The sequence below is a fragment of the Idiotropiscis lumnitzeri genome, chromosome 21 (assembly GCF_059441095.1).
Source record: "Idiotropiscis lumnitzeri isolate Australia: NSW breed Sydney's pygmy pipehorse chromosome 21, RoL_Ilum_1.0, whole genome shotgun sequence".
In the NCBI taxonomy this organism is placed as follows: Eukaryota; Metazoa; Chordata; class Actinopteri; order Syngnathiformes; family Syngnathidae; genus Idiotropiscis; species Idiotropiscis lumnitzeri.
Window position 1 is genome coordinate 8,622,888 of NC_142411.1, and position 72,089 is coordinate 8,694,976.

The window sequence follows — 72,089 nt, forward strand, 5'->3', positions numbered from 1 at the left end:
GAGTGGAGTCATAGTTGTGTGCGTGTGTGCGCTCCTTTCTCTCAGTCACCTTTTTAAGAGCATGGCGTGACGTGCCACAAGCCCCGCCCCAAAGACAGTGCACGTGCAGATGCTTACAATCGTTTATTATTGACACATCAGTCTCATTAGCGGACAAAAATACAGATTACTTTTTCTATTTTTGCAACCGAGCATAGAAATAAATGATTGGAAAAAAAGAATGACAAAAGACAATAATAAAGTTCATGGTTTTTATTTGAAAAAAAAACAAAACAAAACAAAACAAAAACAAACAGAAAAAAAACTATAGCATGTACAACTTGGAATGAATGTAAACTGAACTCAGATGAAGAGCGGCGGCGTGCTCCTCGACAGCGTGCGCCGTGAACGCAGCACACCGCCTGCCCGTCCGAGTCGAGAAACAGAAGAGAAAAAAAAGTGAAGGCCAGTGATTCTCTCTTGCAAAAGAAAACAGGACAGACACTCCATCTCAGCGAAAGAATGAAAAAAAAAAAAAATCAAAGAAAGAAAGCTCACCGTAAGACTCTTGAAGTCCCCCCCTCCCTCCTCCTTTTAAAGGGCAGGACACACAACTACTAAGATGGTCATCCATATAACCGAAAAAAAAAAAAGAACATGCCAAAATGTTTTCTTTTTTTTAACTTTTTTTTTTCTCAATTTTAGCTAGCATACAATTAAGTCCCATTCCACTTTATGCTTAATGAGTCAGAACCTGGAATATTCTCTCATCTTAACATTACAGGGTTCCTCTCCAAATACAAAAAAACTGTACCAAACCATCAAGAGGACAGTGTGTAGTGGAATCAGCACGCTCTGGTAGCCCGGAGGAGGGTCGGGGTGGGGGTTTGGAGGTATGGGGGAGGGGAGACGGGGGGGGGGGGGTGTTTGTATGTGCTCCGGTCTCAAGCTTGCATGCACAAAGAACAGAAAAAGAGAGAGAGGAAATGACCAGCCCGGACATTTACCACGAGCAAATAGAACTGGACACCAACTTCTTTGCTTTAGTCTGAAAGTAGTCATTACAGGGTGGATGTTATTTGTTATTCAGTACTGATGCTAAATTGATTTCCAGAGGAAGGCGGGAGGAGGGAAGGAGGGAGGGGAAGGATCACTAACCATCTTTTTCATGCAGATATTTTTGTCTATTTTTTTTTTTTCCCTGTGTGGACAGAAGGATATTGTATTTCAACATTCAATTATTTTCTATACAGAAACAGTATGAATAAATGAACTTTTTTTTTTTCTCCAAGAGGTAAGTAAAACATTTGGATTTTTTTTTCCCATTTTTTTTTCTTTTCTTCTAAGAGGGGACAGAATGGGGTGGGCAAGCTTCACTTTGCGGTCATCATCTGTACAAACTCTGTCGAAACAAAAGAGAAGAACAGATTATTAGCTTTTCCCAGAGGTAACAAAATGTGTTAAATCATTTATCACTTACATTTGACTATAAAATCTATTTTTTTTTATCAACTTGATTTTGTGCAAACACATTTTTTTCTAACAGCGACAATGCCCATCCATATTAAATGCTAGCAAGGGGACACAGGGAGGCAAATACATGGATGAAAGCTTTGGAGATTGTTGAAAGTAGGGCAATTTGCCTAATGGACAAAAAAACCCCCCCAAAAAAACCCAAGAAGAGCGCTGCGTCTTTTGAGTGACAGTGAGGGAGCGACAATTTTTTTTTGCCTCCATCAAATAACCATGAGTGACATTGTCGAGTGTGCCAAGCTTGTGTCGCCCTCCCACATTTCGTGAAAACAGATTTCTCATTTGATTGTTTCATGTTCATGACCTACATTTACTTGACATAGGTTTAAGGTCCCTAATTGGGTTTACCTTCGTAGTTGACCTGGCCGTCTCCGTCGATATCTGCTTCTCTGATCATCTCATCCACCTCCTCGTCCGTTAGCTTCTCGCCCAAGTTCGTCATGACGTGGCGGAGCTCTGCGGCGCTGATGTAGCCGTTTCCATCCTGGACACAAACATTGTGGCGGCACTTGTGAAAATGTATCTATAATTTGCCTGTTGATTTATTCATCAATGGAGTTTCTGTCTAAAGGGAGTATTTTTACAGTAGTGAGGGCAAAATGAAGCTTCACGAAGCACTTATATATTTTTTTTTTTACTCCTCTAGATGGTGCTCTCGGTTAAAAGATAAAGACTAGTGCAATGGAAATGTATAAAATGTCCACTAGATTAAACCAAGGGTGATAGCGAGAGGAGTGAAAAATGATCACAAGTGCTTCATGAAGGTTCATTAGTCCAATCACAGCATTTACCTTATCAAATACCCGGAAAGCCTCACGGATCTCCTCCTCGCTGTCCGTGTCCTTCATTTTCCTTGCCATCATGGTCAAAAACTCCGGGAAGTCAATGGTTCCATTACCTGGAATGATCAATGAGTCACTGTTTAATCCAAATGGCAATTACATAAAAGCAAACATAAGCTAAGTAGATGTCATCACCCAACATTAAGCTGATGAAAAGCACCGAAAATGAAAGCATTAATTTCGGCAGTGCTCTCGTGGTGAGCTCGCCTCAAAAATCATTTTTGGTCACACCTTTTGTTCCGAATGCAATGGTAGCGGCCCGCTATGGAGGGGTGGGGGTCGGGGTGTTTGTGCGTTCTGTGGTGTGACTGTGGACTGTTTTGTGTCTTCCTTAGGGAAGCCCTGCGAAGATGCTGCATATGTTAACACAGCGCAGCAGGATTCCAGGAGGGGGGTGGGGGTTGGTTTAGGGGGAGACCACAGCCACTCATCCATAATGTAGACGGAGCGGCAACAGCTGGAAGGCCGAATAAATCAAGAAGCTCGCGTCTCCTGGTAGGAAAACCCAGCTGGAGGGATGTGGGAGAAGGACAAAATGGAGGACGTGGGATTGGTTCTCGAAGCGAGTGCCACAGACCACGACTGGTTCAGACAATTTATACATTTAGGAGTAAAATGCTTTATAGACTAGTTTGATGTACAAAATATGTCCAAAAAAAATCAAGCTTGTTTCTCTGATTGAATGTAGCTGTCTGTAAACGGTCCTGGGTGAAATCAGCCATTATCGTGAAGTCAGCTGGGATAGGCGACATGTCCTCCCGACTTGTGAATGTGATAAGTAGTATAGCAAATGGATGCATTTGCCAGCGAAACAAGTTTAAACAAAGGTTCCTTTTCAACTATGGTTTGTGTTGACAAACACTTGGGAACACTTTAGAACTAAAATGATTTTTGCAGTTAACTCATTTACTGCCACGGATAAAGACGTCAAAGTTCCATTTTGAAGAGTGAATGAGGTAAAAAGGGCTGTTTGCGCCAATGTGGGAGTGAACACAGCCGTCTTGCTTACTGGCCAATGGTATACGTTCTGTCACTAAATTACTAGGTGCTCCGGGAGTGTGTCAAGAAAAAAAAAAATCACCCTTGGTCTGCAAGAAAACCCAGTCTGCCAAATTTCTTAAAAGGGTAAACTAAATTTGCCCTGGCGCAAAAATGAAGCTGCACCAATTATTTCGGCGCGCATACGGGCTTATTGGTCAGTTTTCATTTTGGATGCTGTGCTGGAGGTGCATGCGCAGAATCAATAAACCGCAACAGGGAGAGGAGCCACTATGACAGGCGTGGGCAAACTACGGCCCGGGGGCCACACGCGGCCCGTTAAACGTTTTAATCCGGCCCGTCGGACTTGAAATTTTTTTTTTTAATGAATAAACCTTGTTAATGTTTTAATTTATAAATACTGTGGTTTTTCAAAGACATATGTATTTCATTTTAAATGAAATATCAAAATAATTATAATTAATTAAAATAATTACCAAAACACGGCATCCATCTGCTCTTTAGAAGTTTGCCCATCCCTGCACTAGGAGGTTGGATTCTGTTGAGAAGTTGCTTTTACATGTTCGGACTAAATGCAGGCATGTAGTATGATTAAAAACTCAATTAAAAAGGTCTGATGGAATTACAGTTAAAGGTCGCGGACACTCAGGGCAAAGCACCCAGAGGGATTAGCCCTCGGGTGGGACAGACGGGCGAGGGGATTGTGCAGATTAGACAATGACCGAGAACGCCTTGAGATAAAGAGAGCCACGGATGGGAATCTAGACGTGTGCGTATGTGAGTGTGAATTGCGGGGACCAAAAAAGGGATGCGGTAACGTGATAGGGCAGATGGTGATCTCGCGGCCGAGGGTAACAATCCAAGGACCTGTTATCTAACACGGAAGAGAGCCAGCAGCATCACTCGTCGACAAGGGAGCGACGGCGAGCTCGGAAAAGCGAGGGGACGATGAGTTGGGAGAATCCAGGCGGCCCTCGAGCAAGAGCTCCCCAAAAGCACCGCAGTGGCGAGATGGACGCAAAGGAGGACGTGAAGACTGCGAGGAAGAGCGACGGCTCATGGTGGGAGGGAAGCAAAGGAGAAATGAGCGTTAAGGGAGGGGGGGGGGGGTAGTGGGCGTCAGAGAGGGAGGTGGAGATGAGGGAGATGCGAAGAGGAGAGTGTAAGGAGTGAACCGAGTGGGAGATGGTGTGATTACACATAAGAGGCGCGCTGACGCAAACTATCGAAGGCTGAGTCTTCTCTGTGCTCATTGTTTTTGCTTCTGCATCCTGAAACCTTTCATGAAGCCCTTTGAGGAAGAGTCATAAGGAGTGCTTGCTTTTATGACGCCACCATCAAAGAACACTATTTTCAAGGCAGGTCTTTAACGTTTGACTGCCGGAGAAGTTGATTAAATCCCATCACTGCGTGTGTACTAAAAACGGAAATCTCCTCACTTTTTGTGGGTAACACGTTCCGAGTAGTGCTTCATTTTAATCCGCCACGTTTCCCACCCTAAACACTTGCGACACTTAATAAAATGAACTTTTATTAAGCAAAGCGAGGAATAAATAGTTTCAGGCTGTTTCGAAATGAACGTGAACGGAGCATGTTCTTCACCCCGGCAGCAAGCGAGGACGACGATACGTTGGCTAATGACTACGTTCAAGTACGACTAGTACTTCGCCGTCTTCTTCCACCGGAAGTAGTCATGGCAACCACCTTTCGCTTTGCAAAACATTAATCTACCAGGCTACAATGCAATGTGGGATTCCAGTTAAGGTAAGTGCTCTGCTCAAAATTTCTGTTTTGGGCTCCGGTTCAGAATTTTGATAATGTTATGAGTTTCCGAAATTATTGAGAGGGGAGCGCACGTTGCCTTTCGGAATACACACATTCTCAGAGAGAGTACTGCACGACCCGTACGTTCATAGTCTTGGTTTTTGGGAAAAACGAATCCATCCCAACACCCTCAGAAGTAAAAATCGACATTTTTTTGTCCGGTCTGATTTTAAGGGTGAATCCGCGATAACCGAACCACGAAGTAGCGAGGGAACACCGTATTTTCGTCTGACCCTCTCCCGAATTCGGTTGAATGTGCCGCAAAATAAAGGTGATTTTCAATGGGCCAGCTTCCATCTCACGGCTGCTGATGTGGGTACTGGTTGTGCAAAGTGAAGAGAGGCCTTATGTAACCACTTTTATTTTCCATTACTAGCTTCATTGCTGTCTGACCTAGATTGCATCAGCCCAGGGAGGCAGAGGCAGAAAGCGGGGATGTTAGTGATGCGTGTGTGTGTGTTCGGAAATGCTTGCTTGCTGCTCTTTGGTGGAAGCAAAAGAGTGGGGGTGGGCACGGAGAATGGTGAGAGGACTCTGTGGTAGCTGAGCGGCCAACTTGCGGCGCAATTGATTCCCCCTTATCGATGTGGTCCCATTTACGAAATCCTATAAGCTGACAAAGCGCGGCTGAGGTCAGTGAGTTCTCACGAGAACCTGTCAGAAACTCGTGCGAGACGTACAATGGAGTATTTTCCAGCAATTTGCGATGAGTGTACGTGCGATAACTCGCACACATGAAAAATACGTTTGAATGAATGAGTTTACCCCGGTTAGAGACATTAGCACGTCGACAATAATTTGATTAATTATATTAGCTGGGGTGACTTTCACTAAGCATGCTTGTATTGTTCAATAAGAAGCGGTAAGCTGCAGCTAACTTTATTGTGTTTCATGTGCTGAGGCTTAGTTGGGTCGTTTGTCTGCCCTTGAATTACCGTTACAATTTAGTTTTGCTTTGCTCCGCACCCAAAGCATTTAATGTCCGATTAAATAAACATATCACTGATCAATGACTTTCATAAATGTGTCCGATGGTTCAAAGGAATTTAGCGTGACGCGTTTTGAAGTCGGCCAATTTTCTATCCGTTTTAACTCATTCACTAGCAGGCCAGGTGAAAAGAATGCAGTTTTTGACGTCTATATCCGTCAATGGCAGTGAATGAGTTAAGTGCAGTCTATTGATTCGCATCAAAGGCTGCTGAATTCTCTTGAGAACCGCACAACAATGACAGCTAACATCCGCAAGTGTATCTTGCCATTCAGTCGTGACAAATGAGGGAAGAAAAGTCAGCGGAGGTTACACCTTTAGACTCTCTGCACTTTGTCGTTTGCATTTATGATTCTTGCAACGTGCACTTTGGTCACCTTTTCTTTTACGTGCTTTGCGCACAGAGTTGACTTGCTTTGCTGCACCTTAAAAGGCACGTTAAGAATTTTTTACAATTTTTTCTATGCGAGTCATTTCGCCACTTGCCGCCGACTAAAAATGACATCACAGTTGCTCGCGGCCGAAGTTGCGAACGTCACATGATCAAACTCAGAAAACAGGTTAGCCAAAGCCCCACTTCTGAGCAAAATGCCCCCCCCCCTCAAATGGATTAAAAATGCTTAATTAATATACCACAAACACCATATTAATCATTCACTACCAGCACAGGTAAAATGAATGCACTTTTTTTGGCTTCTTTTCCCGTCAATGGCAGTGAATGAGTCAATAATAATAATAATAATAATGCGGGCGTAATTTTTTTTTTTTTTCCATTTGAATGACTTTCAGCACAGCAAATGACAGGTTTGGAGCAGAATGTGACGAAACTGCAGACAGACGGACGTGATGTCAGAAAGTCATGCTGGCCACACAGTTAGCTAAAGACAGTTGGTAGTTGATGCCTTAGCATTAAAAAAAAAAAAAAACGACAGAAAAAGGCCTACTGACCGTCAGCGTCCACCTCATTGATCATGTCCTGCAGCTCGGCTTCTGTTGGGTTCTGTCCCAGCGACCTCATGACAGTGCCAAGTTCTTTGGTGGTGATGGTGCCGTCGCCATCCTTGTCGAATAAGGAGAAAGCCTCCTTGAACTCTGGCAGAGGACAGACAGACGATTAACGTTAGACACCCGCCTACTAAAAAAAAAAAAAGTCAAAAACAAATACGGATTTGTCGAGAAATAACTAGCTCATTTTTAATTAAAAGACATGAGTGCATGAAGGGTAAATTAAATGACAGGCTTCTTAAACCGTTGGCGATTCAATGAATATAAACCGCAGAGGACTGAGGATTAACCTTGGAGCTTTAGCAAAAGCTAATTAGCCGCAGAGTGGGTTTGATGGGGGGGGGGAAATAAACGGCAGCATCAGTATTCAGAATCCAAGCGTATATTGTTGTGAATGAAACAAGTTGTAGACTAGGAAAAAAAAAAAGGGATTCAGGTCGGTAGTTCAAATCTAGACTCAGGCCTTTCTTTTTGAACATTGCATCTTTTCCCCGCGCTTGCCCGTTTTTTTGTTTTTTTTTTATCTCCAGGTACTCCAGTTTCTTTCCATCAACTAAATCCCTTTCATTTTGCAAAGCAAAAGCTTTTCCAAGGTAGCGCAAAGTCCTTCATTGCTCCTTTTTTATTGTATGCCGTGATAACGGAGCCACGTTACGTAAAGGGGTGCGAGAGAAAGAAAAGCCTCATTGACTAAATTGCAGCGGGGCCGTTCATACCTGCAATCTGCTCCTCTGTTAGTTGGTCGGCCTGTGGATGGAGGAAAGGAAGGGGAGGGGTGAGCGGGGGTGGCAAACAAACAAGTTACTCAGCACGCACATTTTCCAAAATCCCAGATGTACTGGTCATCACATTCCACATTATCCATCGCCACCCACCACCACACGTTTTAACACTGGCGTCTGTGTTCTGGGCTCTGTTGGCCTCTGTGCTGGAGACTGAAACGGCATGCGCTCGCGGGGTAGTGCCAACATTTACCAGTAACAATACTCCCGAATTAACAAGCTCTCATTGCTTTATCCATGAGTGCCAGTTCAGAATGTATGTTCTATTGTGTTGTTTCCCTTCCAGTCCAAATGATTTTTTGGATACAACACATGATCGGTCTGCGCTAAATTGATTCGATCCGTATCACGCTTTCATGACTTTATGAGTCCATCTCGTTTCCTGGTCACACTTGGAGTGCTGTGAACGTGATCGCACACATTTGGCGGATGCCGAAAGCCATTACGTAATGTGTGCATCTGTGGTAGTGTCGTCTTAGGTTGTCAGGTTTGTCTGCGAGCATAAAAACCCACTGCTTAAGAAAATAAATTGCTGTTATTGATACACGGGACTGACTTTGACTACATTTACATGAAGTCGATATTAGGGATAAGCTCAAAATTCAGATTTCAGAGTCATTTGGAATAACTGGCATAATTGAAAAAAAAAAACTAATACAGTATATATTATTATATAAAGTATTATTAAAATAGTACTCATTTTACAATGTCTAATACAATACTGAGTATACTTGAGTTCAAAATTTGGGCGTGTTTATTTAGATTTTACAACAATTCCAAGGCAATTGAAATGTATAGCAAGCAAAATGTTTGTTTATATGGGTAACCCTACTCGAATTTATACATTTGCAACTTTTCTTTTAATTTTAAGATCCAATAAATTTTATTTTTACTTGATATTGTTTCCATTTCAACATTTTTTTTGTTTTGTATTCAAAAAGTAATCGTTTGAAAACCGTATTTTCCGGACTATAAGCCGCTACTTTTTTCCTAGATTTCGAACCATGCTGCGAATATACGGGTACGGCTTTTTTTGTGGATTTTTCATTCACTGGTAGGGACGCTCTCTAGTTCAGAAAACACGCTAGACAAATCTCGTTTTTTTTTTTCTCTTGGGTCTATTCTGTTTTAATTAGCCAAGTTGTTGCCGTGTTAGAAGGCACCGTTTTAACATTCTGTTTATGTACGTTTATGTGCATTCACAGTACAAAAATCATTATGCGCCTTATAGTCCGGAAACTACAGTAATCGTGATTTCAATTATTACTAAAATAATCAGATTCATATTTTTTCAAGCAGCTTTACTTCCGGTACTACAAAGATCAAGATCCCTTGTAATTGATCATGCGCAAACTGTCCCGTGCGATTGGAATACCACGCAAGATGGTCGAAATTTTAAAAACTTTAATAAGGGCATATTTGGGTTATTCTGATCATTTTACATGGCTTTTAAAAAACCGAAGGCAGCCTATATTTGGGTTTTAAAAGTTTCATTGACTGCATGTAAACATAGTCATTGTTGTTTGCCGGCGACTAAGGAACAACATACAAACAATTATGCCACACACACACACACACACCTCTGGCTGGCAATCTTCCTTGACACCAAAACTTTCCATTCCCATGGCTCTTGTGAATTAGTCACAGTTGCCAGTTCTGCCTCCAAGCCAATTCCCACAACAGTTTGGTGCACTTAAATGAGTATACCTGCAAATTAGCTCCGGATACAGACGCAACATTGAGGTCACCATTGAATCCCAGAGATGTGGAAAAACAATCAAAGTTTGGAGCTATTTTTGTGAGTCTGGTCGGTAAATTAGAAGGATGTGTTTCATTAGACGAGTGCATGGCTTTAGTGAGATACTGTAGCAGATCTGACAAGAATTGAAAAGTTTAATGTTGGGGAAACGCATCAAAATGCTTATTTGATCATGAATTGTGTCAAACTGATCCTTGGTCAGTTGCATCCTAAAATAATTGAGGCAAAATGAGGTGCATTAGTTTGCAAAGAGGCGTGCTTGTTTCAATCACAACTAATTTGGTGTTTTAGGACAACAACTTGACTTCAGCAATGCAAACTACACCCGGGCAGCATTTCTTAATTTTCCCAAATAGTCAAAATGCTCATCGTGAATTGCACCGGGGATCAATTTGAAAATAAATAAATAAATCCTCACATGCTTTTTTTTTTTTTTTTTTTGGTCTTCCTTGTTAGGTTTTGTTTCCGCCTTGTTCTTGTCCAACCAATCAGCTCCCTCCAACCTTTGTGCCTTGTCCAGGTGTTCCTCGCTATCTCGTCAGTTTGCTTCTATTGAGCTTCCTGGTTTCTGTCAGTCTTTGTTGGCTTGTTGTAGCTCTCACTTTGTTTTAGTTCTCTTTGTGCTGTGTTGTTTCTTTTGAGTTTTCGAGACTGTCGGTGCTTTTGTTTTGTTTTGTTTGGTTTAGTTTTTTTCCTCCATGGTATTGCTGTTTGTTTTTGTTAATTTTCTTCAGTACACCCCTCCTCGCTGCTTTTAGGTGCACAACTCCGCAATAACATTGAATTTTTTTTTTACTCCACAGCTCACCAGATAGGCCAAATTCCACTGATTTGCTATTGTGAGACTTGTCATCTTATTACGAATGGACTCGTCTACAGCAACTTGTTTTTGCAACCACAATGTGTGGTGAGAGGTGTGTGCAGCTCCCACTATCTAGCTGCAAACAGAAAGATAGCTACGGAATGTTGTGACATCATTGTTACATCATTTCACTCCTGCCCAGGATGTCACCTCTGACCTTCTTATAGAAGAAGCCCAAAATAAAAGTTAATGATCAACCATTTTGATTTTCGTGTCATGACAATGATAAATGACAAAAAACATTGGTGCCATAATAAGAAAGAAAAAAATCCTCTCAGCAATCACAGAATGGCTAGGTTCAGTTAAATTGGACGCACTCTGAATGCAACATCACAAGTTGACCTTTTAACTGGGCCATGCGAATAACAAAATGCCTTCCCTCATGATATGAGTAACAAACAGCGGATGAATTGATGGAGCCAGTCAGGGATTGTGAATAACCTCAGCAGCCCTCATAAGATTAGCGGACATGATTCAATAACCTCTCTGGCAAACAACACAGCTTCCTTTTCTACTTCCTTCCCGCTTCTATTCTGTGATACAAAAAGGAAATGTCAAGAGGCAAAACACAACAGCTGATGTCATCCAGCTTGATTAACATTCAATGTTTTCGCATTTTTGCCACGTCTTTGTTTTTTAATCACCCTCTTGTGGTAATTCCGCACTGCATTATTAATAAAGCGCACTTAGTATTACAGTGGAACACAACACAAACACTGGTTGACCTGTTATTTGTATTAATGAACTCATTTATCCAAATGGAAAATAAAGTCATCTATTCCAGAGTCAAACTTTCACGTCATGAAACCGTTGTCATGTGTGAGCATTTTACAATTAATTGTCGCACAACTGTAAAAATCTGTCTATAAAAAAAATAACTGAAATACATGCCCATAACCAGTAGGATGAAAGTCTGACCACATTTTTGACGCCATTTTCCACCTCTCACTGCATCCAGTGCAACCTCGTTGTCATGATGCATTGCTGCTACTGCTGCGTCTCCCCGAGTGGACTGGGTGCAGGGTTTGGTGAGTCACTGCTATGATCTCCTCCCTTGGATTCGGCCCAAGCTGTCAGGTCTTCAGAAGTGCTGCAGCCACCAGGTCTATCACCAACCCATCCCTTCCGTTTCTCTTTGTTTTTTCTCTCTGACTGGTCAACTCACAGCCAAACCTCCATTTTGGGTTATTTCCGCCTCTTTTTCCTCTTCACATACTGCTTGGAGGAAACTCCCTGTGAATCACAATCGACCGACAGATTGCAGTTTGCGCGCTTGGTGACTGAAGGCGTGGGTGGGGGTGCTTTGCTGGCTGGCATGAGTGGGTCAGCCACACCCACTGTTGCCTGAGCAAAGCAGACCCACAGCATTGCGGTCCAAAGAGGACTGCAGCAGGCTAGAGGTAGTTCACTGGGCCAGGGGAGCCACTCATGTTTCCCACTTGCACTCTCATATGATCGCACAGGGTTCACATGGTTAGGTCAAACGGTATAAATGAATCATTTAACAACGCTTATGTGTCGGATGGAGTCATTATTCACCAACTGAAAGGTGCAAAACCAGCTGTCACTCTGGCAGATGGGCGTGACACACATACACACGCGCCATTCATTCTGACACCAGCTCAGCGTGACCCACACACACGCTCTTTGTAAGGAAGCGATGGGGCTCAACAGAGTGCTCGACAAAAAACAGCAAGGCCTTATGGGCTGAGTGGAGAGGGCGGGAGGAGGAGAGAGGACGGGTGTAAACAACACCAGCTTTCCCTACACCCTGCGGACAAGGCTGGTCCACCATATGGCCCCGGTGGCCGGGTACTCCTCCGCACCACTCACGCCAAGTAACTGGGAACGAACACGGGACATGGCAAGGTGTTGGCCGCCAAGCGCGTAAATTATTCATTGGCGTAGATCAGATGTCCTTCGGGTTGCAAAACATGCATCGGGAAACAAGAGCGGAGCAGAAATGAGATCAGGCCTCAGTGTGGTCAATACTTGCACCGCAGCCGGTGGGGGGGCTGTTTACACTTCAGTGGACGTACTGATGCAGACAAGGGGCTTAAACTTTTCAAGGGAAGCAGGCAATTGCAATAATAATCCACACGCTAGTGACTGTGCTGCAATGCTACGGGAAGCTGCATCACAGCCCAATACCATAAATAGGACATGTGATCGCTCCAGCAGAGGGACGTCTTAAGTCCCTCGGGTCCATTAATGCACCATCAAGCAATTGAATAACCACAGGAAACTATAGTTCTACATTCTAAACTTTTTTTTTTAATTTCTACTTTAGTAATCACGCATTGTCATTTACAGTACACCATAATCATATACTTATCAGTCTTTGTTGATAGAGTTAGAGCAATCCCATGATTCCCATCCCCTATAGCAAAGCGTCCATTTTGATTTACGTTTTAAGTCACCAAACGCGGTTGCTTGCCTTAAAAGGCCTATCTTGTAGACTTTTCCAGTGTGACCTAACCATCTAAGGGCGTCCTTCCCATTAGCTGCAGATGTTAGCTGCGCTTCTGTCAACTTTTACAACGCTTAGGTGTTGTTTCATGCTACAAAGTCACATAAAAGACATCAAAGTAATACAAAAGAAACAGAGGAAGTGAAGATTCATGTTTCTCAGCAGTGTTGCTTTGACACTAACAAAAATAGCATCTTGGATAATGTAATCGATTAAAATGTAGTCATTCATGTAAATCACGGAAAAAACAAACCCATAAAAGACTGCAACAGGCTGCAATGCAGATATACCACTGTCATGCATATTATTGCATCCATTAATTACAGCAGTGCCATTTCCCCATCATGGCCTGGCATGGCATGGTTAGGCCTCGAGGAGAAAAAATAGAACCCGGAGAAAAAGAAGACTCCGTGGGCAAAGTTCCACGGAATCCAAAAAAGAGGGCCATCTCCCACACTTCCTGTATGTCCTAAAAGAGAATAATGTCAGCGTGTGCTTCGAATAGCGGTAAGGTAGGCGTCCCTGCACGCCTGCGCTCTGCAGGCGGATTGGAGAATGGGACTCGATGTACTTATGGCTGCAGAATATTAACGTAATAACTCAATCAAGTTATTACGCCTGTACAAATGTGTAATATGAAGCGCACGATGCTGCAGGGGAATAATAGCAAGCTTTCCTCCATCTAGCGGATAATTTGCCCTTTAGAATTGCGCAGTTATGAGGAAAAGGCGGTTCTAATTTCATTCGATCGATACATTCACATCTGAATGTACCAGTAATGAAACTGAAAACGTCCTTTATGCGGTTGTGAAATTAATAACCGGGCGCACACAAACGCGTTTTTGCGGGCGTTAGCTCACGATTATATGATGGCACTAAAATACATATATTCAGATGTTTTTATACATTTTACCTCCAGAATGTCTTCAATGCAATTTTTCCCACGCAACAAAAAGAATGAATGAGTATACATACCATGTCGGATGGATTGTGTGCTTGTCGGTGTGTGGAGGCAGACTAGGAATGTGCTCGTCCCTTAGATGGAGCTCCACTGGCGGCAGAACGCGTGTATATTGCCGCGGCCAGAAAGGGGGCGGGCAGAGGGGGGTGAGGGGGTGCTTTGCGTATCACTCCGCCAACATGGGCGCTGATCACTCACTTCCTGATTCCACATCAATGCCGTTTGCGGCTCGCTCTATGCAAATCATCTTTAATGTGATGCTCGATGCAAATGATCTTTTTGCACAACTAATAATGTATATAATATGTGTTATTTATTTATTTATATTACCAATTATATGGTTAACTTGGCCACTGAAAGCCAAGAGGCCAATTTTTTTTATATTTATAATAATAATAATAAATAATAATAATAATTAATATTATTATTATTATTGCTATTATTATATATTCACTCTTTTTATTATGATAAAGGTGAATAATCATAAAATGGTTCTACTTTTGTTGAAATTCAAAAAACAGAAAATAAGTTCAGTTACAATGCACATCGTTTTTTTTAAAAAAAGCTTGTAATTTTCTTTTTTAATAGATTAAAAAAGACTGATAAAATACTTTAATTTCCATAAAATGTAAAATGTATATGAAACGAATATTGTATGCAAAAAAAATAAATTTGCAATTCGTTGTCAATGTGTATCTTTATTCCAATAAAAAAATTTATATTTTAAGAGGTTTTTTTGTTTTATTAATTGAAGACACAAGAACTAGTTAGTTCCCAAGCACTAGTTTGCTCCCGCGCAAGGATCCCGCCAGCATAGGAAGTGCTATGGTTGATGCTGGAGAATTTGCGGTACCGGGCATTGTGAAGTCGCCGCTGATTGGCTACTTCAGACCCGCAATATTATACTCCATGTATCGGCTCCTCTCATTGGCCACACGGGACCTGCATTGCACCAGGCAGCGGCGTTTGATGGGAATATAATAAACATAAATTTAGAAAAGTTGAAAAGTAATGTGGCGTTCAGCACCGGTCTGCAAACGCTCTATTTTCTAATCCCTTGACATTATGACGGTGGATATAAATCGTAATTATTTTTCATTGGTGCGCAGAAAATGATCGGGGCAGAGTGCAGATTTACTATTGGCTGCCACAAGTGTGTCAGGCCCGAGTGAAATTGACAGCTTTCGTTTCGGCATTGCAGGGTTTCTTCTTACGCTGGTGCGTTTCCAGTGTGATGACTAAACAAATTTACCTCTTATTTCCTGCGGTGTTGCACCGGTGTAGTAAGACAGTGTTGACATATTGTTCCTTACATCCTAACACACTTGTAAGTCATGTTTGTCACAGAGTGGGATTTGACTCTGAAGCGTCACATAGTGGCCGTAGAGCAGAATAAATCTCACTTAGTACAAAACAGTGTATCATATGTATATGCGCGTGTATATGCGCACCGAATTTTCCATTCAATTAAAAGGAAAGTTCGTTTTTTTTTAAACAATATTGTTACTTTGTTGATTTTGCACTAGTGCGCAATTGCATTGTATTACAGATATGTAATATTTTAGGTCCACATAAATCAGAATCATCTCAAAAACAGTATCATATTGTATTGCCCAAGTATGTTAAAACACTGGGGATTTGCTCTCTTGCATTGCAGTAGACAAGCCACTATGAGGGATGGCGCCACGCCGTGGCTTGGGGGTGCCATAGCACCATCAGATATTTGTGTTGCCCCAGCATTTTAAATCTTCAAATATATTTAGGAATTATATTCTCAGCCCCCATCTTTTCCAACGACCACGTGACCTGCTCGAAAGATAGTTCATCAGTGATGGGACATTGTGATTTTCTCGGAATGCTGTAGAAGTGATCATAGAAATAAAGTTGAATGATATTTTTCCTATTTTCTGTAAGACATTATTAACAGGATAATTGTTGTCCATTTGGTATTGTTTACTGTAAACTAAACCAAATAAAATAAAGCAATATCACACGAGCAACTGCTCATTAAAACGCACATCCATCTGAACTTTGTTCATTGTGTTCTTTAACTACTCCAATTGTAAAATGTGTTGCAATGTGTGAGCTGCAGTTGAAATGCCGGACTGATTCAATAAGGAAAGTGTGCTTCTCAGATGCTTGCTGCATGGGACGTTTTTCTGCTGAGCACTATGCTCTTGTGCAGCTCCACATCAAGAAGAATTAAATCAGTTGCTGTTCTATCGCACTGTCATATGGAATCTTAGCTGGATTTACTTATCCGTGCAGTAATCATTTAACTAATGATTAAAATATGAGAGCAAATTCCAATCAGACTGCACTTGTGTTGGATATTTGCTAACAACTCATCACAATTCACTTATTCCCCCCCGCACCCTCTATTGGGCTCAGATTTAGATCTTTGCATCTTTGATGGAATCAGATGTACGAATCTTTGCGATTTATCCTCCTGAAATATCTGCAGATTACTAAGCATGTATAATGTACAAGAGGTTTTCAATTGTAGATTAAAAAAGCACCCCACAGGTTTACAGATATTCATTTTTTATTCATATCTGAAACATGGAACCTAAAGAGAGTGGGATAAGCCAGACATGACATGCACAAAAAAAAAAAAAAAAATTATCTCTGAGGAGATAACAACTCGGCTGATGCCCCCTCTCTCTCACACGGTGACGATGTATACAGGTGGGCTGGGAAGAAACTGAAAGGTTTGGAGGTTAGAGGTAAAGCCCCTCCGGTGTGCCTTCTTGCTTCTTGTACAAGACGTTCTCCTTGGACTTCTTGAAGTCCTCGTTGGTGACTTTCATGCGACGTTCTCGCAGCGCCATGAGTCCTGCCTCTGTGCAGATGGCCTGCAGCACACAAGGAGTAGGCGAAGGCAAAAAAAAAAAAAAACACACACTTAATTATTTTGCTAAATCATTTGTTAAAAATTGTATTAAGTGTAGTGGAAATATTTTGGTGGCCCATTGTGTAAATGAAATGTCATTTCTTAACATGCCACAAGAGGGCAGCATACATGACTTTCTCAAAAGTTATTTCCACAAAAAGCAGGCCTGTGCATTTAATACAATTCATAAACCAACGTGAGGCATTCAGAAACCTATATGTTCATTATCGTGGTTTATAGAAGTATGGCGCATCACGACAACAGCTTGATAAACTAGAACCAGAATAAATATTGGGAAAATTTATTCCTCAATCAAAATAGAATTTTCTTGTTCATCATTTATCGTACCTTAATGTCTGCTCCCGATAGATCGTCCTTTGCCAGAATGAGGTCGTCGAGGGTGACGTCGTCAGCAACTGTCATTCGGCTCGTGTGAATCTGGAAGATCCTCCTTTTGGTCTTCTCGTCAGGCAGGGGAAACTCAATCTTTCGGTCGATTCTCCCTGAGGAGTAACAAAAAGATGAGAAGCACTGATTAAAATGCTAAAACGAACAGGATACAATAAAAATAAAATAAAAATGATTTCACAAAGAGAGTCATACTAACCAGGCCTGATGAGGGCTGGATCCAGAGTTTCTATCCGATTGGTGGCCATGATAACTTTGACGTCGCCCCGCGAGTCAAAGCCATCCAGCTGGTTGAGGAGCTCCAGCATAGTCCTCTGGATCTCCCTCTCGCCACCCGAGTTGGAGTCATATCTATGTGACACAAACACGTCAGATGGCCGCCATTCTGTCCTGAGTGCTGCTTTCAACACAAACATCTTTGCACCTCTTTGTCCCGATGGCGTCGATCTCGTCGATGAAAACGATGGAGGGCGCGTGTTCTTCTGCCACCCTGAAGAGCTCTCGTACCAGCTTGGGCCCGTCTCCCAGGTACTTCTGGATGAGCTCGGAGCCCACCACACGAAGGAACGTGGCGGATGTCTGATTGGCTACGGCCTTGGCCAGCAGTGTCTTACCTAGTGAGCAAAGATTACGTCTTGTGAATATTCTCTAAACTAGTTATAGAAGGTCACGGATGACAAGAATGCATCACACCAGAAATCCTCACCCCCCCCCCAAAAAAAAAAACACTTCTCGGTGATTTTCTGTAAAGTAAACTGAATGTACAGGAGAACACTGTACTGATATTCATTTTTATGCATTGTCCCGATAAGCAGTCAAAGATAGTTGCTGACATTTTCCTAATGTTCTGTCAAAGTCTTATATCTAAATACTATATGCTCACCCGTGCCAGGTGGTCCGTACAGGATGACACCTTTGGGGGGCTTTATACCCATCTCTTCATAATACTCTGGATGTGTGAGAGGCAGCTCCACTGACTCCTAGAAGATCACAACATAACCACATAATTTGTTACTCTGTAACTGTACTGTGTCATACTGAGATTAGTTCATAATGCAAAGCAATTTTTCCACAAAAATAAATGGAAACAGACTTGAGCTATCCCGTTTTGTTGACCTTGTTGGGGTTTAAAAGAAATTTTAATAATTAAAAAATTACAGATTTGCTAGTGAAGCAACTTTCCTTTGCATATATTTTTAACTGCAATCTCTACCAGTCTTTTTTTTTTTTTTTACCTTGATCTCCTGGATCTGATTGTCCAATCCCCCGATGTCAGCATAGGTTTCTTGAGGGGCCTTCTCCACTTTCATCACAGTCACCAAGGGATCAGTGTCATCCATGAGCACCCCAATCACAGCATGAACCTGGAGGATAAACGAGATGTGTACCGACCTTTCCTTTTTTTAAACTGATCACGACAATAAATGACGATTACCTTATGGTTAAGCAGGACAGAGCAGCCTGGCTCCAGCAGATCTTTATCCACAAAGGACAAGATGCTGACGTAATGCTCTGATCCAACTGAGGTGGACACAATAGCGTGGTTGTCGTCAATGATTTCTTCCAGAGTGCCCACGGACATGGGAGTCCCTCGCAGGTCATCCACCTTAGACCTCTCCTCCTAAGACGAAAAAATAACTATTTCACTCTACGAACTGTATTTTATCCTAGAAACAGTGCACAAGGTAGCATCTGCTCAAAAAAAGAATGTCCATTTATTTAATTTGTCCAATAAACTCATATGGAAGACTAACCTCTTGTTTTTCTTCCAGGGGTTTCATTTGTTCCTGGTTTCTGATGAACTCCTCCTCCATGAGGAGGTAGTCCTTAATCCGCTCCTGCTTTAGTAGCTTCAGGCGGCACTGCGTGTGAGGGGTGACTGAAAACATCCATTCAAATAATTTCATGAACAACAGTTTCCACTTTTACTTTCAATTTAATATTGATGATCAATGTTAGGTTCAAGCCACGCAGAGTGCTGTATTATTTGAAAGTTGTTCACCACTGTATGTTATCTGATTATAATTTACTTTATAGTGATTCACAAATTCTTTATCATGTGCTCATTATATGCACTCACCTAACGGTAGTTTACTGGCAGCATCTGGTCCTTTTGTCTTCTTCTTTTTCTTTCCAACTCTGGTGGGAATCGGGGGCTCGTATTTCTTTTTCTTATCCTGGAAAAAAGTGCAACAACAGAATTAATCAAGCAACACAACCAATGCTTTAAAAAATACACATTTTCAAAGAGGACAACAAATTGTTGCAAATTAATTGTCATTAACATTAACGTAACTTTAACGGGTACCTACGATGTTCGCGGGGCTGACTATAAACGTGAGTAGATCATGCAGTTTTGGATTAAAAAATAAATATCATAACAAACACGTTAGCATTAGCAAAAAAGTGCTATGCCAAACTTACCTTGTCATCCTTTTTGCCTCCACCTGGACCGTGACCGCCGCTCTGGCTTTGACCCTTGAATTGTCACACATTGTTTACTATTAGTGTCAATCATATAATACTATAAATGTAGTACATGTTCCATTGCCTTTAACGGGGCTCGGGTTTGTGTAAGTCAAGTCGCTCGCACGACCCGCACATTAGCTCCGTGAGTCATAATAAATGTACTCGTTCAGAAGAAAACATTCCTCCAAGGAAACCCACTCGTACAGGATTTAAAGTCATTACTTTATAGAAGGTGTCTTTACATTACAATTGCAGAAGTGACATCAATAAAAACGAGATGACAGGAAAGCAAAAGCTAACGCTAATAGCTATCGGCAAAAGAAGTCCTGCAACGCGGTGCTTTTGTGAAAATAACAAAGCAAGCCAATGAATGAAAACAATACATTGAATACAACTGGATCAAATTGTGTGTTTTCCCGACATCAAATTTCAAAACGTTACTATTTGATAAACCTCTTGAAGCGTAGTGAAAATTGCTTGCTCACTTACCATTGTTTCTTGTCGCTTGGGAATGACGTCACTGACTTGGTCAAACCGCTTGCTTCAACTCGTCGCTCGTCATATCACTCATCGGTGCACTACTGCCACCGTGTGTTTGGAGTGTGGTACTTTTTCCACATTTTATCTTGATAGAGAGCTGTGTGTCTATTATATTGAAACATTCATAAAAATGACCCGTATGTATTTTCTTCTAATAATTGAATGTTTTAAATCCTTTTTGTTTTAAATTAGACAATACACAGGGTATAAAATGATTGACTCACTTTAATTCCTTTTTTGTTTAAATTTTTATGCTTTGGATAGGTCCATGCCCGTTTTTTATAATAATGTTTCTTTTCCTTTTACCCATTGATTATTGTTGCTCCCGCACTCTGCATGGTGTCATACAAATTGTTTTCACATTGCGACTCACCCACAGGCACTCTTTCATCTCTTGAATAGGGATGATAATTCAATAACTATGCACCAAACAACAACTCTCCACCCCCACTAACTTAATCAGGTCATTACAGTAATGATCTTAATACGCTGGCTTTCGACTATTTCTTCAGCTGATCACAATTATAGATCCACCGCCACTAAAATTTTGAATTTTATTTGTTTTTAGAGCTTGTTTGGTTTATTAGATTTGATTACTTTTTATTATTTAAAAAATGCTTTGGTTTGATTTCGTTTTAGTATTAGTTTTGTTTTTAATACATGGAGTATCAAGTGCAAGACAAAAAAAGGCATTGTGTGATAAAGAACTGTTGGACCTTCCTTCTTCTGTAGTGATGGAGGTACAGCTCATGTCTCTCTATTTACATTATTTGATGCATTATGTTGCCTATAACAATAATGATGATGTAGCATGAGCCCAATTTGGAACTTCTTTTCCAGTATATTCGGCATAAAAGACATAAAAGACAGCATCCAGCAAAAAAGCCACTTTATTGAAGCCACTTTCCCCCCCATTGTTGTGACATGGTGTATACAGCAATGGATATGAGATACCGTGCACGTACTGTAAGGTAGTTCATCGCAATGGAAGTCAGCTATAGTTACCTCTGGCAAATAAGACTTTTAAAGCTTAGATCCTAGGGAACAAATAGGGCTTCTATATCACCATGGAAACTGAGTTCCCCATGGAAGGAACATGACAACACAGTGAACCTGGCCCACATTCCGGCAAACAATCATGCATCATTCATATTGTTTGAGTGTACACATTTTAATGGGAAATACACAGTATTCAAATCTCCAAGGAAACGTGTCGTGTTTTTTCCCCCTCCCCTCTCCACTCTCATCTGCACGCTGTTTCCTATCCACTGGATCCACTTCCCTTCCTCCCTATCTGTCCAGGCTTGTCTCCGCCAGCCGGTTGTTCATGATGCCGAGGGCTCCCACTCCTCCAGAGAAGCCGTTGTGATGTGAAGTGGAGCTAGGCTGGCACGGGTGTCCTATCGCCATCTCGGAAAGCTGCTTCTGCATGATTGCCAAGTTGACCTGCAGTGTACATGAAAAAGAAATCAGACAAGAAGGAGCCACTAATGGAATGTGTTGGCGGTGGTTCTTTCTCTGAATCTGCTTTTCGTTCCATGCCTGCTTTAATTGAAGTGAGCCAAGATCACAACAAAGTGTGGATGACAGGTATAAACGCAACACTCGACTTCTCTCCCACTCACACATACCAACTCTTCTTCTTTTTTTGGACATCACAGGACTATGCGTATACAGCTAATGTGTCTGGCACGTAGTTTGAGCCCAACGGCTCTGGCAGCCCCCACATCCTCATTCGCAGAGGACTAATTAGACCATATTGTTGCTAGGTTACCAAAAGCACTCTTCTTTATTCTGTGCATCAAATCTTGCTAGGTTATTTTAGGTTTGTTAAAAACCAGGTCTCCTATGTCAGAGTTCTACTGTTAAAGGGGAAGTCAACCCCCAAAAATTATTTATAAGAATATGTTGTACACAGGCCCACTAATCGAAACACGGCATTCTGATGGGTATTGCGTTCGCGGAATTTGAGTTAAGCAGCAAAATCCACAGTTTTTTTGCCCTTCTCAGGGGGCGGCCTTATTGTCTTTTCATCGATTGAAAATGACATCACAGGGATGAGCTCACAACCAACCATGGCTAAGCTACAGAAAACAGATGAGCTGTGATTGGTCGTTACCTGAGCCCTGAGCAACTGTGATGCCATTTACAGTCGACGGAAAGTAATAAAATGGCCGCCTCCTGAGATGGATTTTGCTGTGTCACTCATATTCTACAAACGCACAATTAATCGAAATGTGAAAAAATTAATATTGTTAAAAAATAAATCACTGTGGCTAACAAAGTGATGGGAAAAATCTCATCTTTGACTCTATATTAAATTGGCTAACACCAATAATGTGATAATTCTAATTAAAGTAAAAATAAAACATTATTTTCTTGTTTTGCCCATTAGCTCCTCTATCTGGAAGCGTATTTGACTTTTAAACAAGAAAGGAAAATTGTCACAGAAAAATTACAATAAACACAGTTGGATATTTTCATTGAGCAATAATGTTTATAAATATACTGCACATATCTCTGTGTTGATATTTTTTGGCCTTGCTGCAGGATGAGGAGTCCCCAAGTTCCTCCTGTGCCTGCGTGGATCTTTTCCGTTTATACTTCAGCTTCCTCCCACATTCTAAGAACATGAATGTTAAGTTCACTGTCGCCAAATGTTCAAACGCTGTATTTCCAGGCAGTCTGAACAACGTGTTACTGTTATGCAACATATTCACTTTACTCTATATTATTTTGTCTTCTTGTCTTATTATTCAAATGATTCAGACGAAAAAGAATCCAAAGTTTCTCTTTCAGTTTAAAGTCTAATCAGGAGACTGATTAGACTGCCAGCGGCGTGGACAACGCGTTCCTCTTGTCCGAGAAGTAGTGTCACTTATGTAAATACAAAGACAGATGGCAGCACTGAGTGCCTGGAAGAGTTGCTCAAGAGGTCGTTACAAATGGGGGTGTCACCACCGTTACGCAGAGAAATGTCACAACAATGAATTCATATAAAAATGTAAATATATTTTAAAAAATATTAAAGGGGAAGTCAACCTGTAAAAGTTTTTTTTTTTTTTTTTTTTTTTTACAATAATATGTTCTGTGTAGGCCCACTATCGATACACGCTATCCTAATTAATATTTTGTTTGTGGAATACGAGTTAAGCATTAAAATCCTCACATTTTTGTCCATCTCAGGGGGCGGCCATTTTGTTATTTCTTGGACTAATTGGGCTGTATTGTTGCTAGTTTACCAAAAGCACTTTTCTTTACTCTCTGCATCAAATCTTGGTTGGTTACTTTAGATTAGGTAAAGCCCATGTCTTCTCTGTCAGATGTTTTCTGTTAAAAGTGAAGTCAACACAAATCGATTCTTTGCAAGAATATGTTGCATGCAGGCCCAACAATGATGGCTCAGCTTCAGAAAACAGGTGAGCCATGATTGGCCATGATCTGAGCCCTGAGCAACTGTGATGTAATTTTCAGTTGACAGAAGTGACAAAATGGCCCCCCTCTGAGATGACTAACACGGGTGAATTTTGCTGCTTAATTCAATTTCCACAAACGCAATATTAATCAGAATGTCGTGTTTCGACTAGTGGGCCTGTACAAAACATATTCTTGTAAAGAATAATTTTGGGTTGACTTCCCCTTTAAAATTTTTACATTCACACCTATGGACATAAGAAGTCAATTCAAATGACTAAAGTGAAAGATGATTTCCTATTAGAACAGATGATATGACCTTATTTGCGGCGAGAAAGTCTCTCATAGAGATCATCTCTCCGGACATCCTGCGCCCGGCGTCAGTCTCGCTCTCAATGACGGCATCTGTCTCTATGGAAGGTTCGCTGCGGGCTCGCAAGTGGCCCGGGGCCACCACGTTCCGACGGGGGTGCCGGCGTGGGTGGTGACCCTTTCTGGAGTAACAACATCGGCAGAGGGCTTCAAGTCTCCTCAGCAGCCAGTTGAGGACCTGCTTGATGACAATGGAGATGACGTTGAAGAGGGAGTAGATGCAGCAGACGCCCGTCAGGATGAACAAGAAGTTTCCCAGTTGGTACGCTGCCGTGGCGTTGCCCTCGTAGATGAGCCGCTGACTGCTCACCATGTCTCCAAAACCAATGGTACTGAAGGCCACGAAGCAGAAGTAGAGCGAGTCCAGGTAGCTCCAGCCCTCGGCTGCCGAGTACATGAGCGAGGCACAACAAGACACCAAAATGGCCGCCGCTCCCAGTATGAACATGACACAGTAGACTGACGGCTTCCAGCCGGCGAGGTCCTCCCCGTTTCCGCGGGACCTTGCACGGTCCCCGCGACCGTTTTGGGGGAACACCTCCCCTTTGTTATGGCGGTGCTCATGGCAGGACTTGAGGACGACGGCAATAACAGTGATGACCCGCTCCAGGAAGAGGTTGAAGAACAGGATGGTGGCGGCGCATCCCAAAAGGCCGTAGAACATCAGAAAGACTTTGCCTCCAATTGTGGCAGGTGTGGTCATCCCAAAGCCTTGGACACACAAAACACCATCTTAAAAATCCCGACACTACTCGAAGCGGGTCACGTTCAGCCATTATTGCTGAAGTGGCCTTTCAAAATGATGAGACAATTACGTGACTCGGCACAATGATCCTTAATTAAACTGTAAATTTTCTTCCAACATGCTGTGTTGAAAGTACTACTATCTAAGAATTATTAAACATCTGTATTCCCTCTGGATGATATATTTTCAATATTAAAATGATCCCTGTTTGAAATTTCACTTCAAATAGCCCTCAATATCCATCACTGCTGTCATTAAAAGTGCCAAGCAAGACAGCTCATCACACATTCTATCAAATTAATTTTTTTGTAAAACACTATAATCAATGTTTAAATTTTACGTTTTACAATAGAGACACATTTAGGGTGCATATGCCCAGGGAGAACTGTTTTGTGACACCAAATGTCCACATTTACCGGCTAAGGCTAATGCTAAAGCTAATGCCAATACGCGGCGTTTAGGTGTGTTTGGTATACTAAATTGCTTCTTTTTAGTTTCACAAATGTGTGCATGTTTCTCACCAAAGAGCTCTTCCTATTCCTAACGCACCTGTCTGCTAATCGTCTCCTCTAGATACCTTTAAGATTGCACAAGCATGAAGTCACAAGAGGGCAAAATGTCTTTTTTGTGAAGAATCAATGCTTGGGCCTCACTCAATCAATATGGCGCTCATGCAAGCCTTCACCTCTTGGGATCATCTAATGTTCGTGACAAACTCCTGGCCCACAGGTCACATCCGGCTGAGATGCAATTTCATTCAGTCCATGGAGTCCGGTTAGACTTCAGCATGGCCTCTACATGCATACAGTTCTGTTGGACATGTCTTTAAATGTGCGCCGTATGTGCTGAGATTTTCAAGCCATCCTTCCTCTCGAGGAGAATGTTTTTATTTTCACATCTAAGATATCGGGGTGACAAACGGCAACCCTGCCAGGCTTCCCGTTCTATCGGCCGCTGTTTGTCATTGTTTTATTTTTCTGTTTCTTTGGACGGGTTGTATCTGGGAAGACAAATTCCTTATGTGTTCTGCATACTTGGATAATAAATCCGATTCTGATTCTGATTCTGATATAAAGCTATGACTAACAGGTGTAAATATCTGTACCAACTTCAATGATACTTTTTTACCAGCCACAAACAGTTTGTAAATGCTGAAAGACACCAAAGTGGCATTAATTGCTGGACAATTTTGAAAAATTATTTATTGAGATTTTTTTTCCCGACCACTCGATATTAATAATATTAATGTGTGATGATTTATTTTTCAATGTATTTTTTTTTTTTTTTTACAAACGAATGCAATAAATTATTCTGTAATACAGATTTATTATACATAAATTTTTGGTTTTACAGATTTGATTTATAAGCCAATGTATGATGAATTCATGTGAAATACGGTTTATTTATCTAATTAAATTGGAGTTGCTTATTAGTTGCTTTTAACCACACAAAATACAACCAAACAAGTGTGAGGTATGGCAAACGAGTAAATCAGATTACAACAATAATGTAAACAAATCTGTCTTTATCACTTTTCATGTCATGAAGTTATTGTAAACATGTTCTTAAGCACTGACCAAAACCAGAAAGTTTGTTTTGTTTTGTTTTTCAAAATTACATTCTACTAAATTGCGCTTCGGATTTTAACTCAATTCTTCAGTCCTGTATTTCATTTCTCTCTCTCTCTCTTTAAGGTTAAATTGTATTTTAGACTCACCAATAGTAGAAACAACAGTTCCCACAAAGTAGAACGCCCCAGTGAAGTCCCATCTCGGTCTTATATTGTCCACCCGAATTCCTGCCACATTGGCTTCCTCATAGCTCCTGAGGAAACTGTTGAGCTCTTTCCTACTCAGGTTATAAGTCTGCCTGAAGAGCTCGAACCTCTGCGCCCATCGCTCCTTGGCCTCCCACTCTTTGGGCTGCTCCAGCGCGGAGAACACGGCCGCTCCGCACAGCAGATAGATGATGATGAACAAAGCCAGCATCAAAAATCTCGCATTATCTTCGTTAATTGGACCGGAGCAGCAACCGCTCCTAATTGCCATTATGTTGCCGTTGTCCTCGTGGCGCAGCGGAGGTGAGGAGCTTCTGTCATGATGCTCTCAAACAAGACGCGCGCTCACCCTCGGAGAAAGACGCGCACGGATGAAAAGTCGTGCGCAAATACGGAAGCCAAAAAAGCGTCATTTAAAGACGGTTGTGTTTTCGGCGCATCTGGTGCGTCTTGCTCAGAGAACCGCGCAACAACCTGTGGATGACGTGCTGTGGTGCGTTTGAGTCCTGCCTCCCCAGAAATTGACCCCCAACCCCCACCTTCCCAGAGCGCACGTTTTACGCACGGCAATACCAACATTACGAATACATATTTTATTATTTATTTATTATTATATAGATAACTTGGATACTAATCATGTTGATTTTAGCATATTTTTTATACTGCGTGACCTGATGGGGTTTTTTGGTCTATGAGTCAATTGCTCTTTTTATATGATCTATGATGTTTGAGTCCCATGGACACTTAGCACAATCCAAGCATTTATATTGATGCATTATTGCTGCTATGGTTTCCAGAAATCAGGTTTGGAGGAGGAGAATCACTCTTGAGGGTGGAATTATCATGAAGTGGTGTGCACTGTTGGTCATCTCTTACAAAACACACTAAAAAGAACGATTTAAAATTTTCTCCATATCGTGTGTTGTCTGTCACATTTGAAAATTCGGGCAAGATGCAAAGTATTTTGTGCGTATACCATAACGAAGAATCCCTCCGAAGGAATGAAACATTTCGATGGATCAGCCAAAAAGGGTTCATCATCGTTTCAGAATCAAAGACGAATTCAGGTTGTTCATTTTTGTGTCATGTCAATGCTGCCATAAGCACAATATAATTGGAGATAAGCAGCAAAATCTAAAATGCAGGTGATGATTAGCTTTAATAGGAGTTTTTGCATGCATTGTAATGCTTCGGAAAAAAGCTTTTAAGTAGCGATTTACAACTGTAAAGCTTTTAATCTTGCATTTTTTTCAGTCCTCTTTACCTCTTACTATTTTTCCCCTTCATTAAAGTACTTATCCATGACATGTAATATTTAACATAAAAGGAAATATGACAAACAGAAGCTTCAGTGCGTTACCGTTTTTGTCATTCTTCTACTCGCCATCAAGGACTGTAGTATTATTATTGCAGCAAGGCCAAAAACTATTTCAATTATTAATAGCGCTTTCTAAGTATGACGTCAATTAGTATGCCACTCACAGACCCAATGGTTGATTTTTGCATGGTAGCCATGATGAAGTAAAAATGGCTTTCACATGTATATTACATGTTATCAACTGTCTGACAACTTTAATAGCGCTGTTACGTTCTGTCTTTTCCATTTGTATTCTGTGACAGTGTCTTGCTCAGTATTTCCATGCATTATTTTCATCTTCCCTGAGATGCACTGATGCTAAGTGGAAAAGTGTGCTGTGGTCTGACGAGTCCACATTTCAAATTGTTTTTTTTTAAATCATGGACGCAGGTGTTCTCTGGGCTCTCTTATTACCAAAATTATTTATTGAAAATAAAATATCCTGTTTTTGTTGTCTATTCAGTTTAATATTGTATAATACAGTTTGGAAAATATTTAAAAATAATTGTATGTATTACACCATGTCCCAACTTCATTGGAATTTATTTTTTTAATATTTAAATATTGGATATTTCTACCAACATTTACGGCCATGGAACAAGGAATGGCTTTCTTGCGCATTGCAAATTAATCATATTCGGAGGTTATAAATATTGGCCATTGTGCCAAATGTGACTAATAGCATAGAGTATATTTACAAAGTGACATCATGACATTTTCAAGCGCCGATGGGAGATTTAAGCTCTTGCCCTCATTGCCTTGGGACCATTTAAGCAAAGGTAAAAAAAAAGGAAAGACATTGACATTTATGTTTGTACATAAAAAAAACCAAACATCTGGAGTGTTGACAAGCAAAGATGTGTGCATTCGTATACAGCATGTCATTATAATACAATATTCAGTAATCTCCCGCTATGTGTTTCACACTGCAGCCCTGCCATAGCGCAGATATTTAGGGTAAGTGTTATTCCATGCCGTAAAAGCTATAAAAACATACCTAGGGTGTATTTAAGTAAGCTATTTCAATTTTGTGGATTTCTACTTATTGCGGGGGATCTGGAACGTAACCCCTGTGGTGTATGTGGGATTACTTTGTATCTTTATTCGTACTTACATCCACACGATTAATGAAGTCTATCTAAAGTGGATGTAAAAAGTATACACAGCTTCAAGTTTTTTTGATATATGAGAAAATGTGAGCAAGATACTGTAAGTAATTTTCGACTTTTCCTGCGGGAGCTGGAAACGTTTGCGCTAACACGGCCTGGCATTTGACATTTGATATATATAATGTCTTATATCGTTGACTCAGGCAAAAAAAAAAGAATTATAATTACTTTTAATCATATGTTATTTTTTTAGAATTTTCAGAAATCACAATGACCTATTCCTGGTGAGCCATTATTTCCAACAGGCCACGTTAGCAATGATTCGTGTGTCGTGAGAGCTCTTAAGGTGGGCCGCAGGAAATGATCACTTAAATCGGAGGTGGGCAAACTTTTTGATTGGCGGGCCGTACCAGGAGCAGATGGATGGAGTGTTTCGGTAACCTCACCTCTTCGGAGAAAAAAAAAACAGTTAATTTTTATATGCCAGTGAACAACAGCATTACAACAATATATGTGTTTTTTAAAAAAAACACAGTATTTAGAAAATAAAACATTAACAAGCTCTATTCAATTATTATTTTTTTTTAATTCAGCGGGCCGGATCAAAACGTTTAATGGGTCGCATGTCGCCCCCGGGCCGTAGTTTGCCCACACCTAACTTAAATGGTCCGAAAATTATTTTGTGACAACAAATAATGTGTCTTTGGTCATCTATCTATGACAGTGACTTATAGTAATATATATATATTTTTTTATCAGATAGTGCAACCGCTTTTTGTGTTGTTTTCATCGTGCAGTGCGTCGTGAGACTTTTCTAACTTAAAATACTGTATGCACAGTCACATTAATGTCAAATTTGGCCAGGCTATGATTAACGTTGGTTCTTCAGTGTCGATGCAGTACATCATTGCTAAGATTAATGATGCCTGATTTAGTCACACACTGTATGATTGTGACTCAAATGCAACCCTCTTCATCCCTTGTCATGAGACTTCATTTGACGCACAATTTGATCTGCATAAATGTGCACTAAAGAGGAAGTGGTGATATCAATTCTACAGGTAGTTTGCAGGGTAGCCCTCATCACTCTGTTTCTGCTGTTATTTGCTCATAATTTAGTACGTCTACCTACACCGGAAGGTAGATGAGTATCCTTCATTTGGATTCAAGTGAGCCACTTTACAAAATGGAAAAAAAACGGTTGAAATGCTGATGATGTTGATGACGCAGGTCGTGAAGTGAAAAAAAACAACTGCATACCAAGTTCGCTCCGCCTGATGGACATGTTAAATACTGCAATATTAGTAATAATAGTAATAGTGCTAAATATTGTATAAATCCATCTCGGCGGCGGAACGTAATAAATTTTAAAGATGGGTTCAAAGGGGAATTTTAGTCCGGCCTTCGGTCCACCATAATAAGTCCATAATAAGGTAAGCAATTTGAATAGTAAATTAGCCAGCTAATGATTGTTAGAGGGATTGTGGTATTGCCCCCCCCCCTCTCTTGTAATGGTATGCCCCAGTAGCAGGTGGGAGGCGCAACCTACGTGGTGTCAGAATAAGGAAATACAGGCACGCTTGAATGCACGCTGCTGTCTCACATCGCTTATGACACAAAGAATGATTTTTAAATACACTCTTTCCATTAGCATCTTTCCCATGCATGGACGATTTATTTATTTATTTTTTTAGGGCGGGGGGTTGTAGGTCGCCATTTTTTTTTTTAAAAAGGCTGGACGGTCGAGGCCAGACCGATAATTAAGTCGCGGCCAGAGTGTGGGGGACTGAACGGCAAAAAAGGGTCAAGTGCCCAGCTCTGTAAATACTTCAGACAAAATCCTTTGCTAGCAACAATAACTGCACCGAGATCCAGGTGACTAAAGTTGTTGTAGTTTTAGTTGTTTATTTTGGGATATATTGTCATTTCTTCAGAAAAATGCATTCTTTATAGGGTTTAAGTCTGGTGAAAAAAACATTCTGCCTTGTATGCTGTGTTTGGCTGCATCTTTCCTCAAAGGAGAATATTTCACAACTTCTTTCATAATTGTGTGTCTTCATTGATGATTTGGTGATTTTCCATGCACATGTTGACAATATCAGCACGTTATAATCATTGATATTGTAACTTCCTTACATTTCCTAATATATCCGGTTGTGTTTCTTACGGTGAACAGTGCTCAATGTTCAATAAATATTTATTGATCATTCTGCCTTGAAACGTACTAATTACTTAGAGTCTCATCAGGAGCTCCATTGCACCAAAGACATTAAAATGCTTGACGCCTGTCTGTGTGAATGGGCTCCCGAGAGTTGCTACTAGCTACATGCTCATTTTCCACAGCCTGATATAACCATAATGCTGTTTCTGAAAATGTCCAAATATACTTTGCAGATGAACCAAAAGTTGAACTCAATTTTTAAATCAGGGCAAACCAATATCCACCATGCTATCATGAATTATACAAAGCACAGACACACACACACACACACACACACACACCCACACACACAAAAACACAATATCTATAACAATACCATTCTGTTTCCATGGCAATGCATTTTGCAAGAATAAGATGTTCATCATCATGTCAACGGTCATATTTATATTTTTCCGTAGTTCATTTGTACTCGACATGGTCAACACCAGTCAGCGTTTCTCTTGTAAATATACTTTTGGTGTCGTTTACCGATTTGAAAGCATTCTGTTCAGAATTCAAGGTTGTCCAGGATCCAAGGTTGGGTGGGTAAAATAAAGTGGTGGCACTCAACTGCCTTCTTCAGTGTGTTGTATGTTGTGCTTGCCTCAAGTACGAAGAGAAAGGGAGAGATATATCTTTCAAAGGGCAGTTCTGGCAGTAAATAAAAAACATCTGATTTTAATTGGCATTAAAATATTTCTACTCTGATAAATTAATATTGTTCACTTCTTACACTCTGTGCTTCTTTTTCAGGTTTTTGCCTATTGCACCATTTTTATACATTGTCTTGTAACATGGAGCAAAAAAAAAAAAAAAAAAAAAATCAAATGTGTTGGTGCCACTACCAGGGGCAAAGCCGCATCTTCTCCACAAGCCCACTTGGAGAAAATTGAGACCCTCGGTTAGGTCCTTGATCCTTTGTTTCATATTTGTGCCACCTCCAGTTGAGCATGACAACAATGTGCTACACAAATGCCTAAAAAAAAAACACACACAATGAAAAGATTTCATACACATAGTTTGGTTTCCTTATTGTCACACCTCTGATACGGTTTGCAAACACATATTTAACTGTTTTCAACACTCGAAACCGGTTGTAGGCTTACACGGTACAGAAACAGCGCTTATCAAAATCTTAAATAATATAAAATTGAACACTGATGCCGGGAAGGTGTCAGTGTGGGTTTTATTGGATCTTAGTGCAGTGTTTGAAACCGAACCGATTGATCATAAAATACTGCTGGAGTTTGGAAACTCGGATGGGATTAAATGGAACAGTTCTAAAAGTTTTCAGGTCTTATTTGGAGGAAAGGGGTTACTTTACGACACTTGGTAGTTTTGAATCTGATTGAATGGTCATGACGTCAAAGGTCAGTCCTTGGACAATTTTTTTTTATTATCATTCTGAATATGTTGCCAGTGGGTCGAATACTTCAGAACGCCAGTGTTGCCGACCGATCATGGCTATGCAGGTGACACACAGACATAGGTATATTGATCAAAATTTATCAATATATTAATCTATTTATCAAAATTTCCCTCAGCTAAGCCAAAACAATACCGACGAAGCCTAATCGTTTTTGAAAATAAAAGACGAATGCCGTTAGAATCCGTCAGCTGCGAAAGGCTCTTGCGCCCTGTGATTCTGATCAGAGAATACGTCATTAAAAAAAAAAATATATATATATATTTAAAGCATACGGACAAACAAATGACATATGGTATAAATGTCCCTTCGTGTGGTACAATCACAAAATCCAATTTGCATTCTCATGTTTGAGGTGCATCTTTCATAATCTTTCACAATCTGCTCAGCCTGGGTAACCATAGTAACCGTGAACTAGGTTAGATAGTAGTGTTTACAAACATCAATGAGGATGCAGAGTGTTATGTGGTGTACAGTCAATATTCAACGATAAGTGGTTATGAAACAGCAATTTTTATCCGAGCACCCTCTCTGTGTTTATTTTGGTTTCGTATTTAGTTTCAGGTTTTTCTTGTGTTCCTTTGAGTGTCTCGTTAAGTGTCCACCTGTGCTTGTCATCCCGGTCCCTTGCGTCTTCCAATCAGCTTACTCAGCCACCTGTGTCTCGTCCAGGTGTTCGTCGTTGTCTCGTCAGGTTGTTTGTATTTATTGCCTCGCTTTTTTTTTTTGGGTCATTGTTGTTCTCAATGTCATTGTTGCTGTTGCAAGTCTTTGTTCAGTGTCCTGCTTGGTGGTTTTCTTTATCATTTTGATTTTGAGAGCTTTATTTTGTTTTTGCGTTTCCCAAAGTACTTTGCTAGTGTTTTTGTTCACTTATTTTGTTCTGTCCATGCTGCGCTCCTGCGTCTCTGCGTTTGGTTCTCCTCCACAAAAAAGCCTGAGAATGACAATTAAATACTATGAGATGCATCCATCCATCTTAAAAAGAACCAAAATGACCAATTCCAAAAGTGATAAATATAAATCACAACAACACCTATACGGACACATTGCCACATCTTATTGGATGTAAAACTAAGACGTATTTCTTTTTTTTTTTTTTTGCACATTGCACATAAACAGCAACAACAATTTTCAGGAACAAAACCTTAAAATGTAATACAATGCAAAGCAGAAAACGGATTGATTTCAGTTCACTATGCAAAACCAACAGCAACAAATGTTCTTTTTTTGGGGGGGTTAACTGTAAGTTGCTTTTTTAAATTTTAAACTAAGGTACAAAATAGGTTGCGAAAGACTTATACTAAGAAAAGCTACTTGAAAAAATCTGAGTCAGACAGAATTTATGCATATATATATATATATATATATATGTATATATATATTAGGGCCACACAATATTGGAAAAACATGCAATATGGATGTTGATGCGGCAAAATAAATAGCTACCTAATTAATTTGAGTTCACGAAGGTAATGCCCAACTACTTAGTGGAATTGCGCATTTAAGTCAGCATCCACATCAAATTCAGATAAAATTATACAATTCCATTTTTCGAAATATTGTGCAGTCCTATATATATATATATATATATATATATATATATATATATATATATATATATATATATATATATATATATATATATATATATATATATATATATATATATATATATTGATACCATTGTTGAACTGGAATGTCCCCTTCTTTCAGATCACCCCAAGGTAAAAAGCAATTTAAAATCCAATACTCTAGTCCAGGAACAACCATCCGCCACCCCCTGTCCATTAATTCCGCAACATTCTCTCTATTGACGCGAAAGTCAACTCAGTGGGGAGCACTTAATTGTTATTTCGGTCACTTATGAGTACTGCTTGTGCGTCATCACTGGTGTTGTGTGGTCGTTCGCCTGCACGCTTTTCTGTGTTTTCTGTCCCATGCGTGACATCTTATGGCCGGAGCCTAATTGAAATTGATGCACTCTGCATTGACGCGCAAGTAGGAGCATGCAAAAATAGCCGTATAAGATGTATGGATTTATTTTGGATGACTGCCTAGTCCAGTGTCAGTTTGCTATCAAGCAAAGTCCACAAATATGTTAGAAAGCTTTCCAACTTAATATCTCAGCCAGTTCTCTGTTCCAAAGATCTTTGGATGTTGTTGAGTCTACGCATACTTCCTGTCAACAGTTTCCAACATGCTGCTTTTACACCATTTATATGTAGACCATAGGCCCGTTTTATTAAAGTCCCAAATAGCGGGACGCTCAATTCTATGTTCACTCACTGGAGTCTAACTGTGTCTGTCACCGTTAGTAAGTCAGTATCTTGGACGTCCGGCAATTTGAGACTCCGCTGATGTCTCTCTCAACGGCAGATTCTTTCGATACTCGCCAACGTAAGACACTCCAGCGCGTTTGCATGGATTGATCTGTTGCCCCATAACTTTCCTCCATGGCGTTCACGCTCCGTGGTCACATAAAACTGTTCTCACGTTGGCTAATTTGAGATGGGACAGCCCCGGTGATAAATAGTTTGTTATTAAACGCCCAAAATGAAATCATACATTGCTTGACAACATCATTACACTTAATGTGTTTTTCAATCGCCAGCTGTGTCCAAATCAGTGTTTTCCTGATCCGATAATAAGCAGCTCATTAAAGCGACCAACTAAATTGCAGAAATAACCCTCATCATCATCACGGCTGCATCATGCTGCAGTGAGTCATTGTCGGTAATTGTGTTGTCACTGCAACAGCTGTAAATGTGGAATGTACAAAAGTGAGGAACTCTCCTCTAATCGGTTGCCCATCATTCCCACGCTGGAATATTCTTTCACTGAGATTTAGGGAGCTAAATAACATCACTTTTTTGATTTAATCCCACTAACATGGCTGTAATGTATCCATGTCCAATATATGATATCAAACTCTCCTGAATGTACAGCCTCCATCTCCACACTTGTCCACCATCCACCCCCACATGACTTTAAGGAGGACCTGTTCCCTGGCAACCCAGGGCAACAGGTGGTGTGTGTGGGGGGGGGGCGAAAGTAGGAGAGATTCAATTCAAACTCTGGGCTTTTTCCGGGTTGTCATGGTAATCATCTCGTCAAACAGCTGTGAGCAGGTTTCGTCATAAGGTCAAGGTCGCGATACGCGCAAGCTCTGTGATCATGAAAAATCGACGCCTAAATTAGGTGTAAAGCGGGTTGCGGCGCATTCTGTAATTAAGATGAATTTTATGTAATCTTACCTTGGCAATGGTAAGTAGGGAACAAGTGAAGGATAAAATAGAGCAGGGAGCTGAAAAGCAATGAAATAGATGAGAGGATGAGTAAAAAGTGGATTAAACAAGATGACGAGTGATTATGATGGGGAAGAGCTGAGCTCCAGACATAAATGACTCTTGGGCCAGACAATTGAGTCCGGCCGCGCACGGCTGCTGAAGGGCATAAAATAGCACTTATTACTGATAGAAATGCGTGCGTGCCTGATTGCAGTCTTCAGGGCAATTTGTTATTTTCGATATCTAATCCACAAAAAAACTCAAATGCAGTCAATTTCGAATATATCTCACAATGGCGGAACATTCTCAAGGCAAATTCTTTTTTAAGTGCGTCTATTTTGATTTTGTGGGCCTAACTCATTCACTACCAGTGAGTGAAGTGGCTGTGGGTGGGGGCGGGGTGGCGCTCGGCATTCTGTTTCATTTCGCTAGCTTGTATGTTTAATATTAGCATAATGCGTCAACTGCCATTTTTATTAAATTTTTTTTCCATCTTTGCGGCCCGCCAAAGTAGCCCACGGCCCCGTACTGGTCCACAACCCGATGTTTGGGGACCACTGCTTCAGTGCTAACCCTAATCTGTTTGAGTGTGTGTGTGTGTGTGTGTGGATATGCTTTCAATACAGAAAGCAAGTAAAAAAAAAAAAAGCAGTTATATAGCATGTTGCCGAGCAACACTGCACGTAAGCGGCCTCTTCTGGGATTTCCCAGGACCAATAAAATATTCTATTGGATATAAGCATTAACATTAGCAGCACAGAAATAATATAAAATCCATCCATCCAAAGTTCTTCAGGGTTGGGATGATACATCCTTTAAATGTTTTTTATCTCGATTATATTGGCTGCCTTTGGCCTGACAAAAGTAAAGTCTTTGGAAATCACAATGAGGCTCTTTGTTGCTCTGGAAAGTCGTTTGTGGTGCAGCTCTGTGATGCAAGCTGGGTCATTCTGGTTTCCAGAGTTCTTGAAGACTGGTGCTCCTACTGTGATGAGGACAATTTCATTTCAGTTGCACAACTCGAAAAGAAATTGAAGAAAAGAGGTTACTGGCAACGGCACTCACCAAGGCTGCGAAATAAGTTTGCCCCCTGTGTTGCATTTGAATCAAAATATGCTTGTTCATGACAACAGCAAAAGTCAACCAGTCAGTATTTTTTTCATTATTTTTTGCTATTCTCCTTCTCGCAGATTTTAAACATTTGCTCGATTTTTCTGTTTGTTTTCTTCATGATGCGCTGCAGTATTCAAATGTCACTTAGCCATAGCAAAAAGGTCACATTTACTATTTCGGAAAGGTGTGCGCGTGTGTTTGAACAAACGCTATGATGTTTGTACAAAGAAAGGTCACCATTGTAAAGTCAAATGTGATACCTTAGACACCACTGTCCAAGTTTTGAAGAAACTCGAGCATTTGACGTTGAATCAAACTTTGAAATATCACAGCAGCTTAATTGTTTTTTTTTTTTTAATTTATTTTGCATTCACCGTCTCTCTAGCAGCAGCATAACCTCTCCTACTCCAGTATCTGAAACGATACCAGCCACATTGTTATTCTGTTTTTGTGGCAACAACAATTCGTAATTGTTGCGGAGTCAGTGGAGTGACACTCTCAGCGATCATTTGCCGCTTTGTTCTCCCCGTGGCGGCCGACTCTTATGATGGCCCCTTTTCTGACAGATACAAGCGCCAGACAGATATTGGTCACAATTTCACAGTTATTGTTGTATCATGAGAGGTCTATTACAGTGAGTGGCGGTTCTGGTATGAATGACTCCTACTGAACGACACCCCACCATCCACACCCCCACCGGCGCAGCTGCCACTTAGCAAAGTCAGACAAACAGCCCAGATAGGACACAAGTACAAAACAGAGTTACTCTATTATTATGTTTTTATAGCTCTTTGCTTACCAGACAAACAATATTGAGTAGTGGAAGTTAAAGTTTGTAAACTCAGCTGAATTACCCGACAAACGTACAAATTTCAATGGTCAACAAATTAAAAAGAGGTAATACCACATATATTGTCGTTGTGTGTTTGTTTTGAGCTGGTTTCGGTTTAGAATTCAGTTCGTTTTCCTTTGTGTGTCTCGTTAGTTTATAGTTTTCACCAGTGCTTGTCATCCCTTGTGTGTTCCAATCAGCTCCCTAAGGCACCTGTCTTGTCCAGGTGTTCTTCATTGCCTCGTCAATTTGTTTGGATTTAATGCCCTGCTTTTTTTCAGTCTTCGTCAGGTTGTCGTCGTTGTTAATGCAAACGGTGTCGTGTCAAATATTCGTAAGATATTTTCGTTTCGCTTCTTCTCTACATTTGGGTCCTCCTCCACAACAAAACCTGATGCATATGTTAACAAAAAAGATTAATAAATACTTTCAACGCAAATTAAATGTAATGAAATGCAAAACAAGAAATATAAATGATTTCTACAGTCAAAAGACAGTTCGACAAATACAAATCCAGAGAACACTTGCGTGAGCTGGAGTCCATCCTGAGCTGACTTTGGGTGGGAGTCTTAATATTATAAGTCAAACTGCTCAGCAACATAATAATTGTCCATCTGTCTCTATCTTTAAGGTAACAATATTTTTGTACACATTAACACATTAAAAAGGCTTTTTCCCCATTCATAACACTAATGAAAAATTTATATTCCCCTCACATGTACATGTAATGTACAATAATTGTATTCAATTTGTGGATGAGTTACCATGACAACTGAGACTGAACAGCATACTGCACATAGGTTTTTGTGGCCATCTAGTGGTCAAAATGACACAGTACACAGACCGAGGCACAACATGAATCCGAGGCATGCGAAGATGTGAGAGGCAGACGCGGCCAGAATCAGATATTATTGTGAAATGTCCACTTCCACAATTACAGTATATGCTAAAACTGTCCAATTGCGCTGAATTGTTCCAAACATTTTTGACTCTCATATAACTCATTGTGGTCACCAATATTTGACATGATTCTCAAGTGAATGAAAAAGCACCACTGTCAATGTCGTTAAATGAACACCCTCCCTGACAAAAAGAGTTGCGTGATGAACGACGTTCGCAAACGCAACCCACCACACACACTCAGCATAGAGTACTCCGACCTTTTTGCCTGTCAGGTTAAGTGACTCTTTTCATCTCTGTTTAAACATTTGCTTGCTTAACTCCTAACCCCTGGCTGAAAGAACTCCCCACTTTTTATGACCAGTCCAACTAAGACCCCGGATGACCTTGACCATCCTCTTAACCTTTGCACACAATCAACTGACATTTAAAGTGTGTGATGTGCCTTCTGTTGCCATGAGATGGTGCTAAGATACTTAAATATGTTGTTTTCTCCCACGTGCAGCCACTTCTTCCTCTCTCACCAAGCATGCTCAGTGGCTTGTGTGCATGCGTGTGTTTCGGGTGTCTCGGAACCGCGTGCATGCTGCGTTTGTGCGCGTGCGCGCATTTGCACACGTGACTGTTTCGCTCTCTGTTGTGGAACAAATTACACTGTGGCTGGGGAGTCAAATGACTAATCAGTGGTACACAGATTAAAATCCAATTGCTGCAATTTGAAGCCTCACAGGAGTAGTATGGGAAATTAACTACTGCAGTGGGCGCACGACGCTAAAGCAAACCCCGTGACATGTTCGGCTTTTGATCAGGATTCAACAAACAGTAACTCAAACAATTTAAAAGTAATAGAAATTGATACGGTGCATGGGTCTCCAGTAAAAAGAAGTTTATTGTGTTTGAGTTTTACATCAGGCCTGAGCAAAGATACGGTATACCCACCATGAGGGATATTAAGTGAATGAGTTAATTATGGGATGCCGTCTGCAGCTGCTCATTCTCCTTCACCGCCAGTGTAAAAGTGGCCATCACTGAGTGGGCTCGCCGTCTTTCATGTTCGAAATGCCCTGAAAGTTTGTTTGTTTTTTACAGCAAAGCAGATTAATTCATTTCACACAGAGATCGCCACAAAAGAGGAGAGAATAAATGATGTGAATAATGAGCGAGGCCAGGCCAAATAAAGCTTGCGCCTTCCCTGCAGGTGACACCAAGCAATTGCCTTTTTAGGATATAATCTCGTTTTTTTTGTTTTTTTTCGTGAATATCCCCCCCCCCTCATGGGTACACCAAAAGTGTGATATGAGCTTTAGCAGAGCTGAGACACAACATGAACGCCTTCTTGGAATCTTCTCAATGGCAAACCAAAGAAAAATAATCTCATTTTGTCTCAGGGTGTAAAAATCGTGTTTGCATGGCTGCGGCTCTCTTTGTGCTTGAATGTCTTATGGCAGACATGAAGCTGTCGCTGAAACCAGAACAATAATGCTGGAACACTTCACTGGGATTGAATTGAATCATTGCTTGTCTACCTTTTTTTATTATTTATTTATTTTTTTAACCACGGTTGTGACATATTCTGACATTTGGATGAGGCTCACCAGGGGTGGGATTGCTTTTTTAAAAAAAAAAAAAATTATTGCGAAAATATTCCGAGCTACCACATTTGCACTTAGCACGGCTTGGTTAACAAAACACACCTGCTGTTCCCCAGCAATGTCTCGCTCGTCCTCATTCAGCTGCAGAACAAAACTCACCTGGGAGCTGCAAAAGCCTCCATAGACACATTGCACCTCCTCTGCAGTATGAGGCAGATGTTTAAGAATGTTGAAGCTGGGAAGGAGGCATTTTTCCCAAACGGACAAATGATCTACTTTATCTCCAAAAGCTGCCTTCCTCAAAGTTAGGATTGTAGAAAATCTAAAGGAATGCAGTCATTAACTTTTATGGGGAGACGGTGGAGATGAGTGACAGCGCGTTAAACAGGTTTAGCATGTAGCCGCTAGCCATTTAGCTTAGCTTTTTACAAAGATTGAAAATGGATATCTCTGTGCAGAAGTTACAAAAAGGCATGAAATTGTCTCAAATGACTCAGCATCCATTTCCACGAATCTTCAGGCCCATTTCATTAGACTTCAGTAGGATTTTGTACAAGTAATATAAGTCGAGGCATTATTGAGTTACTTCAGAAGGCCGATTTAATTTAATGACTATTAAGAAACACTGGCAGAGATGGGATTTTTTTTCTTGGGGGGGGGGCATGAAGGGGCCAAGGATATCTCAGGGGTCCACAAAACAAAAACTTTTTATATATTTTTTTTATTTTTTCACAAACCCCAAAATTCTTCAGAAAACCTTCGATATCTGTCCCGTGCATGGGAAGAGGGTAAACGTGGAGCAAAAAAATCCAGGAATAAAAATTGAAACTCGCCCAAAGTCAATTATCTGGCCTGGCACCTGCGGAGTCCAACTATATTTCTCGAGGGGTACGATTGCCCCCACGCCCCCCCTTTCTAGCTCTGCCAGTGTTAAGAAACTCATTAACTCTAATAGCTTTGAATTTAATAATAAACTATCTACGTGGACATGGCCTCCGTTTTTTCCAAGGTTTGTTTTTTTTGTAGTCAGGATTTTACAGGAAAACTTTCCAGATAATCTGATCAATAACGGGAAAGTAAATTTGCATTAAATTTAAATTTTCTGTGGTGTGAATGCAAAAAAAAAAAGGCTGCCTCATCCTGGCACTTTAGATCACAGATCCCTCTGGTGTATTGCAACAGCATAATGAAGGTAAAATGCTCGTAAGAGAGATACAGTTAGTTTTTACCGGATTACTGTTTCCATTCCAAACAAACTCCGGTAAAATACCTTGAATTCTGTAACAGTAAACTTTTATTCAGTCATAAATCCATAAAGGGAGCCCCTGTCAATAAAGCGAATAAATCATGATAGCCATGGGCTCGGTCATAGCCCCATCCAAAAGCCATTACACCAGATGGTGCATTAGGATGAGGATCATTACAGTGATGTCATTCCCCACAGGTCCTTTTCGTCGTCAGTCATTTTCATCCGGTCATATTTCCACTCTATTTTGCAAAGTGTAAAAAAAATAAAAAAATACAAAAAATAAAAAAATCCAGAACCGGCATTGTTCTTATGACACACCAGACAGTAGCATTGGAGAAGAATCAATTGTTTTTGTTCCACATGAAACCACTTTGAGCAGGTTGTTCTTTTTAAAACCCCTCATAGCATACCAAGGAAAGCTCTTTACAATCCTTTGCTGTAAAAGAAGACTCCGCGGGCTGAAACAGTTTCTTCCCCAGCTTTTCTCTTTTTGAAATCTATTTCTAAATTTAACCATCCATTAGCGGGAGGCACGGAGTTGCTCGAGTTCTTAACAAGGCTACTGCTCTTTAGTGTCACGCTCGACTGGGCTTCAAAACATTCAGCCTTCTATTGTGTCACTTTTGTGTTGGACACAAACGAGACGCATGATCGGATTTTGATTGGCGTTTCTGTCCGCTGTGTACAAACACACTCACACACACACACACGTGTATATATATATATATATATATATATATATATATATATATATATATATATATATATATATATGTCTGCCACGGGACACCCGCCGAGCGGTGCTGGTCTTGCTGGCAGGCTTGAGGAAAATGACCCATCTGTTATCCGAGATTATTTCTAACGAGGGACCGCACAGGATACCTGTTTGCAGACACTCGGGGGAGGTGGGATTATGCGAGAAATGCGTTTGTCTTGGGCGCTGTACCTACCAACGTAGACGGTGTACACGCAAACACAGTAAGTATTAATGTCACTCTTAATAGTGTGAGGAACGGATTCTGTTTGACCTTTAAGGGTTCGACTATATTCTCATGTTGGAAAAAGTGAAGGTGAATTGAGGTCAGAGTGGTTGAAATAAAGCGCTAAGTACCCCCCCCTATTGCAACCTCCATGCAGGAGACGAACCTTCATGCAAGGTGAGACGCCGCCTTTGAGTGATGAATTAGTGTCATGTCAGGAGGGAGGACAATGAAATTTAGCTAAAGAGATGTTGCTGCAGGATGCCCAAACACCTGACCTCAGGAAGCCACATCCCCTTCTCTCTGCCATCTGTGGCTCAGAGGCGTGAGTGTGTGTGTATGTGCGTGTTTAATTTGGATGAGTCACTGGTTCTGGCAAGGTCGATGTGGGCTGGTCGGAGATGGATCGAGTTTGGATGAGGTGGAGGAGTTGACATCGGAAACCTTGTCTCCTGCTCTCCCATCTGCTCAGCTGCGTGGAGGTGCATGTGGGTGATGATGGCACTGTGTGTGTACATTTGAGCAATTGAAACGCAAAATTACTGACGGATGAGATATGGGGAATAAAGGGAATGGTAACACACACACACACACACAGTTTGGGTGTCAGATTTTTTTGTATTTTTTTTTTTTAAATAAAGGTCTGAATAAATGTGATAACTCAGTCTGTTAAAATGACCTCAGCCAATCAGGGGCAAGGAGCTCCATGACGTCTTTGTCAAGACACCAAGTGGTATAACGCTGCATTCGTAATGTCACAGCAACTATATGCACACTTTGAATTATTGAATTATTAAAAATATTAATGTGTGCAGATCACCAATCAGAGGATGGAAAATGGCTGACCATAAAAAGGTGGGAATTTGCCCATTATTAATAAATATCTTGAGTTACATTGCACAGCGCTACAGATTGTGAAGGCCCTTGGCAGATTAAATTGACATGGCAACACATAGAGGCTGAACTCCGATTGGATAAAAAAATACAAATAAAAATCTCACAAATGATGAATACCCTCTCGTTCAGTGTCAATCAAAACTGAGCGTTATTACCAAATTATAAAGGATGTACAATACAACATTGTGCAGATTGTACTTAATGTCGTGGCCGGCGAGTTATTTGAGGTTATATATTTGAGTCCCAAGAACGATAAGCACAAATCCAGTTCTCCCATAAGAATTCCCCAACCGGGTGAGCGGCTGACACATTAAGAGCGGCTGCTCCTTCATGCTACAGTGACTTTTTATTTCTGGTGGTACAAATTAGTAGTTTCAGCAGGATCTGAACTATCTTGCGCTCTGAGGTACAAATCACACCTTTAACTGCTGAGCATAAGATGTCTGCTGCTCTCGCTAATGTCAATGCTGCAGTATTTCTTTCGCTTTTTTTTTTTTGAACAGCCTATAATCCAAGAGATGCACGGCAGCATACAAACACGCGGGTAATGACAACCAATGTTATTATGTCCTGAAAGCACCCACAAAATGATTTACGGTACATTTAAGTATAACAGACGTTCCTTAAAAGTAACCTGAGTTAATGTAGGGAGCTGACCTAATTTGGTGTTAATTTATGTTGATGCAGTTTTTGGGAGTAAGCGGAATTCAAAAGTTAGTTAAGTGGATTTAGCTTTTTAAAATCCTGTTGGTGTGGCGGGGGATGCATATGGCTGCTTTTATGTAGAGCAGTACAGAGACAAAAAGTAGCTCTTGAGTGGGATGCTATAGAGTCGAAATGTGTTTTGATTTTTCTTCAACGAGCTGTCCAGGGTGTGCATTTTTTGGAATTCCACATTCATCGGGAATGATCGCAGACTGACTTTGCCCTATTTCTCGTTTTGCCAAAATTAGCCTGTTTGAGACCGCCACAATGTATTGCCGGGCTTATTTTGTTTCTAACTTTTTGCAAACTGTTTTGGTCTCATGAGATTAGCTGCCATCAATTGCAATTTGTAAACAAACAATTCAATTCAAGACATTAACTAACTGAAAAATATGACGTGGGTAAATGACCAAATTTGGCCATAGCTCACTTTATCAGAATCATTACCAGTTCTGACACCGATGTGATTCCCTCAAGACCTGATAATTCACTCACTGGCTCCTGATGCAGAAAGAGATTGCATCAGCATGTCACAAAATCAATAGCAGTCTTATAAGGAAATCATCACTCCCGCTCCCCGTTTTCCATTTCCTATGAACGAGTTAGCTTTTTTTTTTTTTTTTTTTGCCTTCTTGGTAAACGCACAGAGATTGCGACAGATCGCAGGACAGTGCAAAAGCTGTGTAGCGATCAATACACAGTGGGCAAAAGGGTTCGAGCCGGGGATAAACAGTAGAGATTGCTCCAAAGGGTCGAGCATTGATATGTGATTAAAGTCAGAGAATCCCTCTGCTGTGCGGAACTTGTGAGTGAGATTTCTGACGTGGTGGTAATTGGTCTGGAGGAAAATCGATAAATTTGGCGGGTAAGCTGGACGCATCTGTCGAGAGTCTCGGACGATATAGCGGCAACGCTGACATTTCACCTGTGACTGAACTTGACATTTATGTTGAATGGGATTAGATTCGGACTCAACAACAATCGATGCAGTTGTTGGAAATACAAAATGAAAAAAAAACAAAAACAAAAAAACACCACGACTAAAATTCAGGATAGTTTAGCTCCTTCTTTGCCACTTGTTCATTGCGGAAAAAAATAGTCTACAGACAAATAAAAAAAGAACTGCCAAAGAAGGTTAATTAAAACTAGGTCTGACGAGCGATCCTAATCTTTAATATTTTTTTTCATTATTGCCTTTTATGATTTCTCGCACAACAGAAATTTTACTAACACCTGTATTTCATTAAGCATTTAATGAAGGATATCAAAAAATGATATACAATAATATTCTTTTCGTTCAAAAATAAACGGAGAAGAAAATTATACAAATTTTATATTATTTTATATTATAATATTTAAGTGTCATTTTGACCATGATTTTCATTGGAGTCCAACAATTTTTTTGTCAATAGTATGATTTGTAGTTTCCCAAATAATTATCACAATCGCACAATGTTTTTTTTTTATTTCACAGAAATATTTAATTTCACGCATAACTCAATTTCAATGTGAGTTTAGCAATGTAAATATTCTCAATATTCTGTTGCAATTGTACCATTTTTTTCTGCAAATTCTACCATCTTTTTTTTACAGCGCAAAAAAAGTATTGCCCAGCAAATGAATATCATGCAAATTCAAAATTATTCCTCCAAATTTTTTGAACAATATTTTTGGATAACAGCGCATTTCTCATGGAGGATAAATGACATTAAGTGGTTTGTCATTTCCCGTCCGTATCCCCATCATTATCTTCTGTATGACATCATTTTGCCATCATTTTCCAGAAGGTCATTGATAATGCATGGACATGTCATCATACGTCTGACGTGGTGACAGCCTTGTGCCTTGGGGCAATCGCTTTCACCAACCAATTAAAGAGGCTCCTGTATCAATCGCCTATCAAATAACATCTCATCAAAAGTGACTTGATTTCACATTTCTCCTCACAAGTACCTCGTGTCTCTTCTTGATCCAATTTTCATCATCTCCTGGTATCCTACAACTGTATTTTTGATTTTTCTTTTCAACAAAACACTTCATAAATTAACCAAACTAACATTTTGATAACAACATCAAATGTCATTGTGTGAAAGGGCTAAAAACACCCGCATTGCTAGCAACTATTAAAAATGTATTTAAAAAAAGAATAAAGATTTACAAATAACCAAAAACATGTCGGGACTTCTGAATACATTTCCTCAACATAGATTCAATGCAAAACAACGTTTTACATTACTCAGCTGCCACATTATTTAATCTGCAACACCAGCAGGTGTTCACTGTGACATTTTGACAATAGCTGTCAAGTGGTACTTCAGACAATGTGCGGTTTCTAAACTTGGAAAGGATTGATACAAATACCCCGAGGCCGCTTAATGGCCAAACCACTTTTTTTTCTTTCTTTCTTTTGTTTTGGGAGACTCAGCTGACAGTGAAGTGAGATGTTTCTTGATTTTGACTGTTGGCGCACCGTGCACCTCCAAATATCAGCATCAAAGGATTGACTGTGCCCGTATTTAGTTTTTTTTTTTTCCCCGAAAGAAAGAACAAACTCTACAAGATGAGTTAAGAGAAGAAGAAAGTGAAAGGAAAAGACACATTTTCACACATAAGTCTCAAAGCATTAATACTCTACCATCACAATACACATCTTCACTTGTAGTGAGAAACACTGCCTTTTTTTTTGTTTGATTTTTTAAGTTAATTTTACACTGTATGACGTACTACTACTCAAAATTTCCCTGTGCTGTAAATTATAATACATTGGATAAACTTGGTATTCTTCTGCATGATTCTTCTTCTTCATAATAATAATAATAATAATAATAATAATAATAATAATAATAATAATAATAATAATCTTATGCTGTCAAAGGTCGCATGGAGCTGGAGCATGTCTTCGCTTACTTCTTGTAAACCTGGCAGTCCACAGGGCAGGGAATCATGCCCACTCACATTCATGCCACTGGGTGGAAGCTAAGCCCACTTTGTGGAGTGAGCCACTACATCATCAGTGATTTACAACCACTACAACTAATAATAATACGCTGAAGCATTTGTGAGTCTGGGTCAAACATCCCGATGTTGAAAAGCCTTTTCAAATACTTCTAGTGCTGTGTAAATAAAGCAGAGATGCCGGCAGCAGTGAGGTTAAAAAAAGGTTGCATGATGCAAACTTGCCTCATCTTTGCTTTTGTTGTGTCTATTTTTGTTTGTTTTCATGCTAAAAACAATAAAGACAAAGCAAAACTGTTGTAGTAAATCTCGCTCAGTTCCCTGTCAGGCTAAGGGGGTTGTGAGACTTTGATCCAGGCGGTCTTAGCCAACAGCTGGCTGCAAGTGCCACATGCTTTGACCCAACAGGGTCTCATATGTAAGTGTGATGTGATTTTCTTTTCTTATTTTGGCAACATGTTGGTGCTAAATGATCACCTCCGTGGCGTGTTGTCATGTTTTGCCGAGCGATCACTTCAGAGCAGTGTCAAATTTACGTTGACATCACTGGAGTGGCAGCAGCTGCTACGGCCTAAAGCCGGGGCTCCACTCCCGATATGACATAAATAACAGAATGAGGTCCACGAGGGGAGACGCGACTGTTTACAATGTGCAAATTTGTTGGATGAGAGCACGTCAGTGCCATTCTGATTAATGACACAAAGCAAATGCTGTCATAAATCTAACTTCAACTCGGCGTGATTTAATAACTCTGCATTCAAGGCTCTTAAAGTAAACTTTATGCATCTTAGGTTTTTAAACGAAGACAATCGTTTAGTGGCATATATAAACCCACGCTGAAGCAATAGAAATAAACACCCGCTGTGAAGCTATACTACAGTAAAAAATAATTGATTAAATATGGTCTAAATATGCTACATTACAGTTGTGTTGATCATCAAATAAATAAAATAACCCGAGCGGTCACCAGTGGATCTTACCCTCATTTCAATAAATGAGCCCAGGTCAATTCAATATTTAATATTTGTGCTAATTATGTGTCATTGTTTACTTTGTTGTCACTTCCAATGTTGACTCTGTGTACATGCAGATTGTTTCTGGTTTTAAGTGAATATAAACGAAACATATCCATTGAGTGTCGCTTTAATCATGACTGACGAGACTCGAATTGATTAGCTATTTGGTGAGCAAATCTTTTTTTTTTTTTTTTTGTCTTCTGTTTGTAAGCTGACACCCATAATTCATGTGACAAATACACACACACATGTTAACTAGCGTGCAAACGTTTTTGTACCGCATGTCATTATTGCTTGCTGTTGACCCACTGTCACCAGTGTGACTTGCATTTATGTGGGCCGCTGATTGACTGGAAGATGTCGCTCTGTCTTGCTCTCTCACGTCTTCCTCTTCTATCCATTAATCAAATTCACCCCAAAATAAATAAATAAATAAATAAAAATAAAATAAATAATTGAAAAAAATAATATATATATATATAAACATTTATTTTTATTTATTTTTTGGATTGAAAGCATTTTTTACTCTCAATGATATTTACTTAAACAAAAAAAAAAACATTTTCACAAGAACAGTCCTCTTAACAAGCGTTAATTTAATTCCTCTTTTTGGTGCTGCTATTCAACGACTGCATATTTTATTCCCTGCCATATTTGACAGGTCATTTAACATAATGACTATTGGACCTGTAGATGTAAAGATTTATTCAGCGTGAGCAGCCACATCACGCCGCCTGCAGCTGAACTTAAACGACATACTGTCGCGGGTTCCTTTTTGACCTCCTCCAAAACAAATGGCGTAGCCAGAATATGTGCAACAGTGATGTTTATTGTGCAGCCCTTCCAAAGTGCAACACAGTGAAAAGTCCCCAAAAAGTCCAAAAACCCAGAAAAAGTGACAATATAGTAATTTACAAAAATAAGGGTGTCTATCTATATATTTACAAAACCACTGAATGGAGTTCAACCACAACTACCATGTCAGCTACGTTGCAAAATGCGTCACTGTCTCGCTCTCCAGTACTACCTTCACTGCAGCACCTCTCATCTCCCTCTTTCCAAACAACTCACTCTATATATGATTTGCCCCTCCCCTTGCGCATCAGCTGACATAATTGTCGCGCGAAACAAACATATTTAAGAAACGCGGAAGTTCCCCCGCTGTTTGGTCTTCCTCTATGTCGTGTCATGTCGTGTCTGTTGTCTGCCGTGTCTCGTGACCGGTGAGAGTTAAATTGAACGTGCGTGCGTGTGTGTGTGTCCATGTATGCTTCCATTCATAATAAAACTACCAAGTGTGCACCCTCGGTCGCTCTATTAAAACTGTGACTGACGTGGTAATGATGTGGTGCCAGGTGGGTGCGTATGTATTAAACGGGATGGAATTGAATGCATCAGTATGGGAACGTGCGGTGCATGCGTGCGCGCAATTGCGTCCCCGGGACCATCCTGTACCGTCCTTATTGACGGAGCTGCTCCGTCACACGTACGTATCAGATAGGATTGGTTGAATAGTGAATAGAACAGTGGGTGTGTTAGCCAAGCATGGCCTAAATTCACACGTCATGCTGAATTGAATTCTTGGCTACATTTTATATTCACATAGAATACCTTTTTAATTAAATATAATTCGATTTAGAATAAAGCAAAGCGGCACAGTGGGGAATCTATAGCCGATCAGAGGGCCTGTGTTGTTTGTGTTTATGACATTATAAACCCCCTGAGGCTGAGCAAGTTTGCTTGCTTCATGCAGGGGGAATACACTTAAATGACACCCGATGAAAGTGTGTCACACATGCACACACACAGCCTGGCACCCACGCTGATAAAAGATCATAACTGACTATTCCATTGCTGAGAAGATGCAGCATGCTGACAACACTGGCAGCGGTGCACTAATAGAAAGTCACGGAATACAATTGTTGACACATCCTATTCTCCTTTATCATGCAATTGTATTTCCGCTAGCAGATAATTGACTGTCAAAAGTGACTTTCTGGCAAGCATGTGCTGATAAGTGTTTCGGGAATATATATGTTTGCTTTAATTGAAATGGTGTTGGATCAATAAATGGACAATTTGTTTTTGTGTAGGAGAACCTGTTCTGCCTTTTTGCTGGATTTGTTTTTAAGATATGTTTCAAACACAATCAAATTTATACTTGATAGACCATAATAATAATAATAATAATAATTACTATTATTATTATATATAATAATAATTCTTCTTCTTATTTATTTATTACAATTTATTGTTTATTAATTTTTATTATTATTATGTATTATTATTATTATTGTTATTATTATTATTGTTATTATTATCATTATTATTATTATTATTATTATTAAAAATATAATAATGGGGATTCTTCCTGAGTTGAGTTTGCATGTTCACCCTATGGGCTTGATCCTGGTACCCCGGCTTCATCCTACATTTCAAAAATATTTTTCTTAGATTAACTGAAGCCTCTAAAGTGTTCATAGGTACAAATGTGGATGGTTGCTTCTCTGTATGTGCCCTGCAGCTGGTTGGCAACCAGTTCAGAATGTACCCTGCCTCTTGCCCAATGACAGCTTGGCTATGCTCCAGCTCACCCACGACCTTAATGAGGATAAGCGGTACAGAGAATAGATGGAGAATCATCATCATCGTTATCATCTACCTCATCTGAGTTCTTGTCTGCATTATTTCTCATTGACAGAAAGCTTTTTGGGAACATCACCACAGCAATGGGAACGGTAGTGGTCAAACTGGTAAAGTTATTTCCAATGCTATTCCTGTAGCTATTTTCTTTAACTTAGACCCCAAAATAACATCTTCTAGATCATTTAGTTGCCACATTGGCTTCTAATAGAGAGAATAGTCTTGCTCTCGTTGCCTTGGTGACTCCACATCTTCTACTTTGGTGGTTCCATTCCCTTCAAATTGGACTCACATATTGGATTTTCAACATGTCGATTACTAAGTGCAGCATTTTTGATAGGTCGAAATCTTTCAAATTTTATAGCAGCAGTTAAAAGCAGAATTTGGGTCATTTCTAAAATCTATATTGAGAATAAGCATCCTTTTTTTTCAGTTTAACGGCAAATGGTGTTGTTGATGATTGCAGTACACTACAACTTTTTTTTAACATCAAATGTAAGATGGAAAAAAACGGCCTAACTTCATCTCATTTAAAGAAAGAATCTAAATTAAAGAGACAATATTTTGCTTGTTTTTTGCAACTTACTTATATTGTAATCTGAATAAAACTATAATGCTCAATCTATGTAGGTTGAAAATTTTAAAGAAATTAAATTTTTCCTTGAGTGTTTGAGCGACCTTTTCACCATTTAATACAATTTCCAAGTTTCTTAACAACACTAATATTAGGAATTATAACATACTTTACACACCCTATTTCATGTCTTGCTGAAATCATCCCGAACATGTTTCATGCGAGGCAGCCAGCTCTTGCGTTAATGCTGAGGGTTGATTTTGTCGTGATGAGGACTAGGGACAGACTTGAACCTACAGAAAAAAATATACATTTTAAAAAAGTAGCTAAAAGCCAAACTGCAGTATGATGCTTCATTGAGAAAGAATTGAGACGTATGCTGAGAATAAGTCAACCATTGATGTCCTTCGTTTACTATGCAATGTTCTTCTCCTTTTGTTAAATGAATTTCCAAGTTACAATGTGTCTCGCTCTAATGGAGTTCATGACATGGTGGAAAGAACAACCAAGAGAAGGGTCTACCATCCAATACAGTTCCACCTGGTGGAGACAAGGCCAAATGTGAGCTATAGAAGTCAGTGAGAGTGAACTGACAGATCAAGGAGGACTGAAGTGAGGTATAGGTGCTTATCCTTCCCCTCACCTCGATGAGAACTGTGTTACCTTGATGCATAAACACCTTGCCCATAAACCGACACTCTCAGGGATCAAGCGCAGACACCACATCAAGTGGAAGGGCACTCTGTCGGGACTGTCACTAAGGCCGATAAGACAACGTCTAGTTCGTGTGGAATTTGTAGTCTGAAACAGCTATCCTGAACAAAAAGGTCCAAGGTCCAGCGCAAGAATAAAAAATGGTACAGTTACGTCATCATTAAAATGCAGTAATTAATCACGTTTATGAAATTATGACCATTTTTTGTCCTTTGGCCTCTGAGTGTCGTATAGAACGCTGGATGGCCCCCGAGCATCTTCAAAGGCTTCAGGTAGTGAGTCGAAGCGCCGCAGGAGGATCCTAAACCATTCTTAAGAAGATAAAACTCTTTAAGATCTTATAGGCAACGAACATAGATACTCACACCTGTGAAACGTCATGCATCGTATTACTAACATCGAGGAATGTTCACAGCAGTTCTCAATACTGCACAGCAGGGGTCTTCAATCCTGATCCTCGAGGACTGCTGTCCTGCCCCCCCCCCAGCCCCACCCCACCATCTCTCCTTCTGCTGCTACACATCTGATTCAAATGATCAGATAATCAGCAAAGTCTGCAGAAGCTGGATAACGATCCTGATTATTTGAATCAGGTGTTGCAGCCGGGAGGGATGGAAAACAGGACAGCGGACCTCGAGGAACAGGATCGAAGGCGGTAATGTAGTATTATACTTATGGCGCACCAATTTGAAGGTGGAGCTGGGTTGGCCAGGCAGAGGTTGAGGCTCGATCACTTTATGAACAAAAAAGGTGGACATGCAACCGAGCGGAACATTTATCATCTTAACCAACTCCAAGCTCACTGCTTGTGTGTGTGTGTTTGTGTGTTACGAGATGGCGTTAGATCCCTGTGAAGTTGAGGTAAGTGATGGCGACGTCCCACAGATCCTCTCCAGACAGATGGGAAAAATCTAATGAGCCTGTGAACCTGCTGAGAAGTGTGTGCGCGCACATCTGTTTGTGTGTCTAAGCACACAGTCGTGTGCTTTTAAATTCATATCCCCGGACTCAACAAAAATAGAACACTTTTGGCGCGATACATCTCTTATGGCTTAAACCCTCCCCTACCCCCCCCGCCCGCCAGCTCTTCTTATTCCCTAAATATAATGCCAAATGAAATCAACTCTGTCTGAGCCGCAGCATCAGCCGTCTCCCGTGGCAACGCGAAATCCTGCCTGCTTCCCAGCAACCGTAAAAAAAAAAAAAAAAATTGTTGGTAATGAACACTACTCAGGCGGCGGATTGAATTTGAGCGCGTCACTGCGGCTTTCAGCCGTGTGTCATTCGCGACAGCCGCCCAGCAGGAGGGGCATCTCGTGACCTTCGCCGGTGCGAATGTCGTTGCCACGGCAGCACGGCGTGATGCTTTCTGACAGGTTTGCTTCGCCCTTGACGGAAACGCAACTCACGTACGATATGTACGTTATTGTATTCACACGTTCACAAATCCATATGCCCACACGCTTTTACACTCCCCCCCCGTTGGCCTGCCAAGCGTGGAAACAAAACAGAAAGAAAAACAGTCTTTTACACATTCACATACACATCCTCCCTTCCTGTGTCACTTCATTTGACTTCTCTTGTGACCCTTTATCTTAGGGGAAATGTTGCGTCGAATGACTCTGTATGTGCAAAACTCTCCCAATGTGTGTACTGAGTAGTTAGTCATGTGGAGATATTTCACCATATAATAGATGATGGTGTAACAAGATAACCCAATAGAGCTGATGATGCCCCGTGGTGGTAGCGAAGCACAGATGCAAACGCACACAAAAATCACACACGATTCCGCAATCCTTCCGACTCTTAATCTCTGTCTGCACTGCACGGGGACCCTGAGTGCGCCACCCTGACATTGACAAAGCACTACGGGTGTTTTTGGCAGTCATCCACCCCTCGTTACCTGCATACCACTTCATCAAAACCGCGAGCACCAAAATGGCGAGGGATCAATCAAGTGGCCTCGCTGAGAGACGATGTCATCAACAAAGGGAACGCGTCCTGGGGGATTGTTGATCAGAATCTGTGAGGTGAGGAGTCTGCTGACCGGTCCAGGGAATATATGAATTGCTTCGCATTACCGATATGTAAATACACACAATTGGGACAAGTGAGCAATGCACCAGATGGCACTGTGACAAATCTTTTCATTAACTCACGTAATACAAAGTGTTTTTTACACTTGCTCTTGTATAATGGGTGAACCGAGCCCTCTATACCTCAACTTGCAAAGGAACAAATGGAGCATATACAGTTAAACACCGCTGCATAATCAAAAAAAAATTTTTAATACGTTTTCGAAGTGTAATCTAAATTCAGAGTTGTCCCGCTTCAATGTGCTTACACTTTAGCCTGCAACATGCCGGGCAGCTCAAAGTTCACCTGAACGAGATGCTGCATGTAATTAAGAGCATGAAAAGGCAAAGAAGGTCCCCAACTAATCTTATCCAGTTTGTTTCGACGTGTTGAAGAAAAAACAGTTCTGCTAGTTTCCATTCGCCTGTCTATGTCGTTTCATATTAGATACTCGGAATAAGCTATTTGACTAAATTATACACACGAGAACAATATTTTGGAACATTTGTGTAAATGAAACCAAAAGTAATAATACATAAAAATGTGTTAAAAATCAAATTATATACCAGAATCAGAAATTTTTCGTCTTTGTGCTCCAAAGAGATTTATATTATCGTTTAAATACATATCCAAATACCAGTTATGCAACAACCAACATAAATACGTTGAGATGCGACATAATTTACCGTTGCAGTTTATTATCGCATGAATCCTGACTTACTACTTCAGGGTTTTATCGACAAAAAAAAAAATTAATTCATATTTAGGTCCCGAGCATTCTGCGTTTTATTTTTCCTTACTAAATGAATTGACACTTCTGACAAACGCACCCATTTTTGTCAAAGTTTATACTCACAGGCATGTGCCCCAAAATCGTTCTGGTAGCCCAATCTGGATTTATTTATTTTGGTATTTTTCCAATTCAGTGCCTGAAGCCAGTTTCACTTAATATGATATTTGGTAGTCATAAATCCCCAAAGAAGAGTCAAGAAAAGTCACAGTAAGTCTGCCACTAAATTTGTAAATTTCCAGGGTTACTCCCATAACAAAATCATTTTTTTGTATATTGCACTCATCCCAACCATGTTGTCTGAGAGCCGGTTCATCACTGCTCACTGATTTCCTTTCATTTACTTCTGCAATTTATTTACCGAGCAGCTCATCGGAATCTACCAATGCGACTTACATCCACATAAAGTAATTGTCTGTGAGTCACTTCACACACATTGCCTTCCAGAAATATGCCCTCGCATTTCACATCTCTGTTCAGTTCCAACTTTGCAGGTATCTAAAAAAAACAAAGTGCTGCATGGATGGGCGATCAAATATACGGAGTACCCAACTGGCTTGATTAGATTTGTATGAAAGTGTGTGATTGCGTAATAATTGTGCGACTGTGGCAAGTCCCCTATCAAATGTCATTCCTCTGCAGGGCTTTAACAAATACATGATTACGTGACTGTGTACGATGTTATTGTGTAATCTCTCACAGTTAGAGCGACTGCAAATCCTATTTGAGGTAATGTACAACACATGAAGGCTTTCTTAAATCTCCCCGTGTGACACTCATCCTCAATTTGCAGTTATGCCATTCTTTTTTTCCGGTTATTTAGACACTATCCTTTTGTGCTGTCAACATCATGTAAAGCGAACTGCACCTTTTTTCACTGAACGCATCAGCCGTCATATCCATTTTTTGTGCAACCTGTCCAAATAAGGGTCACTGGTGGGTTGAGGCTAGTAAAGGTTTTGTTAGAAGTTGGGATGACTTGGTAGGAATGCAGGCCAATGGATTGAGAGAGGGAGGTCTGCGCCGCTGTGGCAGAGCTCAAAGATGATCGCGATCGCACCCGATTGAAGCAGGTCTTCTCGTTTTCTTTAAATGTGACGTGCCAAACGTTTTTCATCGCAAAGACACTGTTTTTAATGTTTCTGCAAACTTTTGTACGTTGCACTTTTTTCTGACATACTACCCCCCCCTATACAAAATGTCTTTGCACTCTCCTGCTTTCCTCAGTCATTTAATTGACATAATTAGGGGATTACCGCACAAAGCCAGTCCAAGGCTGCAACCGGCGAGGTGACAGCGCAGGGGGAAAAAAATTCACACGGCGTTTCTGGGTTTGACACCGACAACCAGGAGGACAACAAAGATAAGGGCATGTAGAAGGAAAGCCCTCGTTCTTACAACAGCAAATTAACCTGCCGTGCCTGACAGAGAGTTATCTCCTTTCTTCACCTCCATTCTTTCCTCCATCTTGGTCCCCCTTTTCGTCATCTGCTTAGTATAGCGAGCCTCCTTTGGTTTGTTGGATGATTTCAAGTTGTAGCTACGTGTGATCGCATCTTAATCATCTCCGCCTTTTGTTATTGTGCTCTAATTTCCCCCTCGTTCAACGTCTTTCGTCCCGCTCTTCAGCCTTTAGCGCTCTCCCCATCCATTCCCGTCGCCGGTGTAGCCGAGCGGTGAACGTCTCACCTGCTGCGGGTTGTTACTAATCATATCCCGCGGCTAAATGGACTAAAATGGCACCTTTATCACGCCTTTGTTGTCCCTATTACCTCAGGCTTGGGTAAAGCTACATTTACATATCACAAATCTTCTGCTGCAGGCAAATTGTGGGTGCATGTCTGCTACTGTGGGCGTGTTTGGTCTTCTTCACATGTGTTAATGAATAGCAGCACGCCAGCAGAGGGGAACCTACACGAGATGCGCGAGAGTGGTGAGACTCCGCTTAATCGGAACTCATTTGCATACAAGAACAACGATTCCCAAACGCTGTGCCGCGACACATTATTGTGGCATGAGAGTTCATCAGGTGTGCCACGAGAAATTATACTCAATTATGTGGAATTTCACAGATTTTCTTTTTGGGGGGGGGGGGGGGGTGACATACGACAAATAATATAGCGTTGCTCACCTGTCTGTAATTAAATGCTCCTCCAGTAAATTGCGCAATTGATATGTATCCACCTGTTGCTTCTCAAACAACAGATTAAAATAGGAAATTATCATTTAATTTGGCAGTAAATATCACCTTGTAGTGGCAATAAACCACTTGAAGCCTTTTTTTCATGCTATTATATAATGACTAAACTGTACTTTATGTTCCAGTCATGTCTTTGTTGTTTGCTCTTATTGTCATATTTAATTAAGAGCTGCAGATATTGTAACAGAAGGACTTGTCGTGTCTGTCTACCAGTCCTTTGGTCGCGCCCTCTATGTTGAACTCTCCCAAGCTGCAGGTGTGTCCAATCTGTCAACATGACCTCTCCTGTCAATATGCAGTCACTCCAAGTGACGACTTGTTCGTTTGTCTCTTGTGTCTGCTACCTCCGCAACATCTGCCCTCCCTTCAGCTGGAGCTGACGCTGTCACGTCGCTGCCGCTAATCACAAAGTTACACATTAGTGCCATGTGTGTACATTAATGAGAGACTGATGATGAGTCAGCAGGTGTTTGAGAGCGGGAGAGGGGATTATTCAGGTGTTTATAAATGTTTGCTCTCGAGGATGTCATTTGGGTTTTATTTTGAAAATAAAGCTACTTCAAAATGAGAACAAAGAATAGCATTTTCATGGCTTCTTGTCTAAACATGCACAGTTTTTCCCCCTAAAATATAATAGGTGTTACAATAATCCATGACATTCGTATTTCCATCATAAAATATTTAAATAATGCACAGTTAAATAGAAACCTCTGTTCAATGATATACCACCGTAATAACATATAATAAATCAATTCTCGTGAAAAATATATGTGAGCCATATTTGGGGTGAAACACAAAAAAAAAAAATACGGTTCAATGTAATCTGAAGGCATTGCTATCATGTTAATGATTATTCAACCATGGGAGCTTGTGCATCTCCAGAATTACACAAACAAAGTAACATGAAGCATATAAAGACAATTAATCATATAGAAATTGTTTAACAATAGTGTTGTCTTAACATGTAGCGGAAAAAAAAACAGTTGGTTCGAGGCTACAGGCGACTTGGCAAAAACAAGCAGCATGTTTACTTGTTCTTCTTTTCTATTTTCCCCTCTCAACTCTGGTTTCAGTCCAGTTCTGGGAACCCACTATGAATGTTTTAAAAAAAAAAGTCCCTTCGGCGATACAAAACATATACTTAAACATCTTTGGAAAGGGAAGCCAGAGGCCATTCTTCTGCCAAGCCACGCAGTTCACTTCAGCTGACCATGCTTTGTAAAAGTAATCCTTGATGTGGCTTGTGGTTCCACCGCCGACTGTGGCTTGATAGCAGCAGCCGTGTCAGTTATGTAAATTCTGTGACACCATAGCAATGCGACACAGTGGACCCCATGAGTAAATGCAACACAACTTCATAAAAAGACAACAACTTTTTCCAATTAGAGCGCTTTAAAATAGCCCAAAAAAAAGAATGCCAATCGGTGGGATGGTACAAATTAGAGGTAGGAACTGGGAATGAACAATCGTATCACAACTGGTAACAATGGTAAAAAAAAAAAAAAATCGATCATACATATTGAAAGCTGTTATTTAAAATACTCCCCAAATATATACTTATCTTCTAATACAATATTATGCAATATATATATATATTTTTTTTTTTATGTTGAAAAAAATTAGTTGTTTATTGCATGTACATAACGATTTTGTACTGTGAACGCACATAAATAAACATTGTTAAAACAGTGCCTTTTAACACGGCAACAACTTTGCTAATTAAAACAGAACAGACCCAAGAGAAAAAAAAAATCGAGATTTATTGAGTGTATTTTCTTGAACTATGGAGCGCCTGGAAAATCCTCAAGAAAAGCCGCACCGTTGCATGAGCCGAATGGTTTAAAATCTAGGAAAAAAGTAGAGGCTTATAGTCCGCAAAATACAATACATTTCTTTGTTTTTTGATTCACCTAATTTTTACATGGATTTAATTAGTTGCTGATTAAAAAAATAGTTTTGGCGATGAACAAAGATGGCCAACCAAGAAGCAAAACTCCCGGATTAAATGGCGGTCAGTTATCAAGTTTTTTGGGTCGCTGAAGGGTACAAACCAGTTGAAATTCAGAAAAGAATGTTTCGGCCGAAAGAATGTCTACAAGTGTGCTAAATTGTTTAAAGAAGGACGGCGCAGTGTTGAGGATGAAGACAGGCCTGTGAGCGAGTCTAAAGATTTTTACGCTGAGGGAATACGGAAGCTTGTGCACAGATGGGAAAAGTGTGTGACAGTGAAATGTGTTCCTAGTAAAAATGAAAAAAAATTGGCATAGCCTTTGCAACATTTGACATTGGAAGAAAAACAAATCATAGCAACAAACTGTAATCTTCCTGATACCGCCATCAGTTTAGATCTATCTGCATGAGGTCCGGCTCCCTTCGGTTTTTATTTTATTTCATTCATTCATATCTTTTACATCACTTTCCCTCAGTAAATCTCTTTATATTGACTCTGTTAGAAGCTGGAGAGTGCGGAGCAGTCCGCTGACTTAACTGAACAGCACGACCATCTGCCCGTTTGACCTACTTCTGTAATTGACTGACAGCTGCGACACCGGGCCGAATCATACATGCAAAGATAAGTAAGCAGTTGTTTGTCACGTGTTACCGCCCTACGCTTGCCACCACGTGATAGTTGCATCCAAATTGCAAGCGCGTAATCATCCATCCGTTTTCCATGCTGCTTATCCTCATTAGGGACACGAGCGAGGACATCGAGACAAACACTCGCACCTTTGGGCAAGAGTTTTAATTAATTTAATTAATTAAATCGTTTTTGGAATGTGGGAGGTGGCAGCTAACAGGAAGTTGCAGCTTTTCTGTTTATTTTTCTTTCACCAGTAGGGGCGCCCTATAGTTCAGAAAATCCGAAAAATAAATTTATTTTTTTTTATCTCTTGGGTCTGTTCTGTCTTAATTGGCAAAGTTGTTGCAGTGTTCTGTCCATCCAGTAAAAAACGACTTTTTTTTCAACATAACTGCGGGTTATACCCTAGTTTTTCCTTTTTTTTTTTTTTTTTTTACAAAAGAGTGTCTGCAGCTTATGTGCAGGTGTGCCTTGTAGTACGGAAAATTCAGTGCTCAATTACTAAGGTCAAAAAAATTTAAAAAATCCCATTTTAAAATGAACTTAAGGAAACAAACCACTCACCACTAAGGGAAGAATGACATTAATTTTGACAACCATAGAGAAAAAAGAAATTCTTGAAAACTGAAGGAAAACGAATGAGTTAGTTTTTTTATGATAAAAAATGTGAAAAAAAGATACTGTGCAAAAGAGGTATGTGTGGTTTCTATTCATTTGATTGATGTGTATTTTCTGACATCTAAAATTAATAATTTAAATGTACTCATCATAGAAAAACTGTAACCTTGCCACCCCTTAAAAAAAAAAAAAATCAGGAAATTCAGCAGCCCCAACTACATTGTCAAATAATCATTCATAATCGGAATGCTCTCTTCTTCAACCGTCTTTGCACAGTTCTGACTTTTAGCTGACTTTCAACTCCCTTCCAAATACTTTTTTTGGTCAGTGTCTTTCAGTTCTTTGTGAGAGTGTTAATAACTAGACAGCCAAGTGTCAGAAAGAATGATGAGATTAAAGGACATGGAAGAGACAGCGAGAGTTAAAAAGGGAGGGACAAAAAACCATGAGGATAAAGCGATCTACAGAGAGAGCAGGAGACAGAGCCCGTCTGACAGCGATTGTGTGGTTGCATGCTGGGACTTGTTTTTGGCCCCGGACATAGGTTGGCAGCGCTATTGAGTCGATTCCACTCGGAGAATAAAAACATCTGTATCAGCCCACAGGCATCTAGATGACTTTGCAAAAAGGCGTCATGACCACCGGGGACCTGGTCTTTGTGGCATCTGTCTCTTATCCCGCTTGTTTTCAAGGCTTGGAACAAGCACAATTCCAGAAGTACAAGAAAACAAAAATAACACAGCATCTGATATGCCAGTTGGTTAACTGGAATCCAACAATCCCATATTTCCAAAACCACAACAGTTTGTTTACAACGATGTAAACGTAGCATTTAGCTAACATAAAACGGTCGACCATTTCTTTCATGTGTTAAATGGGAAGTGAACACAACTATTGTCTTTACAAGAATGTTATGTTTTATGTTCTTTCACTAAAATAAGTGAACTGATTTTCACATATTTTCTGAAGCCAAGTTCAAAATCGGTTTACTTATTTTCTGAAGCTGAGCCATGATTGAGCAACTGTGATGTCATTTTCAGTCAACAGAAGCGACAAAATGGCCGCCCCCTGAGTTGGCTAAAAACAGGTAGATTTTACTGCTGACCTCATATTCCGCAAACGCAAAAATTAATCTGAATGCCATTTGGCTTGAAAAAATAAGTGAAAAGCAGATCACTTTTTTTCTGCAGCTGAGCCATGGTTGGTCGTTATCTGAGCCCTGACCAACTGTGATGTCATATTCAGTCGACAGAAGTGACAAAATGGCCGCCCCTGAGATGGCAAAATGGGTGGATTTTGCTGCTTAACTCATATTCCACAAACACAATATTAACCAGAATGGCATGTTTCCACTTGTGAAAGCACGTAGAACATATTGCAAATAATTTTGGGCTGAGTTGACTTCCCCTTTAAATAAAACTAACCCAGTGTCTTTATTTAACAATTAGTTGATTGATACTTTTTTGATTCTATTCCCTTTTTTTGCTCCCTGGTTTGTTTCCTCACTTGGCTAGTCAGCAGGGGAGAAACATGATGCAAGACAACTTGATGGATGATGATAATAACAGGTTGGTATAGGGCACTGCGGCAATCAGCTGATCTCCGCTAACCTACATAAATATAAGTCTGCTTATTTCACAGCCTAGTGAATACAGTTGATGGGTTTCTGGTTTTACGAGCATTAATGCCAAAGCGTTTACTTTGTCTAAACTTGGTGGCTTGCTATTTAATCCCTTGATTAAAAGATATGTGGCAGTTTGGAATTGTTGTGAGTTCTATTTATAATCTTACATTGTTTCCAAGTGATCTTTTGAATCCATTCTTGGAAGCAAGTGTCACCAAACAGTCCAGCAAAATGAAAACCTGATTTAGAAAAAAAAAAATAATATTCCACATGACTTTCCACAGTACAATAATTTCTTTCTCCTATTTGCATGTAAACCGGATTCCAAAAAGCAGATTACAATTATTATGATTCTGAATTTTTGGAATTCATTCGTTTTGTGCGTCTCATTGATCTATTGGAGCTAAATTGCCTCGTCCATGTTCACACAGTTTTGAATTTGATGCTTGTAGGTAGAAGTCTGCCCCAATCTTGTGTGATGTCTAACTTCTGTTGCTCAACAGTCTGGGGTCTCTTTTGTCCTATTTTGTACATCATAATGTGCCACCCATTTTTAATGGGAGACAGGTCTGGACAGCTGGCAGGCCAGTCTGGTACTCGCATTCCTACACTATGAAATCATATTGTTGGAAGACGTGCATTTGAAATGTGGACTCGTCAGACCACAGCACACTTTTTCACTTTGTCTCAGTCCTTCTCAGATGACCTCGGGTCGAGTGAAGTGCCGTTTCCAGATGTTGTTGATATGTGGCTTTCGCTTGGCATGGGACAGTCTTCAATTTGCAGATGTAGCAACAAACTGTGTCAACTAATAATGCTTTGCTGGAAAACTCCTGAGCCTATGTGGCAATATCTTTTCAAAAACGATGCCGGTTTTTAATGTTTTTTTTTCTTCCTCAGTATTTTTTTTTTATCATTTGTAATTATTCAGTTATTCTTGTGAAGTTTAGACGTGTGGCTCAATGGGCATGTGCATTTATTTTGAAGACATTAGGCATTTGTAGGTGGCAATTCTGCACATTATTTTTATATTTACGGCTCAAACCAGTAACTATCCCCCTACTGTATTATCTTTCATATTTACGTTTGACAAAGCGTACCAACTTCAGTGGAATTGAGGTTTGTCATATGATTGCTAAATTCTTTTTGAAATACGAACACACTGAAGGCCGACTGGCCTTCCACAATGGACCTGCACCGATGGTAATTGTAACGTCAATTAAAAACAATACTCTAGTGTCCATTATCCAGGATCTTTCCTTTCCTTGTCTTTACTATATCCACCAACGACCTAATTTCCTTTTCGAATCCTATTGATTGCTAATAATTATATTGATTGCGCGAGGAAATTGGGTTCATCTTAAGCATCACCTTTTTCCTCCTCTGATCTCTGTCATTTCCCGTCCAACAAAATTGGAGCGTTTCGCTGAACAAGTTCTCTGCAGTCAAATGAATCCACTTTATTCATTTGTGAGGCAGCTTTTTTCGAACCTTAGCCCCTTTTTGGAAATAAGTGCAAATGCCGTGAGTGCTAAAACCTCAACGCTGTGATGAAGGCCATCGGAAAAAGGATAAGTGATTCAGGAGGCAGATCAATAAAGAGAGATCCATGCCTCCCAGCCGGCTCAATCAGACCCCCAGGGGGCTGAAAGGAACATTAGGAGATGGACACGCGTGTGTGTGTGTGTGTGTGAGAAAGTGAGTGAGAGTGTGGACCAAAGAGGGACATGTGGAGCTTTTGTCTTCATACTCTGCATTTTACTCTCAGCTGTCAGGCCAAGAAAGCACACCGAATTAGAATTCATCACAGTGACAGAAGCCGCACGCTTTGGAATGGAGTTTTTCAAATAAGTTTTCATCACAAATTCCTCCTGCAAAGCATTTTTGAGACTTTTAACCAGGCAGGTTTGACTCACACGCTTTGCCTTTGACACAATACGGATTCATTGAAGCTCCACTCCACTCCTAATGTCCAAATTACTTTCTTTCCCCCATAAGATGAGTCACTTTTCAAGGCGCTTCATCGTCAAACCATTCCATGTGTGATTGATTAAAATAGAAGCCCGTGCTGTGATGGCTTGCAAGAGTCATCACGTTTGATGCATTGATGTTAACATCTCTGGCGGCCGGTGAACGTTTCAGCATTGACCTCTGCTGAAATGTGGAAGTCAGCCCCAAAGCACCTCGTTGTCCTTGGACGACCGTCACACTGATGCCCTCAAGACAGTTCAGTTTAGCCCTGACAAGCAGGCGCCCGCTGCAAAACCCACCTCCTGTCTGCCTGGGCTCCCACTGAGATGTTTTCCTTTACTTGAATAATGTATCAATTTCTACAGAAATGGCAATGTTTGCATTTCTCTGCCTCCCTCCCTCTTCCCTGCGCTCTCCCTCTCTCTCACTTGCTCTCTCTGGATGGTTCTCCCTTTTCAGTCTGAAAATAGAGTGCAGAAGAAGGCTGTTGCTATGGTGATACATCCACTGGCGTTGCCCGGGACATTTTTAGCCACGCGATACACGGGGTGGGTGGGGGACTGTGGATAGGAGAGAGAGGGGGATGGGGGGAGGTAGAGAGAGAGAGAGAGGGGGGGGTTTAGCTCGCCTGTAACTTTCTGTAATTTCCATTCTAATTATATCACTCCTGCCTGCGTCGTGTGCCGCCGCATGGGGTAAAACAGCAGAGCGTGGCCAAGCGAGCAGTCCTGTCACTGCTCTCCCCGCTGCCCTCGTGTCACATTATGCGATCCTCCTGTAAGATATCAAAGACAGAGGGGGTAAGACAAAAAGAGAGGAACTGGCGCTCGTGGGGTTGTTGCGCTTGTATGGGAATGAAATACGAGACGCAGCAAGGATGACACTAAATGCTGTCGGTGTGCTCTGCACGTTGCAGAGATGGTGCTAATCAGAACATAAGTACAAGGCGGGCTCACCGGACTCTCAAGTGCCAGTAGAGGCTGCTAGATGCCATTAGCAAACATTTTATATTTCATTCAAAATTAATATAAAATTAGGGAAGCTTGGAACTGACAATGCGGCGTGCACATATTTGAGTGTTTGAAAGTTTTTGTCGGCCTATGTTGGAAATCGAACACATTTGCCATATCTGCTCATGAGCTCACCTTCCAATCTGGGTTCAGATAAGCATCTAAATGAAAATTCCTGTCCAAGTCGTGCATATTTTCATTTAATTGAATTCTAAGTGATTGTGCTGCTATTGAGCGCAGCATCATTACGCTTGCCTCTCAGCTTTCAGACAATAACGACGAGCAAAAAAAAAAAAAAAAAAACTAAAAACAAATATTTTGCTGGCTGAACAACAGCATTAGCGTGAGTGATTTACCAACTCAATTTACTCGGCATGTGGAGTACCACTGGCTGCCAAACTGGCTGTTTATTTTCTACTGTGGCACCAGATTTTAAAATCTTTATAATGTCATCGGTGTTACATCATTTTTGGCTTGGAGGTTGAAATTATTCAACAAGAAGTCTGAAATAAAATTTCCATATTGAAGGATATTACTGTTTAAAGTCCCTTGGGCTCATGCGGCACTCACTTGAAGCCATCGACACACTCACCTAGCAGCTCCATCCGCCATAATGTTTGATAGAGCCCACGTTTGAAAAAATATAAAATAAAATAAAAAAAAGAAAAAAGAAAAAAAAACATTCATTCACGACAGGCATGTTGTTGATGTTTTTATTTGGATGTGAAAACTCAGTCAGTCACATGGAGAAAAAAATAAATTGCTGTAAATGAACTCAATGTATACCACATGCAAATAGTTTGTCTGCAAATCAGTTTTGGGAATGAAAACACAGCATTTCAAGAAAATCTTGCTACTTTTAATTTTAATTCATTTGTGTGTGACTCAGCGAGTAAACAGGTTTGATCCTACAAAGGTTTATTTAATTTCTGTTTGGGAAATTTACTGTATTTAAAGCATAGCTGTTAAATAAAATATAGTGATGAGCAGCAAGCAGGTATTTGAAGCCACTGGTCCTCTGATTCCCAATAACCTCTTGCTGCGGGATTGAGGCCAAAGGCTTCCACAAGTGCATAACGCTGTACAGTATTTCGATTACCTTGAATCAATCTTGCAAGGAGTCATTTGTGAGCTGGCCTCACAAGACTCACTTTGAAGCTGTTTTATTCACGGTAAAACTTCAGAACGCTTAAAATGATCCAGATTGATAAAGATAGAGATGGTTGGTGGATGGCCACTAGCAAGAACGTCGCCAAGGTCTTCTCGTGACACTTTTCGTCAGGATTCTTGGACAGCTTGAGTGTGAGCGTGAATGAGCGGAGTAAAAATTCAAAACTGTTGAGCTGATCATTTCTTGCAATGGAATAAAAAATGTAAATTTTACAGTTGCTACTATGGCCATAGAGCAGGGGTGGGCAAACTTTTTGATTGGCGGGCCACAATGGGTTCTAAAATTTGACAGATGGGCCGGACCAGGAGCGGATGGATGGAGTGTTTTGGTAACCTCACCTCATCGGAGAAAAAAAAATACATGTAATTTTAAATGAAAATGAACAAAAGCATTACAACAATAAATATATCTTTTAAAAACCACAGTATTTATAAAATAAAACATTAACAAGGTTTATTCATTTAATTTTTTTCAAGTTTGGCGGGCCGGATTAAAACGTTTCACGGGCCGCATGTGGCCCCCAGGCTGTAGTTTGCCCACACCTGCTATAGAGGGACAAAAAAGGTTTAATTAAAATCCCCTGACCTCAACCCTACCGAGAACATATGAATCAACCTTAAAAGAAAGATCATTGAGGGTGGTTGAAGACTTCCACCAAACAGCATCCCTTGGGGTTAATTTGAGTTGTTCAACAGAATTGATCTATTTGAAATTGCTTTTGTTTTTTGAAGTTTTTTCCCTAAATCCCAATTTAATCATAGAATTTTTTTTAACCTGAGTTGAAGTGATTTGGAAATAAAATTATTTTCCAGTTGGTTTTATTAAAAAAAAAAGAAAAGAAAATGCCCATTAGACTAAAATAATAAGTTATTAATTTAGAACATAATCATGGCTAATATTATGTCATTGCAGCTCCTTGACAACTTTTTTTTTATGGCTCCATCTGCTGTTGTTTCTTCTGATACATCATCATCATAATCATCATCATCATCATCCTCACCAGCCTCCAATGTTGACAGGCCACGTAGGGAAAAATTCACCAAAGAGACGGGATTATTCAAAAACTGTTACCTTTAAATTATTCATGGACATCAAAGGCCTTCCTCATTGAACCTTATGAATAAATCAAAGAATGGACCAGCTTCAGCAAGTGAGTTGACAACAGAGAAACCTGAGGAAAGTATTTAAAGTGGTGGAACTAAAGAAAAACAACCAAGAGAGGAAATGGAGTAAACCGTATACAGTAAGTGGGTTTCATTGATCATAGCTGTTCATTTCCAAAGTAGACACTTTGGATATTTTGAACACTGAAAGTATGTCATGGTCTTCTACAGAGACAAAGAACATGTTCAGCATTGTCTTTCCGAAATAAGCAGAAGAAAGTTGCAACTGACTGATGTGCCCATCCCTTGTTGGTCATGACATCTTGTAATTCCAAGTGTCATTTTATGCTCCATTAGGGCTGCTGATGTTCATTAATGATGACTGCCCTTCAGCAGATGTGGCATTGCAAACTAATTACAACTTTTAGCAGCCAACCCTCCCAGCGCTCATTAGCTGCCGCGGTAGCGTCAAGGGAAAAAGACTTCGGCCCTGGATTTTCAACTGGGATTATTCTGCATGGGCGACTCTATTGTTTGGAAGTATAGCAATAGTCAAGTCACCTGCACTCCCTTGAAAGATTAGATGGAATTTGGCAGTACACAAACCAAGTTCCTTCATGTTTTTGTATCGTTAAGTTTCTCTTGGCGAGAAACGTTGTCATTTAATATCAGGTCCTGAAATTAATAAGGCATTATTTGACAATTTGGGACTTCAATCCTGTTCCTCAAGCTCCGTTGTCCTGCCTGTTTTCCATGTCGCCATGCGGCAACACACCTGATTGAAATGATCAGATAATCAGCAAGGCCCGTAGAAGCCGGATAGCGATTCCGATCATTTGGACCAGGTGTGTTGCAGCGGGGAGAGATGGCAGGCAGGACAGGAGGAACAGGATTGAAGACCCCTGTGCTAGAAGGTAGGCCTCAAAAGTTGTCAAAACTGTCATCGTTTATGTGATATCTTGGAATTCAACGGCATTGAGCACGTTTTCGTCAAGAAATATATTGATTTGGATCTTGATTGATTTGATTGGGGTCAAATGTCAAAAAAGAAGGACGATGAAATGAATTATTCCATATGAATGAAAAATATTAACGTTGTATTACAGTTAGATTAAGTTTCGCTTGTAAGATTTTACAATGGTGACAGTTTCTACTTTACACATTTTTAAATGTCCAAGGAAAATTCTTAACTTACAAATATAGCTCATGTTAGAATTCGGATGGAGGTTAATCACTCGGATTCAACCGAAGTCTTTTTGTGAGGGTCCCACATTCCTCTGTCTCCATCTTCCTCAATCCCTCGTCATCCTCCCCAATTGGAAGCAAAACAGACAGGCGGGCACAATTCCATGAGAGGGCCTCTCCACGGCAGATAATCATCCATTCTACTCATTTTGGCTCCCTTCTATTTGTTCACATCAACATCAAAGCCTGACCGCTGCCTCCGTTGGGAAGACGAGCTTAAAGTCTCTGACTGATCTTCCTCATTCACTTGTAGCGCTGCCCTGGTCATGTCCATCCCTTCTTGCATGTGCTGCCAACCCACACGTGTGCACATGCTAATGCACACTGGGAAAGTGAACTGACTGCATTAAGTTTTACTTCATATCAAAGGTGTTTTTGTGTCACGTGACCATGTGCTTTGGTATTCAGAAAGGAAAGATACAAAGGCGGCAAAAAGGACATAAGGACAGAAGCGAGAAATCAGGAATAAAGATGAAATACACCAGGGGTCTTCAATCCTGTTCCTTTAGGGCCGGTTTCCTGGATCTTTTGTCTCCCTGCTGCAACAGACCTGATTCAAATGATCAGGATCGTTTTTTTTTTTTTTTTAATCGGAGAGAAATGAAAAAGCAGGCAGGAGAGCGGACCTCGAGGAACAGGATTGAAGACCCCTTCTGTGCAGTATTGATAACTGCTGTGCACATTTCTTGATGTGAGTAATAGGATGCATGGACTTCCACAGGAACAAGGTGATTTCGATGCAATAACTAAGTAACTCTGTCCTTGACCTACAGGACCTCGGGGAACAGGATTGAAGACCCCTGAAATAGATAACATACTGTAGGACAGAAGGGAGAAAAGAAAGAATGGAAAAAACAACCGCCAAAATAGTCAATGGTCGATAATGCTTTAGATTCGGAAAAAATTCAACTTAAAGATCTGCTTTTGGCGCAAATGGCAGTCGTGTCCTGATTTCCGTGCGAGAGCAAGACTCGCTACGCGTTTTCCAATTTGACAGCCCGCTATTTGCCTCTCCAAATATCTCCTTTCCTTTCCTAAATGACTTTATGCATTGTCGCCATGATTCCATTCCTTACCAGGCGTCTGCTGGGCTTCGAAATGAAACTCCACGTGGTTTTTCATGAAGCCATGTGCCGAGACTCACAGTTGAAGTGTTATTTAGGTTGGCACACCTTGCTTTGTAACATCTGCCATCGGTGCACAAACGTGTGCAAAGCAATCAGCCAACGTTGGTTGCCGATGGATATGAATGATTCCCATTTGCCACGTCTGTGACTTTGCAGTCTCCTTCCCCCGACTTCCCCTCGGTGTCCCGTGGATCTGTCGAGATTACAAAACCCTCTCGCGCAAACGATGCAAACAAAGTGATGAGCCGCTGATGAAAAAAGACCAACAGGGCAGCTTGCCTCCTGAAGTCTGCTTTGGCAGGAAACTTCCAATTACAGAGCTCGTATGCGCGTCATTAACTCATTCATTGCCATTGACGGATATTGACGTAAAAAAAGTATGATCATTTTACCAGAGCTGGTAATAAATGAGTTAACAGCAATAATAAGTTAAAGATAACTGATTCTCTTTTGAAGTCTTAGTTTCGCCTACCGTAGCGCTGTAAATAACTAAAACAACAAATCTGATTTGCTCCTTCAACTTTGATGCTTGTTGCATTAATAATCTTTTTCGACGGCACGGTACCCGGCTCACAAAGGCTCCACTCACTATTGATGTTTTCCATTAGCAAAAGCAGGACCTGCCACGTTCTATAGGGGATTATTTCAACTACCCCGTCAGCTCAGGTTGTTACTGGTCACAATATTTGAAGCCACGCAGCTTGAAATGACAAAAACTGCCTTTGCTCTGAATGCTGCGTGAATTACACGCCACAGTCTCCACTTTCTTTTCTTACTGCGCAAAGTCTCCCGTCGAATAAATGTGTCTCCTTGCTGTGGCCGAGGTAGACGCTCGTTTTCTATTTTTTTGTTGTGGCATTTAATGCGGGAAATAGAAGTAGAAGGAGATTTTTAGAGGTGCCAGAAATTTTTCAGTGGGGTGGTCATAGTAAAAAGTAACATTTTGGCGAGCTTAAATTCTAAGATAATGCCATTTTATATTTTTACTTTGATATTGTGCATTGATTTGCATTTAAAAACCACTATGACAGAAAAATATCGTTATTCGTCACACTTCTAAACGCCTCGTTTTTACTTGTGTTTGTTCCTGCTTATATTATAAACATGTTGAACAAGGTTTTGGATATCAGTGCATTTGAATTCACCTAACCATGACTGTGGATGTTATGATAAACAAAGACTTCTCAGCCATGCTTGCTGTGGTGGGAAAGGAAATATTTTTATTGGCAATAACAGAAAGACTCAAGCGTTCTTTTTTAAAGACATATTTTTTTAGTTTGCATTCAGATCAATTATCAATGTGCTAATTAATTATGTAGTTAATATAAATGAATTATGGCAGAGAATCAAGAGATCTAAGCATATGACAGGAAAGTCACGGGTACCAAATTTTCCCCTGGATGTGGGGTGACCCCCCCCCCCCCCACACACACACAAAGGAGGGTGTGGGGGGGGGTTGTCTTTGGCCACCCCTGACTACCACGTAGCTCCGCCACTGGAACTGAGCAGTGGAAAAGAAATGTCTATCGGTACTAACAACCATAGTGTATCAATTCTGTGTTTCTAACCTTGTTCAGATTGCAGAGAAATTCATTATAAGTCTGTAATGTCCTCATCAGATTTGTCCCTTCCATTCATCACTTCACTGAAGTTCTGCTTGTGTTGCCGTGGTAACATCACAGGCAAACGGAGATACGTGAGTTGGTGCCATGTGGCGCTAACACAGCAGCCACAAGCCATCGATTTGGTTCCTGGGCCTTCACTGGGGACTTCAGTCCACCACTTTTTATCACGACTATCATGTCACAAATATGCAATCCAATAATAGTGCATTCCAGTCCAAAAATGTGGGACTGTGCCACGTAATTCAACTGGAGCAGTTCAGAAGCAATATTTCGTCAAATTAGATGACAAATACATAAAATGGGAATAAAAGAGGTCAAACTCATCAGAGATGCTGATTATTAACTGTTTCAATGTGTGCACGTGGTTACAGACATGCTTTGCTAGTCAAACTTGGCTTGCTCTGACCAACCAATCAGAGAATGGAAAAATAATAATAACGTCATCAGGAAAGAAGCAGTCCCATCGCTTATATAGTTTCAGTTGCGTGATTTTGAACGCCGTAGGCCGATTCGATTTACATGGCAACACAAGAGGCTGAAAGACGATTGGCCACAAATCTTATGTCCTCATAAACGCACTGAAAGCAGTGCAATGAAGCAGACTGCTCTGATTTTGAAAGTGCATCGCCTTCAGATTGAATAGAGAGGTGTCCCCGTTTACCCAACCGCACCGCCGTACGACATTTTGAGGTTACAAACCACGCACAATGAATTGGCTTGTACTAACAGCTCTGGAGTTGTATACTTGAGTCACATTTCAAATGACTCCCATGT

The 72,089-nt window shown here is 40.5% G+C and overlaps 3 protein-coding genes across 4 annotated transcripts; all 3 read right to left on the reverse strand.

Moving 5' to 3' along the window:
- Window positions 1-237: 237 nt before the first annotated feature.
- Window positions 238-14,156, reverse strand: calm1b (calmodulin 1b). Its single transcript, XM_088285421.1, has 6 exons — window positions 14,019-14,156; window positions 7,887-7,917; window positions 7,114-7,257; window positions 2,304-2,410; window positions 1,861-1,996; window positions 238-1,381 (listed from the first exon to the last, which is right to left on the reverse strand). The coding sequence occupies exons 1-6, from the start codon at window positions 14,019-14,021 to the stop codon at window positions 1,353-1,355; spliced, it is 450 nt and encodes a 149-aa protein (XP_088141547.1). The 5' UTR covers window positions 14,022-14,156; the 3' UTR covers window positions 238-1,352.
- A 2,375-nt stretch (window positions 14,157-16,531) lies between these two features.
- On the reverse strand, window positions 16,532-20,375 carry psmc1b (proteasome 26S subunit, ATPase 1b). Its single transcript, XM_088286454.1, has 11 exons — window positions 20,264-20,375; window positions 19,730-19,783; window positions 19,386-19,482; window positions 19,060-19,184; window positions 18,741-18,926; window positions 18,541-18,669; window positions 18,189-18,285; window positions 17,730-17,919; window positions 17,505-17,656; window positions 17,246-17,400; window positions 16,532-16,859 (listed from the first exon to the last, which is right to left on the reverse strand). The coding sequence occupies exons 1-11, from the start codon at window positions 20,264-20,266 to the stop codon at window positions 16,725-16,727; spliced, it is 1,323 nt and encodes a 440-aa protein (XP_088142580.1). The 5' UTR covers window positions 20,267-20,375; the 3' UTR covers window positions 16,532-16,724.
- An 841-nt stretch (window positions 20,376-21,216) lies between these two features.
- Window positions 21,217-27,082, reverse strand: kcnk13b (potassium channel, subfamily K, member 13b). 2 transcript variants are annotated; one of them, XM_088286494.1, is made up of 4 exons: window positions 26,563-27,082; window positions 24,411-24,811; window positions 24,048-24,278; window positions 21,217-21,760 (listed from the first exon to the last, which is right to left on the reverse strand). In XM_088286494.1, exons 1-4 carry the CDS (start codon window positions 26,891-26,893, stop codon window positions 21,605-21,607), a joined length of 1,119 nt encoding a protein of 372 aa, XP_088142620.1. In that variant the 5' UTR covers window positions 26,894-27,082; the 3' UTR covers window positions 21,217-21,604. The 2 variants fall into 2 exon arrangements, with proteins under 2 accessions (XP_088142620.1, XP_088142619.1); XM_088286493.1 differs by having other exon boundaries at window positions 24,048-24,811.
- Between the last annotated feature and the right edge of the window lie 45,007 nt (window positions 27,083-72,089).

Coding starts and splice junctions, on each gene's coding strand:
- calm1b (XM_088285421.1), bottom strand. Junction 1,997..2,303: donor CTTTCCGGGTATTTGATAAG/GTAAATGCTGTG, acceptor GTTTGTGTCCAG/GATGGAAACGGCTACATCAG. Junction 1,382..1,860: donor CGGCCAGGTCAACTACGAAG/GTAAACCCAATT, acceptor TTGTTTCGACAG/AGTTTGTACAGATGATGACC.
- kcnk13b (XM_088286493.1), bottom strand. CDS start 26,893: ATGGCAATTAGGAGCGGTTGCTGCTCCGGTCCAATTAACGAAGATAAT. Junction 24,812..26,562: donor AACTGTTGTTTCTACTATTG/GTGAGTCTAAAA, acceptor TGTGTGTCCAAG/GCTTTGGGATGACCACACCT. Junction 21,761..24,047: donor ACTTTCTCGCCGCAAATAAG/GTCATATCATCT, acceptor TGTACACTGCAG/GTCAACTTGGCAATCATGCA.
- psmc1b (XM_088286454.1), bottom strand. Junction 18,670..18,740: donor CTGTCCTGCTTAACCATAAG/GTAATCGTCATT, acceptor TTTATCCTCCAG/GTTCATGCTGTGATTGGGGT. Junction 16,860..17,245: donor TATCGGGAGCAGACATTAAG/GTACGATAAATG, acceptor TGTGTGCTGCAG/GCCATCTGCACAGAGGCAGG.